The sequence below is a fragment of the Simochromis diagramma genome, unplaced genomic scaffold (genome assembly GCF_900408965.1).
Source record: "Simochromis diagramma unplaced genomic scaffold, fSimDia1.1 OVJJ01000816.1, whole genome shotgun sequence".
NCBI lineage: Eukaryota > Metazoa > Chordata > Actinopteri > Cichliformes > Cichlidae > Simochromis > Simochromis diagramma.
Window position 1 is genome coordinate 5,811,686 of NW_024386908.1, and position 72,089 is coordinate 5,883,774.

The 72,089-nt window shown below is 40.1% G+C and overlaps 2 protein-coding genes and 1 long non-coding RNA gene across 6 annotated transcripts in view; 1 reads left to right on the plus strand and 2 right to left on the minus strand.

Annotated features, from left to right (window-relative positions):
- Positions 1-2,542, minus strand: part of dock4b (dedicator of cytokinesis 4b) — a 138,418-nt gene extending 135,876 nt beyond the window's left edge. For 2 of the 4 annotated variants that reach the window (XM_040035136.1, XM_040035135.1), the window contains exon 1: positions 2,308-2,542. In XM_040035136.1, coding sequence (XP_039891070.1) covers positions 2,308-2,344 — 37 coding nt within the window. In that variant the 5' untranslated portion in view covers positions 2,345-2,542. The remainder of the gene's footprint in view (positions 1-2,307) is intronic. The other 2 variants (XM_040035137.1, XM_040035138.1) reach the window with 1 other exon arrangement.
- Positions 2,543-25,746: 23,204 nt separating this feature from the next.
- Positions 25,747-46,984, plus strand: ifrd1 (interferon-related developmental regulator 1). The gene is made up of 13 exons (XM_040035987.1): positions 25,747-25,757; positions 40,378-40,571; positions 42,252-42,356; positions 42,462-42,543; positions 43,585-43,709; positions 44,059-44,216; positions 44,339-44,389; positions 44,612-44,790; positions 44,903-45,011; positions 45,583-45,717; positions 45,890-46,018; positions 46,126-46,221; positions 46,343-46,984. Exons 2-13 carry the CDS (start codon positions 40,541-40,543, stop codon positions 46,427-46,429), a joined length of 1,287 nt encoding a protein of 428 aa, XP_039891921.1. The 5' UTR covers positions 25,747-25,757; positions 40,378-40,540; the 3' UTR covers positions 46,430-46,984.
- LOC120736053 lies at positions 26,263-37,117 on the minus strand. The gene is made up of 3 exons (XR_005696407.1): positions 36,491-37,117; positions 33,504-33,511; positions 26,263-26,273 (listed from the first exon to the last, which is right to left on the minus strand). It is a non-coding gene; the product is annotated as an uncharacterized LOC120736053 (long non-coding RNA).
- Positions 46,985-72,089: the final 25,105 nt, after the last annotated feature.

The following is a 72,089-nucleotide window of genomic DNA, read 5'->3' on the forward strand; positions in this document are numbered from 1 at the left end:
TAAAGGAAAACAGCCGCCCTTCTTCTTTCACTCCTCTAAGGGTCACTTTAAGTTACAGAAAGTGAAATTCTCATAGTGTGGCAACCCTATCTAACACCCCCAACATTCACACCCAGTATGTGCCTGTAAGCAAGGTTCTTTCTTCTATATCTTTCTCTTTTGTTACGCAGCTATTCCTGTCACCATCCCTATAAAAGGTCAGCCTTCCATCCCACCTTTGACTGTGACAGTTGTGAACCAATATAAACACATATTTCCTTCCAACAATGCAAGGAAAAACCTCTTTTAAACCCCCTCTTTGTTGCTCAATAGTTTCTCTAAAGTCTGTCAGTGTCTGCAGGGGATATCACTCATTCTGTTGGTTCGAGCGAATCAATAGAGAGACTAAAAACAAATCAACCTGCCCGAATCTCTGACTGCGACCGCTTAACCTGCTGAAGCTGCAATTATCATAACTAAAAGCAATCTGTGTCAACCTTTCTTGTGTGCGTGTGTGTCTGGCTCTTCAAACCTGAATTTCACAACAGGAAATAAGCACAGTTCCTTCCTTGAAAAGGATCAGGCCACACAGAAGAGTGCCTCTGCCAAAACAAGTCTTAGAAAATAAATCTCAGCCAATTAATGGGGTCTTATTGGGAGTTATCGAGGAAGAGGGTGTGTGTGTGTGGGGGGGGGATCAAAAACCTTAATCCAATTAACGGGATGCCCTCTAGCAGCGGAGGGACAATACAATAGTGAGTATTTAGCTTTCAAAATAAATGCCCTCCATTTATCCAGCCAAGTGAACTTTGACAGCATGGAATGGGTTTAAGTAGCTAAATGGAATAAATCTATTATGTGGTATAAAAAAATTTAAAAAAACTAAAATGATGCAGGCTAATGGTTCTGGACACTCTACCCTGCACGTGATTAAACACATTACAATATAACTGCAGAGTGAGGAAGGTCGGATATTTAGCACTTATGAGGGCAGGGAAGGGAAACTAGTAGAGCACTCAGGTGACCAGATCACAAACGTGTGACATGGAGAGGTCAAAGGCCAGTTTCTGGTTCGCTGTGCTTCACTGATTTCAAGTCAAGGTGGAAAAAAGCACCCATAGCACCCACAGTGGGATTTCTGGACACCTCAGACAACATTGAGAACCAAGGAAAGAAGGCATGATTTGAACACACTGAGTACCTGTGCTTAACAGATCACAGTTTTATTACTTTGAATGGGTTGGCTGGCTTTAGTTGCAAAAAAAAAAAAAAAAAAAGCTCAAATGATCGTTGGCTCCTTTTTACACAGACTCAACCAGAGCAACACACACACACACACACACACACACACACACACACACACACACACACACACACACACACACACAGAGGACAGTACAATATCTCTAGGGAATATTATTATGAGACATTTAAGCCGCCTCTCAGCGGCCGCATCTCAATAAGATGCCCCACCACCACCCTCACCCTCTGGATTTTTTCTTTTTCTTTTTGCGTTTGAATCCAGGCACAAGACGAAAATTCCTGCCACACCAACAGGGAAAAGTCTGTGTGGGGTTTTCTTTCCTTTGCCACATTTGGCTTCGTTTGCGTTGCTGTCGCTTGTTTGTCTCACTTCACTGTTTGATCCAAGAGCCCCCCCTCCGACAGTCTGAACAATGCGCACTGTACGACAGGCTGCACACATTTCCAGGACTTCTCAAGGTCTGGGACAATCTCCGTTGTAGAAAAAGCAACAACAATAATAATAACAATAATTTTAACCCCCCCGTTCGGCTTTCTTTCGAAGAATTTCTAGATGCTGGGCAAAGCGCACACAGACAGACATATAGCGACTGGCTGTGAAGCAGCTGATTCCCCCCACCACCACCACTGAAACAGACAGAGCCTGAGCGAACACACAGCAGTAGTGAAGTCAAAATAGCTCGCCAGTTCACATCCTCATAATGAAAATGGGAAAATAGGGCAAAGCGCGAGCAAGACTTAAAAATATCAAAAATGTGGCATTTGGCAAATCAGGAGGAGAAGGAGGAGGGGGGGGAGAAGAGGAGGGGGTGAAGCGGGCAACCTTATGCTTTGCAATGTGGCAGTGAGATGAAATCCAAGCTCCCATCACTGGGTTGTTTGAAAGAGAGCGCTCGCCTCGTGATAAAAACACAGTCACTCGGTCTCTAACTGCGCTGGGAATCAGCATCCAAGTACAGCCACTTCACCACCTCCCGTGCGCACATTAACACATGCCCTTACAGCTGAACGCGAGTGAAAGCAGTTTATTTTTTTTAGAGGAATATGAAGGCAAATTAAACTTACCGACGCCGTATTTCTCGTGTTCTGTAGGTATCCACATGTTTACTGTCGGTAAGTTTAAGTGAGTGGTCGGAATAGCAGCGAAAAGCAAGGTTTGGGTTCCGTGTAACGCATTCTACTGGCGTGCTTTCCTCCGCTCTGTAGTAGGAGTCATTGTTTAGGTTACAGCAAGAGAAAGCGCCTCAGCCGCCGCTGCTGCTGCTGCCGCTGCTGCTCGTAGTGGTACGGAGACGCGTTGCCTTTAGGTTCTGTGGGAAATGTGACACCCGGAGAGGTCAGAGCACGTTGGAGCCCCCTGCGAAATTATTGTTTGTTATGGTCGGAAGATTTGGAGAAAATGAACGCTGTTCGTATTTAAATACCAGCATTTTCATACTTTTTAGAATGATTAAGCTTTAGCAGGCTGTATTTGTAGCCCAATGCCCTGTTCAAAACTGTCACGGCAATGGGTTCAATCGGGGTTGGAGCTAGTTATTTGTCAATCCTACTAACAGAGCAATAACACATTCATTGCTAAGTATGTGGCACTGTTAACTTGTTTTAACATTAGTTTGTTTTATAGTTAAAAAATGACGACTCAACGAGCTAGGTTACCAACTAGCATAAAAAGCAGTAGGAGTAATGTTAGCTTATTTTTCATAGACAATACAAACTGTTAGTTTTTTAAAATATTACTTCAGGGCTGTTAGCCTACACATAATATCATTTAAATATGTTTGCCTGAGCCCCCACCACACACACACACACACACACACACTAAGTTGAGGATTCATTCCATCTACTAGTTATTATGTGGGGGCTGAGATTTAAATGTCTAACGAGAAAACCCCCGAGTAGTACCTGAACGCAACAACATCGCCAGCAAAGCGAAAAAGCCGAGTGACGCATTGTGGGACTTGTAGTAGGTACCCAGCGACGTCAGTGAAGGTCCTTTTATCTACAGCATCTTCGACACATGACGGTATTATTCTGTTTTTGGGACTTTCTGGTGAGTATTAGCTGGAAAGATGTAGGTTTAGTTTTATTTCAGGGTAGCCATGACGGTCGCCAGAGCGTCAAGACATGTAAGCACTGATTTACAGTCATCCATGGAGACATTACAGACCAATAATATCAGGATATTGGTGTAGAACATGACCTTGCAACAGTGGAGAGCCCTCCCGGACACACAAGGCTTCTACTGCATGAAAAATACATGAGACTCTTTGAGGAGGAAGCGCAAAACTGGAGGGAGTTCCACTGCCAAAAAGAAAGAGTTCAACATGCATGAGAGAAAAAGGGAGTGTGTGTGTATGTGTATGTGTCAGTCAGTGTGAGTGTCTGTTTTTATGAGACCCATGCTCATCTCACACACTGCTTTCCCTTTTCTTTTATTCTGGACTAATCACCTGCCTGTGTTGTGTCAGCTTGCGTTGTGTTCGAGTACAAAGGACTTTTTTTTAAAAGCCATTCTAATGCACGTTCATTTCTCATGCTGCAAACGGTGCATTAAAATGCTTTGAAGTGTCAAATGTGCTTCTCTCCCCTCCTTGTCTCACCACTACTTTGCACGTCCACGTACCCATCCACCTTTGTAGGTTATATGGTAAATTATGAATGGATGTGCTGTGGAAAAGCAAGCAACTTGAGGCTCGGTGCTGGCTTTGGAGGTGAAATTCGGCTACTGTTTTTACCATGATCCGGTGCACTCCCTTTTTTTGCTTGGCCTTTTGCTCTCACATACAGCATCTAACATAAATGCCAATAAACCTGGATTCATTTTCCATATTGCAGTGCTTTATGCCTATACTCTAGTATATTTCTGAATGGAGAGTTGGGGGGCTGTGGGTATAAGAAAGGTTTTGTAGGGAGACTGTTGGAATGTTACTCCATATATGAATAAATCATAAGCCGTGGAGGACCCCATGGATTCACCCCCCTGAGAGGACAGGACACCGGAGCTAGTGTGTGCTTTTTTATGTAGTGGAAAATGGACTATATTCTACATCACTGAAGCAATACTCAAAGTCGTGCACCTTTGCCAGTGTTGTGATAACAGTTTAAAATATGACAAGACAAGAAGGAAAACATAACGTGGACAACAAGCAACCAAATAGGAACTGATTGAAATTTTTAAAAAAAAGAAAAATAGACTTTTATTAGTCAGTGTTTCTGTAAAACATATACCTTTCTCTTTTTGCCAACCATTTGCAACTTGATGTTAATAGGATTGAGGCCCCCCTTCATTCCTCAATATTTTACTTCCAAGCAGCCAGACTTTTAATTTTTAAAGCGGTTTTGACCAATTGGTAACCAGGATTTGTGGATGTGTTCCAAGGTTTTTCTTTGGACATTGGCTGCTTTTTCACTCATTTTCAGTCCTTCCTTGACAATTTTCAGAGTAATGAGGGTTTTTGGTATCTTGAAAGGGGGTGTGTTCAAGGTTCAAGGTTCAAGGTTCTTTATTTGTTACATGCATAGTTATACAAGTATAACACACAGTGAAATGTAGCCTGACACGCTCCTCGACATGTGCAAAAATGGGGGGGGGGGGGGGGGGGGGGGGTAGAGGAAGAACATATATATATATATATATATATATATATATATATATATATATATAGTATATACATTGGGTGAATGTGCAGTAGTAGCAGCAAGCAGGTGAATTCTGTACATTAATATGAATAGACATCTGACTATTTTACAGAATAGACAATATAAACATATTTAAAATTAAAGGAATTTGGAATGTACATTGTGCCTGGGTTTAGAGTGTCTGGAAGAGTCCTGTCTCAGTCAATTATAGATGATGTAAGAGGGCGGGTGTGTGTGTTTAGGGCCCGGATGGCTTGGGGATAGAAGCTCCTCTTGAGTCTCTCTGTCCTTGCCCGGATGATGCGGAACCTTCTACCAGATTGCAGAAGTTGGAACAGTTTGTTGCCGGGATGGGACGGGTCCTTCAGTATCTGCGCTGCTCTAGTCCGGCATCTCCTGGTGTAGGTGTCCCGAAGCGGGGGGAGAGCAATCCTGCAGCAGCGTTCTGCTGTACGGATCACTCTCTGGAGAGCTTTTTGGTCCTTCACACAGCTGTTCCCAAACCACGATGTCATGTTCTGTGCGAGGATGCTCTCCACAGCGCCTGTATAGAAAATCCTGAGGATCTTTGGAGAGATCCTGAACTTCCTCACTTGTCGTAGGTGATACAGGCGCTGCCTAGCCTTTTTGGTCTGGACCTGAATGTGGGCAGCCCATGTCAGGTCTGAGGAGATGTGGACACCAAGATACTTAAAGGACTGCACCCTCTCCACTGGAGCTCCATTGATGATAATGGGCTTGTAGTCTCTGTGCTGACTCCTTCTGAAGTCCACCACCAGCTCCTTGGTCTTGCTGACGTTCAGCTGGAGGTGGTTGTCCTGGCACCATGATGCCAGATTCTTCACTTCATCCATGTAGGCCGCCTCATTGTTGTTGGAGATGGCACCCAACACCACTGTGTCGTTAGCAAACTTCACAATGGTGTTGGAGCCATGGGTGGCCACACAGTCTGAAGTGTAGAGGGAGTAGAGCAGTGGCGAGAGGACACATCCCTGAGGTGCTCCTGTGTTGATGGTGATGCTGTTAGAGACGCATCTACCCACCTTCACCACCTGAGTTCTGCCAGTGAGGAAGTCCAACACCCATGCACACAGACGGCTGTTAAGTCCCAGATCCCTGAGCTTTGTGAACAGTCTGCAGGGCACTATTGTGTTATGGAATTATTATGGGTGTATGGAAAGGCATTAACCAGTGTTGTTTTACACATAACGGACTACATAACAAACATAACAAAGAGGCAATTTTAAATTGTAACTTTAAAATCACAAAAAAACATATTTTTTTCTAATTTCTATAGCTGAAGTTATAAAAATGCCAAAGACAACACAGTTATATGCTGTTATACAGGCACGATATAGCATTTTTGTACCAACAAGGAAATTCCCAAAGAGCTATAAGCTGGAAATGTATGTCTTGACATGGTGTGCAGCACCGAGGAAAAAATGGAGGAAAACTGGACAAAAAGAGAACAAAAGAAGAAGTGGCAGGTCTAAAAAAAAACTATCTATCTGAAAGTCACGTCTTTAAGAAATAGAGAGAAAAAAAATCAAGCAAAGGCCTGAAAGAGGAACTGAAAGATGGCTCTGGCCCTTCAGCTTACACATCAACTGTTCAGTGAAACCTCATCAGAATGTCCTCTGTAGTAGGGTGGCTGCCAAGAAGTCATTCTTAAGGAAGGTAAACAAGAAGTGATAGAATGATGAATCCAAATTTGAAATCTTTGGCTCAGATTGTAAGGGAACACGGTGTGTGGTGGAGGCGCTGTCATTGTTTAGGGCTCATCTCAGCCAATAATGTTGGAGATCTTGTCAAAATGGATGGAACAGAATAGATTTCGATCCACCATGCAATACCATCTGAAAAGCATTTGATTTCCAGCAGCTTCAGCTTTCAGCAGGACAATGATGTTTGGTTTTTTAGCTTGTTGTTGGTGATTATGATGATATCATAATATATCATGCATGAATATGTAATTCACGTTTTATAAATGATAAAATATTACTGTCATGAAGTGAAAATGATATGATGTTGTACTAAGGTGTTATAGGTGTGAAAACCAAACAAATTGGTCATTTTATTAGATTTGTATTGGGTAGTTAGGCAACATGATCACTTCATAGCATATGATATGGATAAGAACCTTCAGGGGCCTTTGATGCACCTGCGTGATTTTGTGTATTATTATAATGAAAATGAATTTGCTGTGCATTTAATGTGTGCAGTGTCAACCCATATGACACTGTGAGCCCACAGACAAAGGTAACAGCTGGAGGAAGATGGCAAAACATGGAGAGAAGGATTACAAGTAGAATATCTGTTCAATGACCGAACTCTAAAAGGATTATTTCAGTGGACTGAGGACAGGTCGAGTCACCCGAGCAGTCTGCTCAGGTGCTCGTTTTGCCTCCTCTCCTCTTCCCAATCCACTTCCCCCATGTTTCTTCCCAAGATAATGACATTTCTTCCTGTTTTCTCTGACTTTCATCTCATTGGGACCCACATGTTCTGGGCAGAGCACGGGAGTACATATGGCTGGAGATGACAGATGGAAGACCAAGTCAGCCATTGTCACAGACAGTTTTACAAGCCCAGATGGGTTCTGAAAATTGCTCAGCATTTCCGCCACTCAACCACCATCACTTTTCATCTCTGGCCCATGACCCCAAATAAACTTAGCATCTGTGACACATAAATCAAAGTAAATGCTTGAAGAGAAGAGAAGAGAAGAGAAGAGAAGAGAAGAGAAGAGAAGAGAAGAGAAGAGAAGAGAGATCAGCCAAGACTTCTTTGCTTTTGGAACACAAACAAGTTGTAGTAAACAAAGGGGATAAAAGATCACGTGCTCAGCAATGCATTTTAAAACTATAGTATAGAGCTTTCATGTTTCATTTGGGGACAGCCCTGGATTATTTAAGTTTCCACTTATTTTTTCCCTTCTAACCTCCTTTGTGCTTCAGACCACCGGGTAACTACAACTGCTTTATGTCAAAAAGTGACACTACACAAGGCCAGTTTTCTTTGCAGGACAGCTGAAGCAAAAATGACACTAGCTTATCTCAAGAGACCACTGCCTATCAAGTTTTCTCAGCACTCCTTAGCTTTGATTTAATTCACACCAGGAAGTGTAGGTCAGGTGGTGGTGTTCATTTTGGGGAGGGGTGGGGGGGGGGGTGACATATGCCTCCTTCAGCTTGTGAACAGCGGGCAATATCCTCATCTCCAATAGAAACAGGCCTCTAAATATAGCAACGAAAATAGGCTAGAAAAATCCCCCTCTTTGTACATTGTACCATATGAAGACTGGATTTCACAACCCAATACTTCTGACGAAGGATCTATATATAGAAATATTGGCCTTAATTCATTTGCTTACACAGCACATTTGCTGTATGGGAACATTTAGTGTAGCTCTCATTTGCTCTTCTCATGCTGTCTGTGCAATAATGTCTTAGGTTATAATTTGTCCATAACAGCTCAGTAATATTCACTTAAATACATAAACATCTGATGCATATGTACATGAATGTACACACAGATATGCACTGTCTTAAACACTGTATGCACCCCACATATGAAACCCATTTCACCCTTGAGATATAACATAAACCTTTGGCGTTAAATGTTAATAACCAGAAGTGTCAGTGGTGAGGATAAATGCTGTAGAAGCAGAAGAAGAAGATTAGCCCTTTATTGTCATTGCACACGTACAACAAAATTGTGGGTGCTCCACAGCAACTGTGGCAGAATAAAACATAAATAGTAGACAGCAGGAATAAATAGCATTCATTATAACACAAACCATGATTTTTTTTTCCTGATTATTGTCAAGTTGTTTAGGTACCTAAACCAACCAATCATTGAAAATAAAGTAAAAGAGCCCATTGCTAGTGAACACTTTGTGATTTAGGACTTATCTATATGGCGTCAACTCACAACAGTAGTCGTCTCAAAGTACATTATGCTATAAGGTAAAGGCACTACTGTAATACAAAGAAGACCCCCAACAATCAAACTGCCCCCTTTGAGCAAGCACTTGGCGACAGTGGAATAAAAAAAACTTTCCTGTTTCCTGTTAACTTTCCTAAAAGTTTCCTGTTAAGCCTCTAGCAGAACCAGGCTTAGGAAGGGGCAGCTATCTGCAATGACCAGATGTGGGCGATAGGAGGAAGACAGGACTCAAGCCACAGTAGCAATTTTGTGATGAACATTAGCATGCTAACGTGATACTGGTGATATAACAAACGCAAACAATGCTAACATGCTAACATTTAGCTGATATATTTGGTCTTAAGCTTAAATAAATTAAAACCTGATGATTGGATTTGGTGGAAAGGTTTGGGCACATGTCTGCAAAATAATTAAATAGCTAAATTAATCCAATTGCTAATTTCAATCAATAGTTGGGCCATTTAATTAAATTTCATAAACATTAGCCGTATAGTGATAGTAGATGAAGCATCAGTAAAACCGAGTATTACTAAAGATAGTGGTATTCCTGCTCTCAGGACCATGGCAGTCTATAAAAAAATGCCATGACAAACTATCCAGTAGTTGCTGACAAGTGGTGGAACAGCCTAATTTGAGCCAAGACCCTCACTGAAAGAAGAGTTTTCCATATAACTGACACCATTCTTGAGTCTCAATCTGAACAACATGAGTGATAAAACAGCATCTCCAGCCCCACATGTCTTTGGATGACAGCAGCACATCAGTGCAGCTTTTTTACCCCTCCTCTCCGCTGGGCCTTCACTTCAAACCGTGTTTTGGCTGGATGTAAAAATAGACCTCCTCCATCTTTCTCCTTAGCATCAACAGGGAAAGCACCATAGACGATTTGTCATGGGTTTGATATGCAAAACCGCACTCAAAGGCAATGAAACATAATCTGTAATACAGGATAACATCCTGTCACCTGCAAGTGTTCACCGTGGGAATCAAAAGACTCAGAAGTGCAGTGCTTCCCTCCACGTTCTCGCTTATCAACTTTAACTGCTTCTCTGATACACCCAACACATTTACTATCAAAAAGCTCATGAAGCACTACAGAAGAGCACGATCCAATTATTTTTTTATATTCCACTAATGCCTGATTTCACCCTTGAAAGGAAATCTTTGCTTTCTTACTCACCAAAGTGCTTCTGTTTTCAACGTATTCTCAAAGTAGAGAGATCTTTCATGCCTTTGGGATCTGATCTTGTTTCAAGAAAGCAACAAGTGGAGTTAAAAAGGAGCAACTCAGACCTCCTTAACCAAACGTCATCTGTTATCTTCTTTAGCCTTCAGTATATGATCTTTTTAGTCACTGCCTGCGAAACCCACTGAAAAGACAAATCATTTCAGCCACCCACAAAATTTATCATGTGATAGCTGCCAACAAACAAAGCAGGCTTATATAAAAGCTTGTAAATATTTTAAATATCTGTAGTGATAGCTAAATTTTCTAAAGTTCAATCAGATATGTATTTGTTTTAATTATGATATAGTTTACAAGGTTATATTTAAAACAGTTTATAGGTTATAACGCTAAAAGATTGTATATCACATTTCCTTAGGTTACAGTTAGCAGCAGGGCATCAGTGCCTGTGTTTTTATGACTAATGCTGTGCTGGGCTCCCACATCCCCCATGCTGTTGCACACTGTGGGCACAATATTACAGTATACAGCCACCTGGACCCCAAACACCCACCAGCGAAAACATAATTGTGCCTGGAAGTGCACACACACACACACACACACACACACACACACACACACACACACACACACACACACACACACACAGTTTCATGTTGGACAGATGGCTGTCATAAATGGCTGTATCTTTTAGCTAGTTGAAAGCAATCCTTGGCAATGTGTCCCCTTCCCACACCCACCGACCCACATACATCAGGCATTTCATCTCACTGGCTGATGGCATATTTGCACACGTGTATGCACTTCACTGAGTGAGAGAAAAATGTATTTCATTACAGATCCAGAAATGACTAGATAAAGAACACAAGAGAAAAGAGAAAGAGAAAAGAATCAGCTAAAGTGCTATCACTACACAAAACTGTAGTGATCTCAGAAGACTTGTGGTCTCTAAGTCATTTATCACGAAGAAATGGTTCAGTGCTAAGATGGGATAACAGCATTTCAGAGTGGACAGCATCCACATTATGTATTATTGGCACAACAGTCACTAAACACAGCCTACAGATTTCTTTCTTTGCATCCACGAGAGTCTGGAGAGCAGTATAGCTTTGTTAGCCGTTCATTTCAACTGTATCTGTCTGCTTCAAAGAAGGTGCAAATGTTGGCATTAAATAGCCGCATAGCTTACTAAATACAATGATAAGGGGTATACCCATGTTGTAGGGGTATATTTTATAGAAACTAGATGTTAGGCTAATGCTAGCACCTCTGTCCTGCTCTTTATTGATTTTGAGAAAGTAGAAATTCAAAGCAAAATTTGCTGGCTAAAACAGCAAAATTTCACCAAATGCATTTTAGAACTGACACTTTACTCTTGTATCATTAAAATTAAAAGACATTTTAATAGATGAATAACAGGATTATAGGGCAGTGCAGTGGTTAGCACTGTTGCCTCACAGCACAAAGGTCCAGAGCTCGACTCCACCATCTGGCTGAGGACTTTCTGCGCAGAGTCTGCATGTTCTCCCAGTATTTGTGTATCTCTCTGGCTTGCTCCTGCAGTCCAGAGACATGTAGTTAGTGGGGTTAGGTTAACTTATGATTCTAAATTTTCAATAGATGTGAGTGCAGATGATTGTCTCTCTCTGTTAGCTGTGAGATAGACTGGCTATCACACTGCCTCTTGTCTTATGACAGCTGGAATAGGCTTCTACGATCCTGATAAGGATAAGCAGAAGAGAATCCATGGATGGACAATAAAACAGATGTATACCGGTGTCAAGGCAAACATTGCAGATGAGGGCAAAACGAAAAATAAATAAAATGTATGCAAAGGATATCACAGAGTGCATAAAAAAGCATGACTTCATAGAGTTCAAATGCAATCTGACAACTGGGCAGTGCTTTACAGGAGGTATATGTAGAGGAGTAGCTGATTGAGAGAGATTTTGGAGAAAATTGGAAGGAAGAGAATAAAGGCAGAAGTAAAACTAGGCTACATGACAACTAAGGATTACAAAATAAAACTTCAAAAGTAAAATTCTGCATTACCATCCACAACTTTTTTCTTTTTTGTGTGTGTTTGTTATTCAGGAAAGAGCAGCGGACTTTCCAATGAAAAGTGAACTGCTACACAGATGACATTATAGCTACTAAAATTGGATTATTAGGAATATAGAAAGCAGAAGTGAATAGTTAACACCCAATTAAAGCAATGACAGCATAAAAAAACCCTAAAATAGACAGCTAAACTACTGACAGAAAATCACGCTGTGAGAAACCGAAACTGTTTTCATTCGCTTGTTTTCACAGTTGTTCAAATTAAAGATTTGTCACGATATTTAAAAAAAAAAAAAACATGTTAAAAGTACTTATTTCGTAAGGCAAATACTTTTTAATCTTTTGTTTCTTTGCTTAGTCATCAATCTTAGTCATATCTAAAACAACAGGCTGGCGACAGACTGAGCATCTTCTGGGCTAAGTGCTGTTTGCTCTTTTGTGGTTGGTGTTAAGCTGTTCTAACAGCCGGTTGGTCCGTGGGTGTTGGTGTGAGGAGCAGTCCGTGCTGTACTGAGCGTAACCGCAAAACACCTACGTCCTATGATCTGCATAAAGAGACGGTGTATAAGATTCACTCACGTGTGAGCTGATAATTCCTGCTTTTCTCGTGCACTTGGCCCTCAGGGCATAAAAATGTCACGAGAGGTGTGATTACCAAGAGCTGCTTATTTACAAGGATTAATAACATAAAAGTCTGCTGACACGTTTAAATGTAGCCCCTGACACCTACATTTAGTGCTTTCAGCCCTATGGCTGGGAATTATACAGTGGAACTGCCAGTGCTTAAATGGAGTTAAAAATAAGCAGTCATGTCACCACTGGTTAAAAAAACAAAACAAAACAAAACAAACCCCAAATCATTGCTACACGAAGAACGAGCTGGGGTCCATAAATAAATAAAGTGGAAGTTGAAAATTGATTTGCATATCACTCTGCGTACATTTTGGAGATTATCAAACCACATGTGATCACAGTGAATATGTAGAGCGCAAAGGGTGTCAAAGCAATGTGAGAACATGGCTGAATATGTCCATGTGGGAGAAAAAGGAGCGAAGATTATGCGTGATAAATATCGAGCTGATCTATCCATCTATATCTATATATATCTATATATATAGATAAAGCGCATGATTTTTCATGGTGGCAAGAGAATCTGAGGTCAAGGGATCAGTTAATTATATTATGGTGGCAAGAAAGATCTGTGATTTCCGTTGCTATATGATTATCTTATTAGAATCGTGAGCTCATGTGGCAGACTGTGGAGACTGGCTGCTTCATAGGGCACTACAGATAACAGGGTAGAGCCTCACACACTGACAATTTGTAAAGAACAACACTTGTAGTGTTTTGTTTTGAATCCATGGTTTAAATTGCCTCAGCGACTTGACATTTAGGTCATCCTGATGCTGCGGTGTGTGAGCATGAGTCAGTATTACAGAGCGGCTTTGGGCTCATCACCAAAACCAGAAGCAGGAAGACTGATCTGGAAAGATAAGTCAACAGAATTACAAATGACAGCAGGGCATGATACAGCAAAGATTTAATGCCTTTGGGAAGCATTATCAGGCACATGCTGTATGCATAAGTCATCATTTGCAGGTCCATGGAGATAATGAAATTAACACAGCATAAAGCATGCTCTTATCTTGCTTTTAATTCATGCAGAATTTTGCACATGTTACACACATGTGGATTTTTTTGCTTTGTTCTCATTTTGCTGTACCATTTTATGTTAAATAAGGGGGAAACCACTAAAACTATAAAACAAAATCAACAATGTATGATCACCATTATTTCTGCATCATAAAAGAGTTTTCTTTGTATAATCCACACTGTGAAATGAAGAATCTCCTCTTCATTCCCCTCATTTCTTTATGTTTTGCTTTCAGAGACTCAGACTTCCATGCATTATTATAAAGTATTCTCTAGCAATAGTTCTCCAGGCTTTCTGAAGGTCTTTTAAAAGTTTTGCCTTGGATGTTTGCTAATTTTTCACTCATATTCAGTCCAGCAATTGGTTTGAAAGGACTGGAAAGTCTTTTTAAAAAAACTATTATTTTTGTGTGTTAAGTGACTTGAAACGAATCCATGAATCATTCAAGCGTACAAGAGGCACCTAACTCACCCAGTGCTGTACATATAGCAGAAAACAGCTAACACTGCTTTAACACCCATAATAGCCAAATGCTTTGAGAAACTTATCATGTTACACATCAAAGCTGTCCTTCCTGCAGACCTTGATCCATACCTGTTTGCATACAAGGCAAACAGGCCAGCAGAGGATGTCATAATAACAGCTCTTCACACAACCCTCACACATCTGGACAATAGTAACACTTATGTGAGAATGCTGTTTGTGGACTTCAGCTCTATCTTTAACACAGTTCAACTCCACAAACTGGTTAAAAAACACAAGCGACTTAGCACTCAGCAGCTCATTGTGCACCTGGATATTAGACTTCCTGAGTGATAGACCCCAGAAAGTCAGGATGGGAGAGAACACCTCCTCCACCCTCAATCTGAACACAGGCGTTCCACAGGGGTGTGTCCTCAGTCCACTCTTATACTCACGTTTTACCCATGATTGTTCTCCAATTCACACCAGTAACACCATTATAAAATTTGCTGACAACATTACCATCATAGGACTGATCGACAACAACAGTAATCTGAAGTGATGGTGTGACAACAACAACCTACATCTGAACACAGCCAAGACCAAGGAGATGGTAATCGAATTCAGGAGAACAAAGCAATCTGAGCACTCCACCCTCTACATTGATGGAGAGGAAGTAGAAATTAACTTCTACCGATCCACCATCGAGAGCCTTCTAACCTACTGCTGTACACTCTGGTCCAACTGCTGTACTGTGGAGGACAAGAGAAAACAGCAATGGGTGGTGAGGGCGGCAGAGCGGGCAACGGGCACTTCACTAACTGTGCAGGTACCTCTTAAACTTAAGTCTATTTTATCTTCTCCTCTTATCCTAAAAGAATCTGAATATAAAAATCTACATGCTGCCAACGGAGAGATGCCAAACTGTGTTTCACTTTTTTTGTAACAGTGACAATAAAGATCTATTCTATTCTATTCTATTCTAAAAAACCCTTAAAAATGTCTTCTTCAGACACTTACTGACAGCATGGAGTGGAGTGCTGCCCTTAAAAAAAGTTGAGGAAACTGGACAAGTGGAGGACAAAAGGAGAAACGTCAGAACCTAAAATAACATATTCAGCAGATGAACAGCATCTGAAAGTCATGGTTTTAACAAAAAAAAATCCACCAAAGACCTGACACTGGACCTGAAACATGCATCTGGCCCTTCAGTTGATCCATCTACTGTTTGCCTCAGCAGAAATGGTCTCACTGGAAGGGTGACTGTCAAGAGTAATTTCTAAGGAAAGGAAAAAAAAAAGACTGAGGTAGGGCAAAAAAATAGGTCAGCAGAGACGTACAACGGTGAGTAAATTATGAACACAGAAAAGCCGTCAGATTTTGACCCACCATGCGATACCATCTGTAAAACATCTGAAAGGCAACAGCTTCCTTTTTCAGCATGACAATGATCCTAAACACTATGCCAATGTAGCAAAAGCATACCTAGAAAAAACACACATAGTGGAACACTATCAGTCTTGTTTTCTTAATAAAATATAAAGAAACGAGGCGTGCCACAACACTTTTGCACCATACTGTATATATTTTCCAGCATTCTGAGCAAATATCATCTGACTCAGGACTCGTTAATACCATAGAAGATTACTTAAATGTCAATATTCATTCAGATTTGCTGTTCATTCGTTTTCTTGACAACATTTTGAGCATCAAACAGGAAACCAAGGTTATAAGTAGGAGAGAGTAGGGATGCGCAATTAGGGTGACACAGTCAAAGAACCCTGGCAAATGACATGTGTGTGCATGTGTGCGTCTCAGTGTGTGGATATCTGCTTTCAGTGCTGTTGCATTAAGGCACAGATGAAAGCTGGTGGTGGAAAGGTCTGCGCCTTCTGGCACAGTGGGAGACACACCAGGCTTTACTCTGATAACAGTCTGACAGTGAGGTGATGGTGGTGGTTTGGGAGGGGGGCTTGTGAACTGCTGCTCCATTCACTGCAAAGAGCCCTGCATTTCAGAGATATGCACATGCATGCAACTGCAACACAGAGCATTTCAAGCATTGAGAGGCATATGAAAAGCAAGGATAAGAAGGGTAAGTAAAACAAGAAAAAGGCAGAGAGAGAAAATGATGACAAAGTGAAGAGAGACGAGCAGTGAGAGGCAGTAAGAGAAAGAGCCCAATGGACAGATTTGCAGCAATGCAGAGGCAGAAAAACAACAAACATGGCTCAGCTCCGCATCCCACATCAAAAAGCCTTCCAAATGTCAGGGCAGCTGGATATCAGGTTTGCCCGGGCTTCTGACTCTGCGCCTGTGTGCCCTCGTGGTTTGATTTGCGGCCCTTTAACCTTGACTGTCAGATGTCTTCTGCAGCCAGAGCATGCACTGCAGTGTTTTACGCTTCACGTGCTCACTGCTGCGCCTACTAGACAAGGTAAAACCAGGAATGATAGCAGTTTCTCGGTGGATCATTGATGTATTAGAGATTAGGTGAGTGACAGAAAGACAAGCTGGCAGTTTGAGAAGTGTACAGTGGGAAAGAAACAGCGGCTGTGTTCCCATGGATATAATTTATCGCTTCCTGTAGTGTACATTTAATCCAAACAGAGCAATCATGTTCTGTTCTCGCCATTGCCCATCCCTCGGAGGGAGAGGGAAAGAGATTGTGTCCAACAAGCTCCACTACAGTGTTGCTTGGAGAGCAAGCTTTCGATTTATATCTCGGGTGTTATTTTTTTTATTATTTATATAAAGCATAACATTTTTCCCCTCTGGACTTAAACTCACTTGTTCAGACACTGTTGACAGTCCAACCTTTATTCCAAGAGATAAAAAACAAAACAATAAACAAGTCCTTTTATGCTCGCAATCAATGCCTTTATTAGACCTTATTTCACTCCAACACAGTCACCTCGCTTTCTTTGTGTCTCTCTATCTCCCTTCATCATCTCTGGCCTGTCAGACAGAGCTGAGTCCCTGTGGATATTCTTTTTCTTCTCCGGCTGTCACAAATGATGGCATAACCTTTAAAAGCCCTTTGGCTTGGTCTCTTGAATCAGTCTGCTGCATGTCTCAACAGCACGCCTTAAATGATTGCCACAATTTCTCAGTGACTGGTCAGCTCACTTTATTATTAACCAAACAAGGCACGTAGAGCTGTAACGTGAGCACCAAATCAATAAAAAGAGTGCGGTGCAACTCTGTTTCAGGTAATGGTACAGTGAGTCATAATGGGACCTTGGTATTAAACCATCAGCAGTAATAAGAGTTTGATTTAGGCAATCAAAGTAAAGCCATACATGCATTCGTATAACAATGTGCATACACTGACAATTACAGCTACAAGGGGCTCAGAGTAGAGCTGCTACTCCTTCACGCTGAAAGCAGCCAAATGAGGTGGTTCGAGCATCTGACTAGGATACCACTTGAATCCCTCCTAGGGGACGTTTTGGGCATGCCCAGCTTGAAGCAAACCCTTCTCTCTTCTCAGACCTTTCAAGTTTTTCAAGCCACTAACTGTGTGCTAGGATTCAATTTAGCTAATTTAAATAACCAAAACTGATCCTTTCAACCATAGTTGAGGTGCTGCTGCCTTGCAGAGCATGCTATGGTTTGCTGTGCAGTTAAACTGTGCTAACAGCCCTTCCAACCCATCCAGGAAGACTGTGCAGTGAAATGAGCTCATTTTACTTGTGAAATTAATTGGATTGCAAATAAATAGTCACTGTTAACCAAGCTTGCTAGTGTTAGCTTATAATTTGGCACAAACCCTCTCACCTAATTAGTTTTGGCTCCAAAAAAAGATATCATTTGCCATAAAGTTAAAATGCAAGTGCTTCAAAATGCAAACCCACACTCCAATTGATTGTCATCCATCTTTTATGGATTGCCTACAATATTCATTAAATACAGGGTACTAGTAGATTGAAGCTAGTTTTCATATAATCTAACATACAGTAACATTTTCATTGTGCAGACACGCCCTCCCCCCATGACAAAGATTTGACCCTGACAAACCAACAACCCCCCCTCACAGTTTGCTAACAGTACTATGCAGAATTGTATTTATTTAAGGTAAGAACTCACAAACTGACACCTTTGAGGCATCACATTCAGCGATTCACCTTCATGCTATGCACCCATTATGTGAAGGCGGCACACACTGTGGAGGTATCTGACATCAGGACCTGTATTCCATGCCCTCAAGCCTCAGGTGCTTTTGAAGTTACATGCCTGTTAGCAGCTAACGCGCACTCGTATATATGAAACACACCAAAATATGATCTATGCAACTTTGATCTCTTCGCTGGCTGCATATATTACTGGTGTGGAATTGTGGTAAAAGCTCCTTGGAGGAAGAGAAAGCTGGAAAATTATGAATTCCCTGGCAAATTCCCAGGAGAGTGTTAAGGCTTTATTATACATGAGGCAGGGCGAAGGGTGGATTGGACCGATCGCTTTCTGCAAAAGATGCATTTTTACAGTGAGCGCAAAATGTTACAATGTTAACATTTAGATTCAGTGTAATTTAAATGACAAATGTTTTTACTAAAATGATTTATCAACAGTTTATAGAGGGAATTCAACTGTATCTTTTTAGAATTCAGACTAGTTTACAATGTGCCACTTCACTATAATGTCAACAAGCTACAAGCATTGATATTTTGTCTTTTTCTATTGCATAAGTAGGGCCGCAGGGGGGCTTGCTGACAGATAAACAAACACCTAGCTGCCACACCAGGAAGCAACACTCAGCACACCGTGTGTGCTGAAATCAGAATCAATACTATAAGAACAGGAAGGAAAACACAACACAGACAGACAGATCGTGTGAGACCAAGACAGAAAAGCAGCACCTTGGATTTGAGCATGCAGATAAAGGCAGAAATAGATTGCACAGTTCCAGGGGAGTCATGCTGACTCTGTGCCAGTGCTGTTTTATGGAGTTTCCTTTATCTGATAGCAGCCTGGCATCCAACAAAGTATCCAGGTGAGAAAAGACAGAGCCGCCTGTTTACTCCTAACAGAAACAAGTCTAAAGCCTAAAAGCACCCTGAGTATTAGCCTGTGGGCCACACAGAACGAGTCCATGAGCTGGTGTCTCTTTGAATCATGTTCCTGACTCAGAAGCAAGAGAAGAGCAATAATAAGTTTAACTGAATGATAATTTTATCAACGGAATTGTACAACAATTGTTAGACAACCAACACAATCTGCAACCAACACATTTAAGGAGGTGCAGCTTTTATGCTAAAGGTGAATGGTCTCTGTTGCACTTTTCACAGTTTTACCACCACTTGGTTAGTAGTGTAAGAGTGTCTGCAGACAAGTCGGTGTCTTCTAAAAGGCAACCTACTAATTACAAAAGCAATTGCAATCGCGATTAATTTTACACTAGCAACTGTCAGCAACCTCTAGCAATTGCTTGCCAACTGCTTGCATAATCCACAGACTTCCTTAGTGACCAGAGGTTGCCAAGGGGTCACTGATCGCTCTCTAGGTCAGAGTGAACGGTGCTTTAGTGATTGATTTCACAGTGACACCCACCAACCTCCAGCAACTACAGACTGTATAACTGAGGTCTTAGCTCTGTGACCTGTCCACAGTGGTGCTGCCTCTCAACCTATGACATAGGGCTCAAAAGGCTCCAGCCACTTCTGTCACCCTGAATTTGAATAAGCGGAAGGAAACTGATGGATTAAAAAAAAAAAAGTGTATATTTATTAAACAATGTCACATTTTTAGATACACCAGGCTTTACACTGATAACAGTAAACAAGTAGGCACACTATTGGATGCTGTCTGAATTCTGAAAGTGTGTTTGTAGCTGAGGGCAGCAACGCTGGTGATGGTGTTACGACACAGGAGGCCCTGTGCCCTGCTTCTGCCCACAGCCTTACTCATCTGCTCTGCTAGAGATCTAAACCACACGTACACATGCACAGGAAAAACACAACATCTCTCTGAAAGAGAGAGGCAGTTCTGTAAGAAATGCTACAAAGTAAAAGCGATGGATAATGACACGCTTAGATATTTTCATTAGCTTTATTCCGATACTGTTAAAATAATCTCTTTTATTTTGCAGCCTTTGTACAAGTCTCGCCCATTGAGACACTACATGATTCTCTGCTATTAAATGTGACTACACACTGTCCATCAAAGGAGTAGTAAGTTACAATTCATTAACTTTAAAAAATGATAATATATAATTTAAAGCCATACTTCTGCACCTTTCAGTGTTTTCTCCCTTCTTTCTTTGTTTCTGTCGCTCTCAATTACAGAGTGCCCATTGGCCTATCAGCCTCAGTGAGCACAGAGTGGTAATAATTCAGAGTCAATCCGTGCATTGGACCGCCGCACAGACTCATTTAAATTCTGCACACAACCATTACTATATTTCTATATTTCTATCATTATCCAAATCCCCACCCACAGCTTGACTCACTTGACCCCCAAATCCTTCCCCCATGACTGTTTTTTTTTGGCTCTGTCTCTCATTTGTGTATTCAGTGCACTAGTCCTTCACCTTCGGATAAATACACTTTAACCCTCTTTATCTGTGCACCCAGTCCTCAGAGCGCAGGATGCCAGAAAGCTCTGATTTACTTATCTTTGGAGGGGTGGAGGGGTGTTTACAATCTATCTGAACTTTAGAATTCAGATAGAGAGCCCAGCTATGTCAGCACACATCTGTGCTATGCCATCAAGATTTTTGGATCGACACACTCACCGAATACTGCATAAACAAACAGAGAGTGACATGTATAATAAATGTGCAGCTTTTTCTATGCTTTGCAGCCCGGCAATGCGCTCTGCTGTTTTCACACCGTCCGTCAGTATATGCCGTACAACAGGGGTCCCCAATCCCAGTCCACGAGGGCCGGTGTCCTGCAGGTTTTAGATGTGTCCTTGATCCAGCACAGCTGATTTAAATGGATAAAAGACCCCCTCAAAATGTCTTGAAGTTCTCCAGAGGCCTGATAATGAACTAATCATGTGATTCAGGTGTGTTGACCCAGGGTGAGATCTAAAACCTGCAGGGACACCGGCCCTCGTGGACTGGGATGGTGGACCCCTGCCGTACAATATCATATTGAAATATTCTACACATATAGCATTAGAATCTATTCGTTTTGGTGTGTTTTTCACACTGGCTAAAATTCACAAGTTATTTTCAGCATGCTCGCTGGGCATGATGTGGATATTGCAACTTTAAAGGTTTTGCCTGAAAAAAAACCAAACAAACACTTTTTAAAAAAGATCCACTGCTGCTCATATTTTATTTCACCCTCGGCTGATGAAAGTCGTGGATATTTATGCCTTTTTTAGCCATCACCACCTAAAGAAGTTACGGCTAAGTTGTTAGGAAATAATGTCCATCACACAGAATCACTAGCAGACACTGAGGAGTATCAGTGCTGCCTTGTGCCTAACTATCATTCCTTTTTTAGGTCATTTTTCAGTTGACATGCAATCCTGAAGAACCATCTGACTCTTTCACAGCTCTAGGCTCGACTACTTTACACAGAATTTGGGGGTTTCAGTATTGCTCAAGGATATTCAGGAGATGCAGTCTAGCGAGGCCAGGGATTAAACAACCTTCTGATTATTGAACAACTTGCTCTAAACCTTCAGCTTAGTTCAGCATTAATTCTCCTAATGTTTTGGCAAGAAAAAATCTGCTTCTGCGTGTATAAACAATTGAAGATGACCACCCGCACCCAGCTAGAGCATATTTTATTGCTATACAACATACAATATTGAGGTGAAACCTGTGAATCAACAGATTTACAAACTACTTTAATTATTGGATTCAAGGCAGTTTAGTGCTTGTGTAGAAACTGTGGTGACCAACTTGACTGAGGAGGACGCTGAGTGGATGAGCATATACAGGTCATACTTTGGGAAGTACCCCTCATGAAACCTCTCTGAAACCAAATATAGGTCATTCATCAGGTTGCGCAGCTATTTTAAAGCAGGCCCTTCTCGAAAATTGTAAAACAAATAGAAATGTGTTGAGTCTATTGTGCGCTCTCAGTCAGCTGCACTAGTGTGTGTGGTACTTCACTGATCCACTTCTGCACCTGGAGAAAATGAATGTCCTTCCTCTTTGTCCTTTTTGTCTTCTGCTTTCATTAGAATTTACTACTAAACAATGTCTGAATAGTTTAATTATTGTAGAAAAAGAAATTAAGAAGATCATGACGATTGTTTTAATCTTTGTGACATGATGAAATATGATGATAGGGTTTTAATTTAATAGACCTACATGATTTTTGAAATACCAATTCTGGTTTTAGTGTCATTGCAGTTACCAGAGAAATCATATGACTTCCTATGTGGGAACAGCCTGCCCAAGAAGTCTGTGCATCAGTTTTAATGAAGGTAATATTCCAAAAGTAATTGATAGTTAGTTAGTTAGGTTCATTTGGATATGCCTTGCAAACCAAGTTCACCAGTTTTTGTCACGGCTGTGGCAGCAGTCGTGTGGTCTAAAGAAGGACCCAAGACTCAGACCAAGGCAGTGATGCGAGCGAGTTTTATTTACAGTGAATGATGAGAAACAGAAGCGGGGATGGCGAGAACGTAACTTAGAAATACACAAAATTGAGAAAACTAGAAACCAAACCTGAAACCACAGTATACGGGGAAAAAGACGGACTGAGGATGTTGGGCAGAGAGACACGGAGATACACAGACGAACCGACGACGAGCAGAGGAAGACACACACTATAAATACACAAGGTAATCAGGAATAGACACACAGGAGGGACGCACAGCTGAACCTAATTAGACACGAGAGACACAGACCTTCAAAGTAAAACAGGAAATCCACAAACACAAACTCAGGGACATGAACAGAGCACTGGGTGAGGACACAGGTAGGTATAGAAAACATTAAATACAAAACCCTAAAAACAAGAATTAACCTGAAACATAAAACGCTGGGTCTAACGACGCAGAACCATGACAGTATTAGCTGATAACTTAGCACTCTATCCTCTAGTCCAAACACTGTCTTGTCTTGTTCTAAAAAAACAAAACAAAACATGACAGCAACAGCTAAAATGCTAAAACCGATGCTACAAAAAGGCATAGTCCACAACTGTATAATATAGTCCAGAACATGACATCTTTTATGTAAGTTTTTGACTGGTATGCTACATTTAAGCTCATGGAAAATAGTAAAAACTAAGAAAAGGGGTAATTTTTATTATTATTATTATTATTATTATTCCTCCATTACTTTTTACAACTTACTTTCATCAGATAGCTTTTCTTAACTGACTTGAATAATTTTTTGTAATTATTCCATTTGCGCTCGTGACATTGCAATCATGACACAGAGCTTGTGTGTTCAAGGCCATTGGAAGTTGAGCATGTTGTGAAAAAATCTTATTCAGATCCAAAGTTGTGGTGTAAAAAACAAACAAACAAAAAAAAAAATGCAGACATCAAATGAAGATGAGCTGGTCCTGATGTTTCTAAACAAGATGAGGAAGAAAGGGAGATTCTGGGTTCATGCAATTCTCAGGAGAAGGCAGCAGCACGGAGAATTTCATGGTTTGCCCCAGACTCTACATATTTCAGTTAGCAGGCTAGTTTGAGCTCTTGTTCTGGACCACATCTGAGGAGACAGAGAAATAATTTAATAGAGACAATTAACCCTGGAGGATCATCTAGCTGTCCATCGGAGTTTATGTGGTATTATTTTGCTATTTGTATATTCAGGACAGATGCACGTTTTGAGCTACTGGGCAGTTGTTACCAAATGCAGTGATCTGATTGGTGAGCTCTGTTTATTCGAATCAGAAAAACCTGAAAAATCGAGATTGGTTTTAAAAAATAAATGGCTGCAAAATTAAGCCGTCTGTGTGGACAGCCGCATTAAGGATAGGCGAGTCAGAAAAACATTTTTAACAGATTAAATATTTATACACAGGTTGTCTTAGGTCACAGGTGTTGAACTCCAGGCCTCGAGGGCCGGTGTCCTGCAGGTTTTAGATGCGTCCTTGATCCAACACAGCTGATTTAAACGGCTAAATGACCTCCTCAACATGTCTTGCAGTTCTCCAGAGGCCTGGTACCTAGACCCGGTTTGTAGAGTATGCTTGGGGAGTGTGATTGTGTGTACAGCGTCTCTTTATGTCTGTCTCCACGTTGGTTGAGTGTGGAGTAAGTGCATATGAGAGCATGAGGGTGGGAATGGATGTTTGTATATGTGTGTGCCTGTATTTCTGTGTCTATATGTCAGGTTGGGTGTCAGGCGCCACCTCTCTGGGGACATCTTAGGCCCTCCAAGGTTTGGAGGCCTATCTCCCCCTACCACCACTTCCCCTGCCAGTGGCGGACTCCCTCAGACATCGGTGCGTTGGTGGTTCTTTGTGTCCGGGGGTGGGCGTCCAGGTGCACACCGGCTCACTCCTTGGCGGCCGCTTATCGGGGCCTGGAGCCTGGGGCTCGCTCGGGCCACTTCGGAGGTGGGGTCGGTCACTCAGGCACGGCTGGCTGCCGGCGGAGCTCACGGGCGCGTCACTACAACTCCCCCTGGCTTCTGCTCCGCGGCTGCTGAGTGAACCCTCATCTGGGACTCTCCTCAGCTCTTTCTGGGACAGTGGCGCGGCTGCCCCTCTGTTGGTCTTCCTTGGTCTCTTGTGTTCTGGGGGCCTCTGGATGTCTGGAGTTTTGATCTCCTCCATACCTGCTTCATGCCCTGGAGGACGGGGCTGCGGCCCCCCCACACCCTCTAGCAGATCATTACATGAAGGAACCTTTTGAAAAAACAAGCGCGTCCATGCTCACAGGTGTACACACGGGTGATCACACCCACAAACTACACCCTTTTTGGCTTCTACCTCAAAGCACACTGTGTTATGTTGATCTTATGTGCTGCACAATAATGTTTAATATTTAGTATTTACTGTCATATTCCCATATATCATTGTGATGTTGTTTATTCTATTACTCTTGTTCTCTTCTGCTTGTTTTCTTTTTTCTTTCTCAGCAGGTGATCCAGGTGATCGATATATGCATTTTTTTTCTTTTTTTTTTTCTGCTCATTCTGTTGGTTTTTGTTTTTTGCCCTTCTCCCCCGTCCCTCTTCTCAGCTGTTTCTCTTTCCCTCTTTCTTTCTCCCCTTCTTTCCCCCAGTCAAGTCTGTCCTGTATTCAGCAAGTGAAAATAAAATAAACAATAAAAGGTGAATCAAATGGACCATTATGGCAAGGCTGGGATGGTCAATTTGGTAAAGTAAATCTGTTGGGCATCTTTCTTTGCCTTTAGACAACAATTCTGATGGCAAAAGAGCCAAACGGGACAGGCAAAAAAAAAAAAAAAAAAAAAAAAAAAAAAAAAATGAAAGTGTTGATGTGAAAAAGAGCGCAGTAGGTATCAGCTGTAATTTTCACACAGACAATCTACAAATGCCGTAAACTTTATTATTCCATTTAAGATGAACATCAGTAGAAGCCCGTCCACCAACTAGATACAACTTCAACATTCATATCTGTTTGTGACTCTTTCAACCACTTTTTTACCTCTTTAGCAGTTTTCTTCCTATCTGTCTTAGTTTCCTTTCCCTTGAGTGCACACACAAACGTTGGTTATTTTCAGTTTGCATAATTCAAAGCCATAACATGTGACTTCATAAAGCGTGGTTTCCAGTAAAAAAAAAAAAAAAAAAGAAAAAAAAAAAAGAATAGGCGAGTCAGAAAAACATTTTTAACAGATTCAATATTTATACACAGGTTGTCTTAGGTCACAGGTGTTGAACTCCAGGCCTCGAGGGCCGGTGTCCTGCAGGTTTTAGATGCGTCCTTGATCCAACACAGCTGATTTAAACGGCTAAATGACCTCCTCAACATGTCTTGCAGTTCTCCAGAGGCCTGGTAATGAACTCATTTGATTCAGGTGTGATGACCCAGGGTGAGATCTAAAACCTGCAGGGACACCGGCCCTCGAGGCCTGGAGTTCGACACCCCTGTCTTAGGTTGTATTTTTTCAACAACAAAAAAAAGTACTACCATACAGAACATAAATATCTCATAGTGCAACACGCATAATATCTTTTCATTTCTGCTCAATCACTCACTATTTAGATATAAGGAGCTATGCTAATTTCAGTACATCACAGGTGTCCATCTGCAGAGGTAAAAGTGAGTGAAGGAATTGGAGCATGGCTGAGGGATGTGACCTGGGAGCAGTAATCACCTCCAGCTGCTGCCCACCATCTCTTCCCATTCTCTCACTTTTCGCTCATCCTGCTAATATTCCCACACTTTTGTCTTTCTCTTCTACCCCATAGTTGTAATCTTTCACACAGCTGCCTGGAAATGTAGCTCAGATTATCCAGAGGCTGTGCTTACCCTAAATTTCAGGCTCTTGATGCAGGTAGGTGGGGGAGAGAAGAATCTCCCGACCACAGGTTCACCGGAGGTTCTTGTGGCTTCGCTGCGTGTCGTCCTGCAGTGCACAGTTGGTCCTGACCTACAGAATAGAAAACATCAATAATAGTAAAGGATAGTTTACCCATATAGAGGATGTGAAGTTATATCATTTGTGGAAACAGTGAGTGTATAAAGCAAGATCTATTATAGTTTTTGGTTAGCACTGCTTCAGTAAATGGCAAATGCAGGCACAAAGCATACAATTCAGCATTTTTTAACAGACTAAGTTTCTTAGCAGTATTTTCCGAGGTACTATAAGAAGAAGTTGTGGGAATGAATTCTTTCATTCTTTATCCTCAAACACTCATCCCTGTGGTTACATAAAGCGTCATAACCAGCACCACACTTCCCTCTTCTTTGTGGCTACGGGGTTGCCAGGCAACTCCGAGAACATCTGCCTGACTGCATCCTTGCAACCTTTTGTGGCTCACATACACACACAGTCACACAGCACAGGTTTTTGGGTTTTTTTTTCTTATCTGTAAGGGCCTCTGCCTCAGAAGTAGATGAGGATGCTCGGGACTATTATCTGTGTGTATCCAAGTTGATAACGCTGCCAAAAGGAGAAGTCTGAAATGAGAACAGAAACTTCACTACTGGACACCAGATGACAGAGCAAAGTTTCCCAACCAACTTCCTGGACACAGCACAGCCAAAGGAACTTGGCCCCATACTGAGGCTGGGTCTCCGTCTGGTCCCTTTTTGAAGTGTTGTCTCTTTGTGTCCTTAACTCTGCCAACATTTTTGTATGCAGTTACTGATTAAAGTTAACTTCTGGCCTGACATACAATGTTTCTGTTTCAGGTTCCATAGAAGAAGTATATATAGATTGTGATTTTTAATCCCTAACTTGTGCCAATCTTCAACAACCCTAAATTCTTCAAGGCAAAGCCTATCTGGCTTGCAGATGACTACATCTTCGAAGCTCCATGCTTACAATTAAATACTAAGAGCACCGAGAATCTAGGTTATTTACATTATATTTAAGTACATCAAAGTGGATATACTGTATAAAGTGACCTGTGAAATCTGTTATTAACAAGAACATATAGTGTAGCTGAGGCAGGACTGGTACCGATATATGACTTCCCAAACCTTCATTTTGTGCAGCCATTTAGTCCTTGTTTTGTTGTGTTTGTGATATTCTAGGGAAGTTGCAGAGTGTCATTTAGTAGACAAATTATGTAACATCTACACTCATAACATGTTTGGAGGGTGTTTCTCCTTGTTCTTTACTTTTTAAATTTTCATTTATCTGCTATCGTTTATAAATACTGCAATCACTATATTAGGAAATTGCTAATATCGGCCAATATATTGGTCGAGCTTTCGACAGGACACTCAGATAAGTATTTAAGAGCTACAATATATCTTCATTATGTTATTTTATTGTTTTTTCATGACAAAAATCTTATATTGATATATCTCAGTGATACAAACATATGAACACACAAACATAAACTGTAGTTATATGTTTATATATGTTACATATATATGATGAAATGGATGTGCTGGGTCTTTGTGCTGATTTAACAGAAAGGATTTCTTTCTGCCTACTTACAGTTTACCCTTTTTTAAAATTTTTGCACAAAATATAGATCCAAGAGGGCTTTGAGAGCTTTGATATTTTCCAGCTCTAAAGGTGCAGAAAGTTCAATATGGGTCAATATCAGTCTAGATATTGCAGGGCCTTCGCAATCCCACAGGTGCATAGTTGGGAATACCAAAACGAAGACAGTGTAAATACAGAGAGAGAGGAAGTGAAGAGAGACGAGAGATGCGCATGGTTTTTGTGTATGTATGAATGCGAGAGTGAAAAGAATGGATGCACAAGATAGAGAGATACAGGAGGGAAATGTAACAATGCAGCGGACTCACCCACTGTGGCAAGACAGAGAGAGAAATCCCCAAACAGATTTGCCAGCTTTGACAGCCCCTGGGTATAACGTCCTCTTGTTCCACTGTCTGGAAAGCTGCTCTCTGCCCAGACATACAGAATCTAGCTGCCTGTAGTATATGTCTTATGAATAAATAATATATCTATTTAATTAATAGGTTTTTTTTTTTTTTATCCCTTTGGCATTTAATTGCTGGCAATCACAATTCAAGTGAGAATTAACACGAGACATATAGAATAGGTAGCTGGGGAAGATTTTTTATTTAAGCTTGTTATAGCAGCTTCCAGCTCATCACCGAACATTCTCCTGACACAATGCTGAACGGAATCTCTAGAAAAGCCCAATCCTCCCAGCTTTTTCCATAATCGCTCTCACAGCTAAGGAAGAGAGAGAAGAGTGGAAATTCCCAAAACAAGACGGGGGCTTTTCAGAGGAAATGGAATTGAACAAGTTGTCTATGGCTTTTCTGTTTCATTCTAGCAATCCTATAATATAGCATAAATATAGGATTTATTCAAAGAACAGGGTTTACAACGGGTAAAAATATATCTGAATGTCCACGATCGAGGACGCAACTGCAAGTGTTAAAACGGTATCTACTGCCACAGAAGGTTGCGTGTAGTGAGGACAAACCAAAGAGCGAGGGGGAGTCACAACCAGCCTAAATGTGTTTTTAATCTACTTAGTCAGATGGCCAGATGACAATGACATTACCTTATCAGCTTTGTGTACGTGTGCATGCTCAAACAAGTGCTTGTGCTGGGGGACCTTAATGGATTTCTTCCAGGACTCAGATAAGCCATATGTGAACTGCAAAATGCTTTCACTGCAGATTTTTATTCAGATTAAAAAGCAAATTGAATATATCGTAGTTTCAGCAAGAAGTAACCTAAAGCTCAACACTTAGTTTGCAGTACACTGGGAACTTGAATGGATATCCTGGCTTTTGCATGGGCTAAGGACCTCTAAGCATTGGTAGTGGAACTCTGTGGGCTACAGAATGAGGCCTTGTGAGGTGTGAGGCTGAATCTGGGTGGGTTGGAGGCCTTTCTGTCTTGTTCTGACAGATACAATGTCTGGGACTGAAAAGGAAAGCTAATGTGGAAGTACTTGCAGAGGACATGCCTATGAAAAAAAACACATTTTCTTTGCTTTGACTTCAGTAAACATTGAAGTTTCAGTTGTGAGTTTCAAGTCTTACTGAATAAAATAAAATGAAATCATGATCACCTACAAAAAGGAGAATAAAACAGGTTTTGCCTTTTGATTGACAAGTTACCTGTTAACAATTGTCATCACTTTCTCAGTCAGATCTGCCCCTTGCACGTCATATTTGGTTAGAAAACACAGAGATGGAGGCTTCGCAACAGAACTTGCCCATCATTTACATACACTGATCAGGCATGACATCACGAGCACCTGTCTAATATGGTATGATAATGACCCATCGATGCATGGATGCCACTAGACCCCTGAAGGTGTGCTGTAGTACTGAGATGTTTGTAACATATTCCTAAGTCCTTTAAGTTGTGAAGTGGGGTCTCCATGGATCCCACAGAAGCATGGAGTGGAATTTGGAGGCCAAGTCAACACCTTAAACCATTCCTAAACCATTCTTGCTCTGTGGCAAAGCACATCATACTGCTCAAAGATACCGCAACCATCAGGGAATATCGTTTCCATGAAAAGGTGTACATGTACAAACATCGCCTTCTTACTGGAACTAGAAAATTTGACCCTATTACTCCGGCTCTTGTTGATCTACACTGGTTACCAATCAAATATCGCATTGAGTTTAAAATCTTGCTACTCACTTTTAAAATCCTGAATAACATTGCGCCCAGCTACCTCACTGACCTCCTCAATCTGTACACTCCTCGTCGTGCATTAAGATCATCAGGTCAATTACTCCTGGCCCAACCTAAGTTTAAACTGAAGACCAGAGTCGATTGTGCCTTTGATTTTGTATTTATCTAACTCTTCTGGTCTGTTAGTGCCTCTATCCTGTCTGTGCTAGTGCCCGATTTGTACTCTGTTATTGACTTATGCTGACTCTCCATATTACTGTGAAGCACTTTGGTGTGCCTTTGGGTTTTTAAATGTGCTATATAAATAAAACTGTATTGTATTGTATGTTCTGCAACAATGCTAAGGTTGGTCGTACATGTCAAAGTAACATCCACATGGATGGCAAGATGCAATGTTTCCGAGCACAATATTGACCAAAGTATCACACTGCCTCCATAGTGCATCCTGGCGCCAGGCCTTCCCCAGGTAAGTGACACGACTCATCAGACCAGGTCATCTCCTTACATTGCCTCATATTCCAGTTCTGTTGCTGACGTCTCCATCGTTGGAGCTTTTTGGCAGTGGACATGGGTCAGCATGGGTGTCTTGACCGGTCTGCAGTTGTATAGCCCCACACACAACAAACTTTGATGCACTGTGTATTCTGACATCTTCCTATCAGAACCAAAATGAACTTTGGCAATTTGAGCGACAGCAGCTCGTCTGTTGAATCGGACCACACGGACCAGGCTTCACTCCCCACATGTATGAACAATCCTTGATCGCTCATGACTCTGAGTATTAATTAGACTGTGGTATGTATCAATATACTTCTGCACAGGGTTTCCCATTAGAACTCTGTGTGACAATAAGATGATCAGTGTTATTTATGTCACCTGTCAGCGACAGTGATGTTACATTGTGGATTTGTTTATCTATAAGGATTTCATTACTAGGCTAATGATTGAGCCATGTTACACATTTCTATTAAAAGACAGGCAGAGCAAAGTTTAGCATACAGGTGTTTCTGGCCGACCCTTGCCCCAACTGCTTCTGTTTTGCTCTCTTTGATCAATTAAAAATCCATGTTAGGGATTCTGCTGTGGGTGCGGCACACCTCAGCTTCAGAACAAAGACCCTGCCCACACCCCCTCTTTCTCTCTGCGTGTCTGTCTCTCTCTATCTCGCCTTCCATATCTCTGGAGACCTCTTAAAAAGGTAATGGATTTAGATTGAAGTCGCCTAATACGAGCCAGTAACACACATGTGCATGGTTGGTGGGGTTAATCGCAATGACAGAAGCGTGGCCTTGCTGTCATAGTAAGCTGTCTGATAAAGTGGAAAATCCTCTTAAAATAAGAAAATGAGGGGAAATAATATGGGCTTGAGCCAATGACTAACATTCTGTAATTAGGAGTTGGATGCTCTACTTAGAGGATTCTCCGGCTCTCTGTCAACAAAGCAGCTGTTTTCACTCCCGAACGGGGGCTGGATATTTGATAACTCATACGAATTTGAATCATGGCAAGTGGCGTCCAGTGCCATTTTTCACACAGGATACACCAAGTTACATTGCTTTATCATTTCAACCACTCAAACATGCAGTAAGTCGGATATGGTAAATTAAATGTAGCACGATCCCTGCACAGAATAATGAAAAAAATGCAAAGGAACACATGCAGAATTAACAAATTTATCTAAAATTCAATTAGCAACTTCAATTCAGGAAAATATATATATTATAGTGTACACAATAAGAAATTCAAAATAAAGTAGTGTTTGACATTTTTCTGGCTTGGTAATAACTCACGTGTTGTCAGAGCTTGAGGAAGTATAACCACCAAGAGCCAATTTAACACAATGCCACTTGTTTCTGGTTATAGCACATTTTTTACAATAAATGACCAGTACAGGAAGCGAAAGCACGCTGCTAAATTTCAAAGGAAATTGCTCACAGTCTTTGAAACATCACCTCTGCTCAGCTTTTGACGGTGTGCTTTCATCAACTTAGAAAGCTGAGATCATTTCCTAACTTGCTTCTCTCCCCATCAGACTTTAACCCATGCGGCCTCAGCTCGACGCTCCAGGCTATAACTTTCATGAATTATTTAAAAAAAACAGTAGGATCGCCATTGAAATTAATATTCAGACATTTTTTTTCACTTCTATTATCTACATGAATTAGCTGTCTCCCTCTGCTGCTCCCTGCTATCTGTTATTTTGGTCATGATTTGTATTCCTGTGGCATTAGCTTGGTCAGGGCTTGTGCCCATTGATGCTACATGCCAGGCATGCTGAGTGGGGTTGGACTGGGCTGCTCTGTTATTTTTTTTTCTCTCTCTCCCTTCCTGCTACACTTAGCTTCTGGCAGGTGATTTTTATCTCTTTCCTATAACCACTTCTTTGGCTTTCCTAAGCCATTTCCAACTTTCAAAACAACATCTGTTTTTTTCATTTCTCCCAACGGAGGACTAATGTGAGAGGCAAGTTTCCCCCCCACTATGACTGGATATTTAACATTATCGTTGCACACTCCAGCCTGTTAAGCATTTAAAGCAATACACAGCACAGCAGCAAATGCTTTTTCAATGTCTATAAATTATGTATTTGAAAAAACAACAACAACAACAACTCTGGGAATATCAGTTGCTAAGTTGGAGTGAGTAGCTTTTGAATTTCAAACAGTGTGGCTCCCCCTAGTGCCAAAGTCTGTTATCATTACAGGGAACCTTTACTTTCAATGCATCTGTTTTAACTGAGCGATGCAACTGTAATGATTCAAAACACTCATTTTTTATTTATTTATTTTATTTTTTGCTTAATCAGAAAGAATATGCTAATTATATGTTATTACCAGTTTTCTCTGTCTGTGGCTTGAGAGGTTTAATGTATTTTTTAAGAGGCATGGAGCTTTTTTTAAGCCCTTTCTGCTAGCTCTAACTGAAATAACACAAATAGAAATGAATAAATAAACAGATAAAAGATTCACCTGAACAATAAGATGAGCTTATAGAGATTCTATAAAGCTGTTCCTGCAAAAGCAGAATGTTTTTGGCACCGCACTGAATTTAGATCACAATTCTGATTGCAAAAGCTTCCAGAGAGGACAGAATTAAAAAAAAAAAAAAAAAGGCAGATGGCCTGTGTTTCCTATTTAACTTTGCATTCTGTGTTACTGTGTCCACTTAGCACACCCCAGCAACACTCATCAATTATTCAAGCTTGATGCTGCAAACAGAAAAGCAGTGGTGTTTGTACACCAGGGCCTAAGGGCTACATGGAAGGGAGTGCATTTTATTCTGGGCCATCTTAAGGATAAAAAGTGTCTGCCGCCTTAAATATTCAAGACCTCACTCACATTACTCCATGCATAAACTGACGTATAAAGTAAGACAGCTTTTTGTTGAACACACAGTGTCTTCAAAAGGCCCCTGCTTGGTCCCTCCGCAATACACTGTAAATGACCTGTCCTACTCAAACACATTATTAAAATCGAAAGACTAAATGTTTCATACAGATTATAATGTATGAACGCAGCCATTACCTTGTCTGAACTGTGCACTCTGGGTCACATCAGAGCACTATCATTACAAAGTACTTGTATAGAAAGTGTGAAAAAATGCTTTAAAGTTGAAAGGAAAAAGGGAAGTGATATATGTCTCGAATTTTTTCCCGATGTTAAGAAACAACTTAGAAAATTCTTGTGGACAAACATAACTTAAAAATGACTGGGAGCTTTGTTCTTTTCTCTCTAATTGCATTTGATGCAGCTGCAAGCTACAACCAATGACAAATGCTGTGCCAGACAAATTTTCTCCCACATATGGCATCATCAGAAGACTAAAAAACTGCTTTTAGGAAGATGTGGAAGATGAAATATATTAGGTGCTCTCCTGCTAGGCAGTAAAACATCCATGACATTAGTTTAGTTGGCTCAGCAATCTGTGAGTGTTTAGTGTTCTCCATCTAAAATGCAGGTTCTCACACACACACATAAACATGTCAGATTCAGCCATACAATGTCCAGCTAATTAATAACCCACTTTACGACTGCGAATATGAAGCTTAAATGAATAAAAAGTATAAGAAAGTATACAAAGTATAGTATTATGGCAGTGGATGCTAATCTCTCTTATTACTCTTAGTGGATTTGATCCATATGCTTACAAAGAAGAGCTGATCACAGAGCAGTGGCTCTCAAACTGTGGGGTAAGCCCCACTGGAGGCATTGCATATGTAGGGGAAAAACATAAAATGAAGCTAAGTTGAATTAGTAATGATTTTTTTTAAAGAGTGTGAACTTTTTTTGACTTCTGAAGTGGAGCATTAGGACACAGACATCGCTTGCTTGCCTCTTTGATTGTGCTCATTTTGATATAAATTTTACATAATGTTTTCCTCCGTGTCTGCATTATGCTTAGACTCAAAATATAAAGTTAGAATAGAAAACATGTTTACGTGGGTCGCATTGCAATGTAAACAGCAAAACCTGTAAAAATGCTAGAGTACAACCTGACTGTTTTCATAGTAAGTAAGAATGGGAAGCAGCAACCAAGTGCTGCTAATCAAATGCACATAAACAATAACTCGACAGCATTCGGTTAGCACGTCAAATGTAAAACTTCACGACAGTCCTATTTGAAATGTGGAATGGCTACCAGGAGATTTACAAAGCTGCATCTGGGCAAACCACAAAACTTCTGGAACAACGTCTTTTGGACAGATCAAAGTGAAGATGTTTGGCCATAATGTGCAGTGCTACATTTGGAGAAAACCAAACACAGCATATCAGCACAAACACTTCATAACAACTGGTGAAGGGGTAATGGTTTGGGCTTGTTTGCTATCCACAGGACCTGGGAATCTTGCAGTCACTGAGTCATCCACAAGCTCCTCTGTATACAAAGGTACTCTAGAGTCAAATGTGAAGCTATGTGTCTGACAGATAAAGCATGGCTGAAATTGGGTCATGGAGCAGGACAATGATCATAAGCACAGCAGCAAACCTATAACAGAATGCCTGAAAAAGAAAAGACAGAACTCTGACTGTTGCAATAGACTCAACTGGATTGAAATGCTGTGGCAGGACCTTAAGAGAGCTGTGCCTGCAAACCTGAATGCTCAAACCTCAATGAACTGAAGCAAAGAAGGGAAAGCCAAAATTCCTTCACAATGATGTTAGAGACTTGTAAGGTTATACAGAAAATGATTACTTGAAGTTGTTGCTGCTAAAGGTGTTTCCGCGAGATATGGACACAGCTGTATTCTATACATGTTTGTGTCATGGTCCTGGGTCATTTGACCCAGCGCTTTGAATTTGAATATATTTTGATGGTTTATGATTTATGTTTAAGATCATTTAGTTAGCTTAAGCTCATTCTGGTTTGCCTAGATCACCCTGTTATAGTTCATTGTTTATTAGGTCCCCCTTGTGTCTTTACCCCTTCTATGGCTGTATCCCAATTCAGGGTCTGCAGCCTTAAAGGCCGCATTTTAAGGCCGATTACGTCACAGCGACGCGACGAAGGCTGTCCCAATTCGAAGGCTGCTCGAAATGCGGCCCTCAAATGCGTCCTTCATTTCCCTGAATTTTAAGGATGTGACAGTGTAGACTTCGTGGCCCAACATATCCCAGAATGCATAGCGCAGCGGTGGGTGTGGATAATTTTGCCGAAAAAAAAACGGCGGATGAGGGGCGGCCGAAGAGTAAATTTTAAGTACTGAATATTATGTCACTTATTTATGTGCAAATGTTTAATAACGAAGAACATTAAAACATTACTGTTGGCCACATGTCGGCAAAGTTATGTGACATTAGTGACGTTTGTACTAACTTGGTTTTAAAGCCTTTACTTTAAAATATACGCCGTTCAATAGCTGAGCTTAATCTTACAGAGAATGATCAAAGCTCATGTAGAAACAAACAAACAAATGAACAAAAGATTTTCTCCTTCATTTCTGTCAAACAATGCTGTATGAAACGTTTCCAGCTGTTAGTATCATGGTTGCTAGGCAACCTGGGCAGCGCGACGGAGGCTAGACCGTCCCATTTCACAAGCCTCGCACTTCCGGCCTTAGCGGTCTTTGAGTACGCGGCCCTTGTGGACCGTTAAGGCTGCATACTTTAAGGCTGCAGATCCTGAATTGGAATACAGCCTATCACATCAGGCTTGCGTTGCCATGTCTGAGTCCCGTTATGTTTCCTGTTTTATTTTGAAGAGGTCTGGTGTCCCATGTTCATTGTGTTCAGTTTCACTTCCCCTGTGGCGTCATTATGTTCATTCGTATCAGTGTTTCCACTTCCCCTGATCACCTCCTGTGTGTATTTAGTCTCTGTGTTTTCATTCATTCCTTGTCCGGTCGTCTGTTTAGCCTGCTTGTTGCTATGTTCATGTCATGTTTCCAGGGATTTCATATATTCATGTCAAGGCTTCCAATGCCAGGTTTCCATGTTCATGTTCCAGGTTTTTTATGTTGGCGTTAGATCACCCAGTTTAGGTTATAGCTTAATTTCACCCTTGCCCTTTTGTTTTGTACTGTTTCACTGGCCCTGATTAACAGCTTGTTTTTTGTTAAGCTTAAGTTTTGTTCTTTTTTGTGTCAGCACGTGGGTCCTCCTCACTCCACACAGTCTGGTTCCACACACTGTGACAGTTTGTATGTTGTTTTTCTCATGTGTCTTTTTGGAAGATGTTCAGAAAAGCAATTCAAATAGTTGTTTATTCATTAAAAGGTGTAAATGCCATAAAAACCCTTGGCACGAAGCTCCTGGGGCACAGTTTTTGTGCTGACGGGGAAGCTCCAAGTAAACCTCCAGGGAGGGGGTCGTTTCCTTTGCAGGTATTCTCAAAAGTTGTTAACCCACTATTGATCATGTGAGTCATTGCATGAACTGAGGTGTGAAAACCTTTTTGGATTGTGATGACTGTTTGGGAGGGGAGTAAAGGAGGCTTCCCATGTCCACTGTGAACGACCATCGTTAAACAGAGGTGCTGATTTACATCATCGCTTATCAGCCACCTACAGTGCAGTGTTGTGTTCCCTTCTTTGGAGTTTCAAGTCAAGCACACATGATAGTGAGGCATTGTCTCACAGAGGTTTCACCCGTTGGTCCCTGTGATGTTAATGACCAACACCTTTTTTCGATGAGTTCTTTAGAATTCATTTAGAACAACCCATTCACATGCAACTGTTTGTAAAGGCAGACTGCATGGCTAGGAATTTGTTACACACCTATGGGACTGAAAACAGGAGAATTCAAAGATTAAAAGACACCACAAGAGGTGTTCTTTCTTTTTTAAAAGTCTTTCTATACATAATGTACCTACCTTGCATGTACATATTTAAAGTTGTTCCATTTTAAGCACACTAAAAATATGTTAAATAGACTTTAACTTCGACTTTTACACAAATGCTTATCACAACTACAAAATTCGAAAATGACAACATTCAACAGTAAACACGACAACACTCTACACACCCCAAACCTATCCCCATTCATCATCAGGCAGCAACATTATGAACAGTCAGCTTATTAATGAACTGAAAAAGGAAATAAATGAGGATTATGACCGGTGTGTAAGAGTGCATGTTAGGGAAGCAGCTCTGGAAGCCTTCCAATAGTCAAACACCAGGCGCATGAAAACTCAAAGTCTGCAGGTTTGTATTCAAACATAACAAACATAAAAATGAAACGCTGCTAACAACAGCACGGTGGGAACAGCAAGAAGGGTGCAGCTGTGAGATTTTCCACTTGTGTAAGAAAGACCTATTTCTGTCCTTTCAAGGTAAAGCTAGAGAATTCAATAATGAAAAGAAGGAAAGCTGCCAACCTAAGCTCACGGTTATGTAATTTGAAAGATATTTATTAAGATATTAGGCATTACAACACAACATGCCTAATAGCCTAACAGCCTAATATTATTAGGCTTTTAGGCATGTTGCAATTGCCTGTGGTTCTCAGTGTATTGGATACACTAAAAACCGCAGGCTATTACATTGTATCCAATACCCTGTGTACGGTTTTTGAAATTTGACTAGCTAAAAATACAACACAGTGCAAGTCTTGAGTCACCCTTCATTTCTTTATAATTTGCTGGGGAAATAGAAAAAAAGGTTTAGCGATTTATTGAACTGTGCAAACATACATGTAAATACATGCGTACTGCAGTGTATAACGCCAAAACATGAACTCTAACAAGCTTAAAGGTCAATATTTGGTATTATCACCTTTATTCTAACTTAACACAGTCTGAACTCTCTTAGGTAAGATTTCTTTTAATTTCTTTAAGTAGTTCTCCAGTCTTCTCCAGTCTTCTTGAAAGACATTCAAAGCTGCTTTTTTGATGTTGGCTGCCTTTGGTTCTGTTCTGGATTTGGGGAGGCCAATCCATGACTGACAGTGTTACAGCCATACTTTTACTTCACTGTCAGTGTGTTTGGGACCATGTCCTCCTGAAAACTGAAGTTTTAATTTATTTCTTAAGAACACGACTTTCAAATACTCTTCATCGACTGAATGTGTTTTTTAGATCCTCACACTTCTATTTTTTCCCTCCACTTGTTCAGTTTTCTCAGATTTTTGAAGGTCAGACTGCACACTGTGCCAAGATATGCAAAGTTTTCAGCTAATAGCACTTTGGGTATCACCTTGTTGGTTCAAAGATACTATTTGCTATTTGGTTCAATAAACAAACTAAAAACTGGAAGCACGATATAAAGAAATAACGGGTGGTCAAGACTTTTGCACAGTGCTATAAAAGTACAAGCGGCACCTGTCTGAATAATTTGACAGCTTAAAAAAAAATAGGCATTTTATGTTGAACCAATCCTGCGCAACAAATATTAACAAATCTGCATACATGGAGCTCCAGAAGGAGTCAATAGCAGGAACAACTAATAGCCCTACACTGTGATTTGACTAGGAGTAAAATGCTGATTGCTGGATTTGGAATGTAGTTACTGCATTATTATTGTGTTTGTGCTTTTAGAGGCAAAGATGTAAAATAAATAAAGTTAATGTTTGGCATGTGAGTGTGACATGAAACAAAATCCCAAGTTATATTTGTCAAAGAGTCAAGTGAGTGCAAGATTTAGGAATGGTTCATATTTGGCTGAATAAGCATTTTAACTTTTAACTGCATAAAGTTGACAATGTGCAGTCTTTCTTTAGACATCTATTGCAACTGCCACTAAATGCAGTTGCAATAGATGTAAAACTAGCTAGAATTAATTGGCTCTAGCAGTGTTACTTCGTGCACTTTTAAATCGAATGCAACAATATTGAAGCAGTGCTCGGTTTCTAGAAGTATCTCCCATGTCTCTGTCTACTAAAAGGGGAAAAGCCAAGATAGTCTCTTTCACATCCCTGTCAAGTAGACGATAACTGTTCAACTTTCTAGACAGGCACAGTTTCAAATCCACTTTATATAAAAAACATGAATGCATCCGAGTGAAACATTTTGCATCACAATTCTCTAATGACAATATTTGTCTCATCACAAATACATAACATGATCTCATCAACAGCTCTATAATAATGTGATCAACTGCAAGACACGCACACTTGCAGTCTCACAGTGGAACATTATCACTGTCTTGTATGATAACATGTTTTATGTCAGACAATAGTGTTTTTTCTTGCAGTGGAATTCATTCACTATTATTTAGCTTGTACGATGGGCTATTGTGGGTCCCAATCAACCAGAGCTGAAAGCCATCTCCACCTCCTCCTCCTCCCTTGCGACTTTAAAACTTACGTAACCAGTCTAATGTGGTGTTATCACACTTTGTGTAAACGTAAACGCCGTTTGATTTCGTGGTTTGTCTTGGAGAATCTATCAAATTTGTATACACAGACATTGTTTTTTCCCAAAATAACAGAACAGGACTCACAGTTCCCCTCTTTCTGTCACTGCATCACGCGCGAACACACGCGACACTCTTTCCTGTTCCAGGATTGGCCAGCGAAGCCGGGAAAACTCCTCGTGACATGTCCGCCGGTATAAATACTGAGAACCGCGCTGTACTCGCGCAGCCCTGGTTTATGAGGGAAAATGTATCGTCTCGGCCCACAGTCTATCTCCAAGATCGCTTTCGATTTCTTTTTATCCACTGTGCCAAGGGAATATTTTCATTTTACCAGACAATACAATAAAGGCTGGTCGTGTATTGGCTGATTTTTGGTTAAATTTTTCTAGTTATCTGCACGAAAATGCCGAGGAACAAGAAAAAGAATAGCAGGGGTAAGTAAACTAGCGGCTGCTATGCTACGGCCTTGTGTATTTGTTGATGGTAATTGTAGTTCTTTCCGTGTTCTTTGTTCATCGAATGGAGCTGAACGTGTTTACAGTACGGACTACAAAAGGTAGAGGCTGGCCTAGGTCAAAACACAAAACGTAGCTAGCTGTACTCACACAAAGCAACACTGCTAATGAAAAAGTGTACTATCATAGTATTGATACTGTCATATGAAAGCTACTGTAAAGGGCCTTTAAAGCATAACATTATAGTATAACATGAGCTACTCAACAAAAGCCCTGAATAATTGTTGTACTTCACAAGCTAACGAGGGCTAGCTTCATGCCCACTCCCTTTCAACGCGAGACACATGTGGTTGCTTAGTAAAAATAAACGTTTGAAGGAGTAAAACACCCAAGCTTTTTCTTCCTTGAATTCGATTATTCCCATCATAAATGTTATAAAGCAATACGTTGGATTTTTGTGAAAGTGTGTATATAACGCAAACCACACGAAACTAGAATTCTTTGACCTCGATTAATCTTTAGCCTTATGTGGGAAAAATGATATTGATACACGATTAGCAGTTTTGAAGCCTGAGTATCATATTGTGTCACTGAGGAAGGGTCATTTTCTTTTTTTAAAACATACTGCATATATTTGTTTTTGAGGCACAAGTCCGACATTTTGGACTCGGAGGGAGGAAGGAGGCGGCACCCGGTTTTCAGAAATCAGCTGTCGTGTGGGGAAAACAGTCCACGTCAACACACAGATCTTAAATAGCTATTTTTAATCAGTTTAAAGACGGCTATTTTATTTTCAGCTAATATTTTTTTTTAGGTCTGGTTGTTATGAATAACGGAAGTATTTTTCACATTGTGTTCTAAAAGCGGCGGGTTCCTGCCGTCGTACGCTCACCTAAACCTCTCTACCAGAGGTAAATTCAGGTCAAGGCAGAGAAGCCTGTTGAGTCTGGGTGGGGTTGGAAGTTTGTCCAGTTTTTGCAGTAGCAGAGTTCACCTTAAGTGGGATTAAATTAAACCCTTGTTTGTTTATAAGGTTTCGTAAAGATCTCACCCAAGATTTTAGCAGCCTCTTTTAGCTGTGAATTTTTTGCCCATCCCACCCTCCAGAGCTATTATAGTAACCAGAACATTTTCCAATACATCATTGTGTTTCGCTCTGTTCCGTTTCAGCCACGTTGTCCCTACTACGTGGATAATAAATTGTCTGATAGTAACTTGTCTGATGTGGACTTTGCTTAGTAAAACTATCTACTTCCTCCTATGCCTCAGTGACATAATACTAGACGTGATACTCCTGTATTTTTCGGCTGTACCCAAACTGTGTTTGCCTCTTGCTGGACAGTTGCTGCAGTCGCCGGGCCATACCGGTTACCCATACAATGTTGTTTCAGGTCATTTTTGATGTGCCTGTGCCCCTCCAACCTGAACATTTTGTTGACACAGGCAACACACTTTGACAACGTGGTGCATATTTATTTTTGGATGAGATAATGAAAAGGCCAATAGCAACGGACAGGCAGCTGATTAGATAAGTACAGTGTATGCTGCCTTACCTGCCTGACGCTTGGATTACACAATTGACTCACAATGACCTACGGTTCTGTGTTAATGAATTACATTTGCTTGCCCGTGCTTATGTGTCTTTGTTTTGTTTTTCAGGGGGCCAGCATGGGGCTGTGCAGCCTTTTAGTGATGAGGATGCCTCCATTGAGACCCTCAGTCATTGCAGCAGCTTCAGTGACACCACCAGTGTAGCAGATGAAGGTAGGTTTGTGTGTACCCCTGACTGTACTCTGTTTGAACGTGTGTTCTTTAAACACATCAAACAAGTCTGTTTGCGACCTCCTTAAATGCTTTTTTGTTTTTAAGGTGGCGAGACCAATGAGGATTCAGCCCAGGAGGATTTCCAGTATAAACTGAAGGGGTTCATAGATAGCACAGTAGATAAGAGGTAAAATGACCAAAATGTTATCTGATCTATATTGCCTCTGTCTTGGATCCAGTTTTACAAGAGATCAACAATGTAGTTACTTAATCCTGTCAGAGCAAGAGTTTTAGGTAACACTTGCACCATTTAGAAATGCTTTCCCCTTTTATGCAGCGTTGCTATGTTGTCTTGCCAGTTTAACAAATGTACAGGGTTGGTGTTTCAAATACACCCCAAAAAGTACTTCACTCTGAAGTGACAAAACATTTCTCCCACTGGAAACGCTATGTGGGACACTTGGGATTTCCTTACCTGGATGATGAGCATGTATCAAGAAATTTCAAATGTAGTTTTAAAAACGCGGGGTAACTTGAGTTGTATGCAACAGTGAGTCCAGTGCAGGAAGTTTTTATTAGAGTTTGCAGGCTTGTCAATTTAAAAATAGACTTCATCCCAAAAAGGCCCTGTCACCATTGGCTTCCTCAGTGGGGTGATTATTATAGAAGGGATTCCCCAGAAGTGCCAGAAGCTACTAAATCTGTTATATCTATTCAGCTGATATTCCTTTCACTTGTCAAACAACATTTTTATATAAAAGTAAATGGGTGAAGTCACATTCTTAACTTTTTGTATATATTTTTTTACAAATATTTTTGTTATTACCTTAAGATTATATATTTAAACATAAATAAAAAAAATTAAATCAACAAGCTAATTGACCTCAACTTGTTTACCTGAAAGGGCAACGTCTTTGAGAAACTGCTGTGTGATGGCTGGTTGAATACATCTGCTGAAACTGGCCGCATGCATCCTGAAAAAACCTGCTATAGACTTATAACTTATAGTTATTACCCTCGACGTTGATGTCAGAGTTTTCTGATAATCTTGTAACTCTGATAACACAAGAACAGGGTTTTGTATTATTTGTAATTGATATCATAGTTGTGTCTATTAGGAGGCTGAGGGGTAGTACTGAGGGTTGCCAGTATTTTCTGATAAATGGCTTCATGGTATAGTGGTTATCACTTTTATGGTGATTGATTTATATATACATTTTTTCCTCAGTGCTAAGACGAGACAGGGGGCACTAGATGGGCTTAAGACGGCAATGGCTACACGCATCCTGTATGAGTTCATCTCAGAGAGAAGGATGACCATCACAGACAGTATTGAACGCTGCCTCAAGAAAGGTACTAAAAACGTGTTGCTGTCAATGAGATGGCAGGTGTTCCAGTGCTTTTAACTAAGCGCATGTTTGTATTTGCCTACTGGTGGTGGTCAGAGGGCCCGGTGGCGCCAGTGTCTGGCACCCTCGCCTCTGTCAGTGCGCCCCAGGGCAGCTGTGGCTACAATGTAGCTTGCCATCACCACTGTGAATGGTGTGAATGGGTGAATGACTGAATGTAGTGTGAAGCGCTTTGGGGTCCTTGGGGACTAATTAAAGCGCTATACAAATGCAGGCCATTTGTGCTCATAAATCATTTGGCTTTTTTTTTTTTTTTTTTTTTTTTTTTTTTTTTTTCTTCTTCCTCATGTTAGGCAAAGGTGAGGAGCAGCGAGCAGCAGCTTCTTTAGCCTGTTTGCTGTGCATCCAGCTGGGCTCAGGAATTGAGAGCGAGGAGGTGTTCAAGACGCTGAAACCGATCTTCAAAAACATCCTGGCAGATGGATCAGCCAACATACAAGCCAGACAGGCTGTGAGTGTCTTTTATTGTACTGATCTCCTTTAATAAATGCATCCCCCCCTAATAAAAAAAGATTACCACATTTTTGGATTTTTCCATGAAATATCAACTGATATGGTTTTGTTTCTTAATAGGTAGCAACAAGTCTGGGCCTCTGCACATTAGTTGCTGAGGATGACATTTTGGTAAGTTTCTGATCATGTCTTGGCTTGAGTGCAAACCAGTGGCATGTCTGACATCCAGTTGTCATATATTACTCATCAGTTCTAACATAATGCTATATCAATGAGTGGCACTCATGCAAACATGTGGTGCTGAAATCAAACATGCCTCAAGTAATTTTTTAGTAAGTCGGAAACATGTTGTTTTTGGTAATAAGTAGAGCTTACTGGTGCTTGCATCTTTAGGATGTGCAAGCGACCATGGAGTGTTTTGAGAACCTGTTCACCCGGTCCTATGCAAAGGCGGATGGCACTTGTCCTTCGATCAGTCCTCAAATGAGCCAGCTACACACAAACTCTTTGCGGTCTTGGGCACTGCTGCTCACAATCTGCAGTTCCAGCCAGCTCAAAGACATCCTGCAGAAGTAAGCTCCTTTATGCTGACCCTTAAGTTTTTTAATCACAAGTTCTGCTGCTTTTAGTTTATTGCTCTCCAACCAAGTTAAGTGGAGTAAGAATTGCTTATGTGTTGTGCAGACACCTGCCTAAACTGCAGAGGTTGCTCGAGAGTGATGACGTGAACATGAGGATTGCAGCTGGGGAGACTATTGCTCTGCTTTTTGAGCTGGCCAGGGACATCGATTCTGTAAGTTTGCAATTGCTGTTTAATTTCCCAACACCAGATTATCCTAAAGTTCATTTCTTTTGTTAATTCAAATGTTAACATGTGGCACATGTCCTGTCTGTACTTTTTTTTTTTTTTTTTTTCTTTAAATATTTTTGTTAGGAATTTTTTTATTTTATTTATTTATTTATTTTTCCTATAGTAGCAGACAATGACTAAAAAAAGTACACAAGAACCAGAACTGAACTTAGCTCAGGCAGTACAACATTATGAGGCACATACAAGGCAGTTGAGGTAAACCACAACCCCACCAGGAATCAAAACAAATCACGGTAAGATCAATAGTCAGGCAAATTAATTCAGTTTGGGAAAGCCCCAAACTGAAAGAGTCCAAGATGGAGTTGAGCATACAAGTTATATATTCATTGGGAATACAGTCCATAACAATGCTATGCCAGGATTTCTTAGTTGAGATTGCTGGCCTGCCCCAGAGGAGCAGGATATTCTGTCTGTGCTTTTTTTTTTTTTTTTTTAAAAAACACATAAGCTGCATATTTTATTTATTTGTTTTTCCCCCACTGCATTTATTTAGGATTTTGAATTTGATGGCTGGGATGAACTTTGTGATAAACTGAACGCGTTGGCCACAGACTGCAACAAGCATAGAGCCAAGACTGACAAGAGGAAGCAGCGCTCGGTGTTTAGGGACGTTCTCAAAGCTGTTGAGGTAAGCGCTACATGTCAGGTGAACCATGTTCCTTTTGCCAGTTGGATGTTAATTTCCTGCTTTTAACCAACATAATTGAACAGAGGTAAAACTTAACAGCAGCTCCTTGGAGGTAGAGGCAGTGAATGATGGTGTCTGACCTTGGACTTATTTATATTCCTTTCTCTTCCAGGAGGGGGCCTTCCAATCTGAGACCATTCGCTTTGGCACAGAGCGAATGAACATTGACAGCTGGGTCAGAAAGAGGACATATGATGCCTTCAGAGAATTCGTGGGCTCTGGAATGAACTACCACCTACAGGTATCTTATTAGAAACACTTTAACGCAAAATCCTATTGTACATAAACTAGTGTCTTTCTTTTGCGCTAGTGACTGGACTTTAAGTTTTGTTAACTTTTTCCAACTAGGCAAATGAATTCATCAGAGACGTGTTTGAACTGGGACCACCTATGCTGGTTGATTCAGCCACCATGAAGGCCATGAAAATCTCTCGCTTTGAAAGGGTAGGTGTGCAAGGAAGGCTCATTTAAACCCTTGTGGTGGTCTTGTAAGCTTAAAAGTATCAATGCTTTCAAAGTTTTGTGGCATTTTATTAATGAGCGCTTGAAATTCTTTCTGTTCCAGCATCTTCACAACTCTGCTGCATTCAAGGCTCGGACCAAGGCCAGAAGCAAGTTCAGAGACAAGAGGGTGGATGTGGGAGAGTTTTAATAATTTCTTTTGACTCTAATAAGCTATTTATCAAGCTTTCCTGCTTTTAGATGAATTGTCACAAGCCTAAGTTAATGCAGTTGTCTCAAGATCTCTTTGTGTATCAAATGCTCACTTTCTGTAGGCTTAAATATCTTTTTAATAACAGCTGTTGCTTTTTATTGGGGGAAAACATCTTTCTGTCATCTACAGCAAGTGAGTATTTGATAATTAAACAGATTTTAGGTGGACTACAACTTGAATACAGTTTGTTCACAGAAAGGTGGTGTACATTTGTTAGGTATCATGCACTTTTTTTTTTTTTTTTTTTTTTTTTTTTTTTTTTTTTTTGTTAAATGAAATACACAGGTATTAACATTTTTGATGGATCTGTCTCTTGTACCATTAAGTAGTAACATCAAGACATGTGACCGTCCCTAACTCTCGGATTTGTAATAAGTTTATCTAATTACTTCACACTTAGCGTTATTTATGTGTAAGCTAAAATAGTGTATTTAGTGTTGTGTATGTAATGTAAAGGTTGAGGATGGTGCAATAAATGCTGAAAAGCTGCAACAACTGTTTTTTTTTTTTTTTTTTTTTTTTTTATTTTATTTTTTTTATTTCAGCCCCTGTATTCAATATACAATGCTATGAATTGGCTATAATTGGATTCATTGATCTGATACAGTATCTTGGGACAGTGCCAGCAGAGCTTGCAAAAGAAACGGCTGGAAAAGTTCCTTGAGTAGTAGGTTTGAGAACTGGAACTGTTGGCAGATATATGAAGGTCATTCTGATTGAAAGGGCAATAGAAATTTTACTCAGCACTACTTCCACATATCAAAGTGAAGGATCTTGCAGCCAAGGTAACAGTGGTGTTGCAGGGAAAGCGAGTAAGGCGGTGCACCCGTTTGTCACAGGTGAAACTGTTGGAACACAAGACATGGATATAATGGAGGTCTAGCAGCCGCAAAGCTCACAACATATTAACTCTCCCCAAAGGTGAACCTCAGCGGGCTGCTTCTTTTGGAGCCATAAAAATAGACTGTCACATGGTCAAGGCAGGCCTATCACCAGTCAGCATCCTCATATTTCAGGTGGAACAATATTACTGACAGTAGAAAGCCGAAACAGAGCTGCTTCTTTTTGCGTCTACTCGGGGAAAACCGGTCCTTCAATTTGGGTGGAGTGGATGATATAGCTGTAGGCTAAAACTAAGATAAGAACCTTTAGTCCCATACGTGGGGAAATTTGTTTCGTTACAGTGGAAAGTTACATAGCAAAAAATAAAACGCTAGAATCGGATAAGAATGGGATACTGTACATAAATGTACACAATCGAATAAAATACTATATACAATAGAATAAAAAGAATACAAATACTATATAACTGAGTAAGATACAATGTTGTCAGATCTAGTTTAAGAGGAAGGGAGCCTTTTTTCTCACTGACTTGGGACTTCATGCTTCTTTTGAAACATGCTATCATATGGGCCCACTCTAAAGACTAATTTGCTTTATTCTTGACTCTAATCAGAACCTTTTTAGTTTTTTTAAATCTTTAAAAAAATAAATAAAATCACATTGTAATAAGGCTTGAAACTGTAATTTCACACCATGAACTCACCAGGAAGGTGTTTACAGTAGATAAACCAGAGAAACTGGCCCTGCTGGCCAGAAGAATGCAGTTTAACATGATTTCTAGACTCTTTGTCCATCTGTTTTATACAGTATGTGGATCTAAGTATTTCGTTTAGCAGAATTATTTTAGAATAGAATAGACTTTATTGTCACTATACAGTTTTACAATGAGATACAGAGCATCTCCAACTCAGTGCAAACATGAAGTGGGGGCTGCACAGTTCTGCAGTTCTATATACATATGAACAGTATTAACAGAAAAAAGTGTATAAAAATGTACAAATATACAATCCGATGTAAGAAGAAAAAAGTAAATATGTAAATGAAAAGTGTTCAAGTTATTGCACATAGTATTAGTTTTTGTTCATATCTTAAATTCACAGTATTGACTTGCATTTTCTATCACTTTAATCTATAGGCTGCCTGCTTTAGTTTTCTTCTTAAAAACCTGATTCATGCATCTAATTGGTTTATGCATATTCATTCTCTGTTTAAGAAAACTTTCTGACATATAGCAATCTGCATCATTCATATCCTGGCCCTTTAAAATCAACAGAGAAGCAGAGGCAGAGAAAATTTGTCTGTGTTAAGGGTGACTGAGCCAGTAATAAATCAAGAAGTCGTGGGCTACTTCATACTAGCATTAAGCTGCCCATCTTCATGTGGCATGACAGGATGATTGAGGTCTCCTCAGTAAACATTTACGTCTCATTCTTGTACTGTTGTGACTTCAGGAAGGAAAGTTTCACTTATTTTCCAACAGCAGCTCAATTAGGGAGAAGTAATTGCTCATGTTACACAAATTTCCTCAAAATGTGCATCCCTATGGGCTTGTTCTGTTCAAGAGGAAAATGAAAGAAAATTGAAGTTGCAGGTAATTAACTCACGAGCCCTTTGCCTCTACAACATGTTAGTCAAATGCTTTGGGACTGAAAAAATAAGTATTTGAGTAGAAGCTGTGATTCTCCTTCAAACCTCCAATTATAATATAATCATTTAAATAACCTCTATTTTCATGGCATGTTTTACTCCTTGATAAAGCTTGATTCATCGCTCCATGCTATAAATTGCTACTGGTAAACATGATTATGCCATTAAAATAAAGATATTTAATTATTGTTTTTAATTTAGAAAACAGTGCTACTGAGGTTTCGGTTTTAAAATGCTGGAGAGTGATGTCTACAGTCACGGTAAAAGGAACGTGCACCCTCCTTCAATTTTAAGGTTTCAAATAAAGACATCAAAATGATCTAGTTCTTACCATTTATTAAAAAGGTCAATAAGCCTTAACTGAACAACAACATATGTTCATATAACAAAGGGCACTACTTGTGCAGTTTGGCTTAGTTTTTGTTAAATATTAACAATAACTAATTAATTTTAACCGTGTATCTACAACAGACTGTACAGAAGTGATGGACATAACAAAATCATGTTGTCACTCACCGGGTTTTAAATGAGTGCTTTAAACTTCAGAGTTTATCATTTGAGTTGTGATCTGTTTTTTTTTTTTAACTCATAGTAACCATATTTCGACAAGAGAGTTGATAGAGAAGGCCCCAGCCAGTGAAAAAAATACTTATTTTCAGGTAAGCTGTTGCCCTGGTGACCGCTGAAATCAAAGTTAATTTGGATAATGCTAAAAAGAAAAAGCCCTGACTTCTAGCTAACTATCTTGGTTAGCAAGATGCATCTGTTGTTCATTAGGATATTAATTAGACTATTTTATTTTTAAAATACATCCCATATCAGCAAAATGAGAAAATCTAAATAAAAAAAGTTGAAAAAAGGGTTAATAAAGAGAAACTGACACTGAACACTGAACAAACAAGGGCTCCACTGAGTACTAACTTGTCAACCATGATATAGCCAGGCCCTAAAGTATAGTAATTTATTGCCTGTTTTACTCTAAATGAAACCTTAACTTGTAAAATTAACATCATGCTGCAGTGTCAGAAGCCAGAATCATTTTTGCAGCCATCTGCTGGTTACTGGAAAGTGTGTTAAAGTCTCTTCTGTCTTAGCCTTACTTTTAAGATTTGTGTCCATTTTTCTCTGTTACTCCATTCTGTTAGATCCTTCTGGAGCCACAAAACAAAGCATATAACAACCTTTTAACACATTTAACAACATTCTGTGTTGTTTTTATAATGTGAAATATTCTATTAATAGATGCTTTGCCTTGTGGGCGAAGAAGAAAGATTTTCTGTCGCTCTGTCTCTGGCCACCTGATAAAGTTTCTCTTCATATTCACAGTGACAATCAATCAAATTGAATACATCTTTTACCTTTGACTATAGCATTTTTAAAATCTGATTAACAAACACATATTGTTTAAAACCATATTAGTTTCAGAGTTGATTATTTAAGATCAAAGCTTCTTTGCAGATAAACACAATCATTTGATTAGATCGTTTTCATCATGATAGCTACAGGCATTCAGGTGGAAAGGGAGTGTTAATGAACCATTGTTATTATACAGATTTCATCACAGTTGAGTTGCATAGAAAGGAATAAAAACATCAATATGTAATTAGGAGGGATAAATGAGGATCAGACGCGTAAGAGACTTGATAAGGTATCTTCAGTTCAATCAATAATTGGTTTCATTTATGCGTCATATATCACTCACCCCAATTTAAAAGACTGTTCCTCATACTCGATTAAGCACTTCTGCCTGTGTTGTTTTGCTGTGTGCGAGTTGAGAAAAAAAATCTGTGGAAAGCGCAGTGAGACTGAGGAGGTGTGGAACAAAACAGAATATGTTACTGTGAGTGGGATTTGACCGTTGCGTGTTTGGAAGAGCAAAACAACGAGCTCAAAGGTACATGTAAGAGGAAGATGTATTTTTTTTTTTTTATTCCTCTTTTGCATCCTGCTGTTGCCGCAGCAGTGTGATACGGAAATGTGTATCCCACTCAAGCCAGCTGACCTTTCAGTGCAATTGGCTTAACTGCCTTGATATAGCAGAAGTTAATGCGCACTAATGTGGCATTGTGCTCGATCAATTGCAACACACAGCCACAGCATGCCAGTCGTTGCCATGGCTGGTTAAGCGCTTCTTCTTCAGCTTAGTTTTCCATTCATCGTGCCACACGTTGGCAGTACAAAAGGGCTCAAAGCCAAACTGTTGATCTCGTGTAGCAGTCTCGCTCACGCAGGCAGATACGGGCCTGCTTACACATACAAACACCCCTCCCTCCAGATGGATGCTTTTCAATAGTTAACCAGGTTAATGTATTTATTCCGCTTGTGAATCCCTGTCATATAAGCAGCTGTTACTGCGTCACCTCCTATAAATCAACCTGCTTCTTAGCAAATATTTATTGTTGACAATAGTGCACCACCCACATGTACCTACTGTACTTACCTCTCTCCCTCCTCCCCCTCTTTCTTTCCAGCATCTCATTCTCCCTGGCCACGCTCCCTGAAGCGACGTGTGCGCAGTATCTTTCACAATGAAAAATGAATAGAGAGATTAGCAGCACTTTGTTACTGAATGGAAGTTGTGTGTTCTTCATCCCGAGATGCTAAAGGCCTTGTTGGGACTGATAAAGCGGCTGCTGCCTCTGGTAACTACAGTTATCCTGCAATACATATCATCAGGAGGATGATTTATCCCATGCTCTGTCACCTTCTGGGGCGTCGGTGTACCACACGGGCAAATGGAAATTCCTCAAAATGATTTGTGCCCTAAAATTTAGACAGTGAAAACTCATTGGTTGGGTGACCTAACTCTTCAAGAAAACTCATCGAGCATCTCTCGCTCTCCTGCCCGCCAGCGCGGTCTCGAGGGTAAACATCATCCTGCGTTAGATCAGCCGTGGAGGTTTAGATGGCACACTTAAATGCATACTCTGAGGGCAACCACTGCCTTAGCAGGAACCATGGAGACAGACGATGTATGTTTTTATTTAAACTTTCCCAGTGCGCTTTATTTCAGCTGGAGTTTGTTAGTGCTGCATATTATTTATGACAGCACATGCATTGCAAAATCATCACGAGAAGCAATCACTGTATCAGTCACTCGTTTACATGTCTGCGCAAACATAAAGTGAATGATAGTGTATGTGCAAACTTCCAGGAAAAAAGATGTTTTTCAAAGTGCACCATATTAATCATCAATCCTTGGGCACACAGTGAGTGTATGTATATACCGTTTCTTATTTTCACTGCTTATATCACCATCTCTGTTAAATGCAAACTGACTTGGGTTGCTCCAAGAGTCACACTCGTGGCCTATAGGGCCTGGCTTCTTTCATTTAGATCATCCTACATCTTGTGCATTCAGGCTGAGAAAAGGCAACAGAGGAAAGCACGCAAAGATTTTACTTTTTGCCTGTTTCCTGCAAGAGAATATTAAATCCTCTCCTGATAAGGAGTATATGTATATTACTGTGCAAAAGTCTTCAGACACCCTTCATTTCTTTATATTCTGCTAGGGAAATGGGTGCCGTGAACTACTAAAACATGCAAAGATACATAGAAATACAGTATATAAGGCAAAAAGTGAGTCTGTACACTCCTAACAAGCCTTAAAATCAATATTTGGTGTGACCACCTTTATTCTTCAACACAGCCTGAATTTGACACCTTGAATTTGTTTTATTGTCATTTTTTTTAGGTAGTGTTCAGGAATAATTCTCATGGCTTCCTGAAGGACACTCAATGATCTCTTTAGATATTGTTTTTCATTCTCTGTCCCGATGATCCCACGCTTATTTAATAATGTTGACATCCGGGTTCTTGGGAAGCCTATTCGTGACCGTGAGTGAGTTTTTTAGTCCAGTTATGCTTTTACTGCATTGGCAGTGTGTTTGGAATCACTGTCATTGAATCACTGAATATTTCAGAAATAGACTGTTGGTGTCAAAGGCTATTCCTGTTTTATTTCGTTCTCATTTGGATTAGTGTGGTCTTTATAAAGAAATTGTTTTAACAAATCAGCTTTGGATTTTAAAGCACTTTGTATTTTTTTTTTTTTACTGTGAAAAGTGCTTTATAAATAAATTTTACTTACTTGTGTGATGGATCAAAATTTAACAGTACTTCTTTGCATTTATAATTGCATCACTTTTGACAAGATCCCCAACACAACTGGCTGAAAAGCAGCCCCAAACCATTACAGAGCCTCCACCATGTTTTAAAGATGGCTGAAGAAACTCTTTCTTGACCTCCTCATTTGAACCAAACATTTCAAATATGGATTCATCACTCCATCAGTCCGGTTGCTAGTGATTTTCAGTCCACCTCTTGTGTAATTTTGTATTCCTCAGTTTTTTCTCCCTGTATACCTTCTTTAAGAAGGTATCCACCACTTGTCCAGTTTATTCAGATTTTTTAAGCCCACACTGCATACCATGCAAACATAGGCCAAATTCTTGCGTGAAAGTTCTGTAAGTCGCCTTGTTGGTCCAAAAAATATTATTTTTATGTGTGTCAAACTGTGATATCTTTGGCACTTTTCATAGATTCGGGTAAAGAAATTGAAATAAATTACATTTACATTTAAAATGGGTTCTTTGCTAACACTGATTCATCCCTTGTGTCAGGTGGCTTTTTTATGCTTGAATGATTCATAGGTCAGTGTTAAATGGTCAGTGTTAACCCCCCCCCCCCCCCCCAATACTAGACTGAAAATGAATGACAAAGCAGCCAATGTCCAAGATAAACCTTGAAAGTCCCCCAGGAAGCCTGGAAAAGTGTTGCTGAAGACCACTTTTAAAATATTACAAGAAAGTGAGTCTGTCTGCTTGGAGGCAAAATATGAAGAAATGTGGGGTGTCTTGATACTTTTTCACAGCAACATATTTCTGGTGTTTCAACTAAGCTCATCTGCAATATAACACTTTGTGGCATGAGGAAGTTTCAAAGCACACAGGTGCTAAAACAGCATTATTTCCACTTGACAAGAGGGAAACTAGCGAGAATTACAAATTGTGTTTACTCTACTGCAAGCGATTTGCCAAATATAATTACTATTTGATAGCACGATTTTAAAAATGTCTTATGTTATGTTTAATTTAGAATCTCCTTGAAAGCAGAGCCTGAACAACAATAGCTAACTAGAAATCTTACCATGCTGTTAATAATATTATTAATAATAATTTAATTATATAACTTTTGCCAAAGAAAAACACTTAAGGGTTAATTTTACCTTCACTGCTGCTGCACTGAAATTGTTTTCAGCTGAAGCCAGTGGAGTTTATTTACATTGCACCTCTTTGAAACATGAAAGAGAACAGACGAGCTATGAATAGGCTCAACGGCAACACTGATGCAATTATGCTATGTGTTAATTTTGCTTACATTGCACTCGGTTGGCCCTCGACATCATTAAAAAAAACAGTCCCCGCTGTCGGAGTAAAGATGCCAAGGCGTGCAATTTTAAACTTGGCCAGGTGGTGGCAGTTGTTCACCATCAACCTGTCCGCCATAGCAACACTTGAGTAGACAGTAATCACCTCTGCAACTTGCAACTGAGCATAACTGATGATACCGAGTATGAATTGTGAGGAATAAACGTGAAGGATTTCAACCCAGGAAGATAATCAAATTAGTTCTTTTACATTTTTCTATTTACACCCACCTGTTCTTAATATTGCATTCCTCCTGATTTACTGCAACCCCCCCCCCCCCTCAAAAAAAAACCCCCCCACCTCCACACAATCCCACCTCCACCCCCTACCCCCTTCTTTTGTAAGCTGAGTCATTCAGACCGCATTTTTTTGTTGTTGTTGTTTTGTTTCCACTCTGGAATCATCTGAATGGTTTTCCGGATTCACCGGTCACACTAAGAGTAAAATATCCAGTGACTGGATTTCTAACGTCTCATTCATCATTCAGCAAAACAGTGCAAGCTCTATATCATACTGTGCCGCGCTGACACCATATGGAATGTGGTTGTAGACTTGAAAAAGAGTCAAGCGGTACACATTTGTCGTGCTGGGCGCAGATGCATTGTAGCCCCCACACTGTGTGACTCATAGCTACTGTACACACACACACGCGCATGCATGAGTGCACGTGCGCTGACAAACGCTTTTACACTTTCCTCCTCCCTCATGGACACTCCTCTCCCTCCCTTTCTCTCTCTCTCTCTCTCTCTCTCTCTCTCTCTCACTAACTCCCTCTGCCTTTCTCTTGGTGAGGCCAATGGCGAGCGCAGACCCCCGTCAGGGCTGACAACTGTTCGCTGGATGATGCCACAGAGAGGAGGCAAGAGGCCATATTTAAGAGGACGACACCTTCCTCTGTGTGCTGCAGCATCAGTCCCACGAACACAGGCACAGAAATGCAGAAGCCACTATATGAAAACAAATGGGAGGAAAACAACATGTTAGTGGATTTGTGCACAGATTTTTGATTAGGTGGTAAGCTACCAGCTTCATCTACTCATTCACACAAGTCCTTTTTTCTGATAGATGCATCTGGGGGAACTCATAGCTCAGTATCTTCTTGAGGGTACTTAAACAAACAGACATTAGGCTAGGTGAGTCCAGTTTGCTTAACTGTCTATGAAACACAAACATGTGCACTGAAGGATACAGATCTCATTTTTTCTTCAGCTATAAAGTATCCTAAATCCATAACACTACTCTCTGCTATTGGACTTCTAGGCTAAGAAATAGTGAGCTGTAGCAATAATACTGTAGCTATGGCACTGTCCATGGTGCTGAAGTAGCACTGCTGCTGCCTAAAGTCCATCATTCATTCCTATATCTTTCATATCCTTCAATCAAAAGGATATTCTATCTATCTATCTATCTATCTATCTATCTATCTATCTATCTATCTATCTATCTATCTATCTATCTATCCATCCATCCATCCATCCATCCATCCATCCATCCATCCCCCCAAAAAACAACAGGAAAACAGGTTAATACAGAAATGAACCTGAAGCAGGCAGCATGTTGTTCAGCAGAGGGGAAAGAGATTCTTGGTAAATATGAGGATGTGGTTAGCTTAGCATTAAGAAGTTTTGAATTTCACCCTTTTTTTATTAAAACAAAACAAAACTTTTTTTTTGGCATTAATCAAGCAAAATAGCATGGCAATCAGTGAGCTTAAGGAATTCTGATTTTTGTTATTTTGGACAAAGCAAGGTTAGAGAATGTGACATTACTACAAATCCATCCATCCATCAGCCTAATTTAGCAGACCCAAATCCTATAAGATCATTGCCTACATTTAAAATGTAAATTAGTAGATTAGCTTACCTAGTAGTAGTTAGTTTTCTTTTGTAATTTATGGTAATTTTTTAGTTGGTGTAACTTCTATTTCTTGTAATTCTGTGATCCAAAGGTACATTTATGTTTATATTTCATATGCACGTTCCAGCATGTGAGCATGATTTACAACTCACGATTAAAGTGCATTTAATTTCAATAAAGAGTCAACCAACTGACTCATGAAGTACTGAAAAGGATTTGAAACATGCATGATGCCTTAACTGCTGTGAGAACTGCAGCAGCTGCTGGCTCATCTTTGAAGCTGATTTGAGTATCCATCCTGATTTTGTGGTATTGCTTGCAGCATCTGTATCACAGCTTCTCTATCTGCTTTGTTCATGGCCACCATGTCTACAGTATATCTTCCAACTTACTCACACAGCAAAGCAGCTTTTTACTGCTGTCATCTCACAGACAGAGGAATGTCTGTCCTGGCTAGATAAAAACAAACAAATAAACAAAAAAAAAACTACCTCACGTTGATCTTTCTCCACTCAGAAAAAGCCAAAGTTCCCTTTAGCCCTTTGCTGGATTTTATATTGGTTTCACTGTTGCCAGAGGGGGATCTCTATCTGCACATCAGCTGTTCTACAATCAATTTCTGCCTGATCCAACTTGGACAAATTTTCTGCTGGATTGTATTTATGCAGACACACCTGCGACTGTACTGTGCTGCGCGAGCAGCGTGTTTATAGAAGACTGTAATAATGCATTCATGAGGTCATCAATTAATCTGTCACTCATGGAATGAAAACAGCCAGCCGTAATGATCAGTGTACACAGCAGATCGGAACAGACACACCAGCTCCCACACGAGATCTGAATATAGAAGAGGCGAGGCAGGCTTTGTAGGTGACGTTATGAGCCACACACTCACACTTTTCACTCACACAGATGTTAAGACAATCTTACACACACACACACACGCACGCGCACGCTCTCACACTTCACACTACTGTTTCGTTTTTCCTGGGAGGTTGTTGCCAAGGCTCAGAATGAGCGTGTTGATTGGCCGCTCCTGCTCCTCACCGTAGGAATTCACCAGTTGGATTGGCTGGTTCCATAAAGGAAGCTTTTCTTGATGTTAAGTTGTCTCTTTCTTCACCATCTGCTGGATCTTTCATTACGCTCATTATCTCCATACACTGCCCCTCAGTTTGATTTGCTCAGCTTCACACTAGTGTGTCTCTCCCCCCCCCAATCTGAATAGTTTTATTTGTAGCAGGTATTCCAAGGCGAATAAAGGAAGCTGGCTAGCAGTTGTTTTTCTTTATCCACATTATCATATGAATCATGAGTCTAGTAAGAAATGATCAGAGCAATTTCTTGATTCCCTCTAGTCTTTGACTGGCTGAGATGAAGAGCACACACAGTGCGCTGTGGTAATATACTGTATACACAGCACAAGGACATAATCACGAACCAGATAGCAAAAAAAAAATCCTCTGTAGACGTGCAGCTCACACAGACACTTTACCCGTCTGTGGTTTATATCTGTTGATAGGCACCAATGACAAAATATGTCCTCAGCCTCAGGGTTAGCGTGATTGGGTGTGTGTGTGTGTTTGCCTGTCCATGATGTGTGTCTGTTGCATGACTGCAAGCATGTGTGTGTGTGACTGTGTGTTTGCATGCCTCGTGCCTCTGGCTGTGTGTGGCTGTGTGAGCGCGCTGCGTTGGATGCACTGAATTAAACAAGGTCGCTCAGTGCAAGGCTGACTGCTCCCTCGAACACACATGCAGCTAGGAACCATCCCTATGTACAGAGACGGTATAGCTCTTTAAATCCCTGCCACTCCAACATGACCAAAGGGATGAAATGACATATATTCTCAAAATGGCCAGTGTCTCTGTACACAGATGATCATTTAACATTTTTTCCAACTTTTCTTTCGTCTGTCGCTCTTACTTACCCAGAGCTAGATGAGTGAATTCACCTCTCATGTCTGTGTGGTAAATATGAGGACAACAAAGACACGATCAGCTTAGTTTAGGATAAATATTAAACTGATAACAGTTACACTTACCAACACCTCTGCAGTAAAGATATTAAACTTTTTTGGCAGCACTGTCACACTAGAGAGAGAGTTACTGAATATATCTTGCCATTTATAGATAGAGAGCTATCTTTTTTAGAATATCTTATTTTCGAATATAAAAAGATAGTTGAAGCCATTTTTGTGGGATTTTGATTTAAAGGCCTGAATGCATCCAGTCTTAAGCCCCTGGATGCTGCTTATCATTTTGCCCTTATAGGCTTATTATTGGTGACATTTATAGTACTCATGACTGGATCCTAAATGAAAGATTTGGGTGATTTTCTGTGTCTAAAAGATGTGACAGGCATAATATCATTGTTTATCTGAGGCTCTCAGTGGGAAGCTGCCATTCTTACATCACTTCTATACTAGACTAGCACTCCAGGCCAGTTCAAGTGTCAGTCCAATGTCAAATGACTGGCTATCACAGCAAGTCTGTACTGAGACTGAAAAAAAAGAAAAGCTTTTAGTTTGTATGCTCCAGTCATCAGAAACCCTTTTAAATAAACCCTTCAAAAATAAATGCTCTGGTAACTTTGCTGAATTTCAATTTTGTATCTGGAGCATGTATTAATAACTGGCAGTATTTTATCTGTACCAGGCCCATTTCTTTAGTTGAATGCTATGTCAAAGATAACACAGTTGGTCAGGTATAAAATAGTAATTTCACACTAACAAGGTGATTCTCAAAGAGCTGTTAGTGGAAAACTTGGCACATCTTAGGATGGCATGTAGTTTGTCCTTAATAAAATTGAGGAAATTGGACAACTGGACATACATACAGCGAAACTCAACCTGGGAATGTCAACAAGAACACAGGAGTGGATTAATGAATGTGTGAATGGCAGTAAGATATATATTTTATGAAGAACTATGAAAGTTAAAATATAGACCAAATTATACTTAAAAAGTATGATGAAACATGTCTAAATAAGAAATACATAAATAAAAATAAAGTTTACTTTATTTTTTAAAATTGGAACAATTTGCATCAATAACTGACCATGGTGATTACTGCTCCATGTACACAGCTATACAGGATTCAGCATTCTATACTAACCATGCCTCCAAGTAACAATTATAACTCCCACCTTGAGCTGAAGTTGAACGCTGACCCACAGAGTTCAAAAGTAAACGGTCAACAAGGTGAGCTAATCAGCAAGTAAAGTTATAATACTTATATCACAGCTAAAAACAATCCGATTGGTTCTCTGCCACTGAAAGCATGGGAGGTCTAAAGAACTATCTACAGGAGATCAACAGTGTCTGAAAATTAAATCCTTAAGAAATGGGAAAGAAATCCAGCAAAGACCTGACATAGAAGACCTGGCATCAGATTTGCATTCACCTGGAAAACAAGCGATTAGCAACAGGTTCTCCTTTAGCATGATAATGTTTCCAAATGCACCGTCAATACAGTAAAAGCATAAATAGATAGAAATACACACTATCAGTCATGGATTGGCCTCCCCAGAGCTCGGACCTCAACATTGCTGAAGCAGCGTGGGCTCATCTTGACAGAGAACAGAACAAAAGGCAGCCAAAATCCAAAGAAGAGCTTTGAATGTTCTTCAGGAAGCCCGGAGAACTATTCCTGAAGACTACTTAAAGAAATTACAAGTAAACCTGTTTAAGAGAACTCAGGCTGTGTTGACGAATAATGGTGGTCATACCAAATACCGACTTTCAGCTATCTTAGAATTATATGAACTGTTTTGGTTTTTTGGGCTTTTTTTTAGCCTTGTAAGCTCTACATCCATGTATGTTTGCACTTGTTTCAATAAATAACTGCACCTTTTTCCCAACTTCTGCACATGTTCAACATCAATGTAAATGAAACACAGGCCTCTATGAATGTTTTAGTTTAAATAAATAAAATACATTTTGCGACCCCTCTAGAGGCCCCAGCAGGTGAAAAGCTGCTGGGTCATGTGTGCGTTATTTTACATTTCCTGAGAATGAGCGTGCAGGAAATGTAATTAAACTTTGAAGCAGGATGTCTTTTCACCAAAACTACACAGACTGGCATACCGCCTGTGCAGAGTGCAGCTGTGAGATGCACGTGGCCGCCAACAACCATCATTCTCCGCCCCTCTCAAACAGGCAACCTTATCTTTATCACTCTTTCCCGTAAAAGACGAACTGTAGAGCACAACGTGAGAAGAAGCCAATTATTATCGGTTAGCGGTACGCCATATATCTGCCACTCCTTTTACTTGGCATTCAGGGTTCAAATGCATTCTATCATCATTTTTTACAAGGGCCGGTGAATCCGCTGATGTTATTTATAGGCAGCTGTTTTCCTTTCCATCAGTGCTGTCACCCTTCGCGTATTTGCTGCTCCTCCTTCTTCACCTCTCCGGTGACAGGAAGCTGGGTTTAATAATAGGAATCATTCCACTTATTTATTTATTTATTAACTTTAAGTGCTTGTATTGTGGAGTATGTGTCTGTACCAGAATATGCAATGAAATGCTTTATGTTGCACCTATACATCTTAAAATGCTGTACAGGAAATAAAACTTTTAAAATGCTTGGTTTATGAATATAATGTCCTCATAAATCCTACACATATGGAAATAAATAGCCTAACATAAAAAAAAAACCCCAGAAGCAACCTGTCATCTGTCAGATATAGCACAGGATCAATGAACGTACATCTGACAGCTAAGATATTCAGTTAAACATGTTAATAAAGGACTGCGTTTCTTCTCATTTTTCATGCCTCCTTTCCTCCGTGTAAGTGGAAATCTAAGCAGCATGTCACCTGAATTTTTTGCCTTGTTAGGAAAAGATACTTCTAATGTGAATTTGGCTCATGCTGCATCCTCGCTATGTGCATTAATATCAAAGGATCTGATAACGTACATTATCTACTCATTATGGTTTTTTTCTACGGGGGGTAGAGTCCTCCGTTAACACACTAATAATCTGCCAGAGTCAGAGCTTTCCCAGTAATATCACTGGAGAATGCTTTTTTCTTTTTTTTGATGCATTTTTATCTGTTAATAGGTTTAAAGAGGCAGTAGCTTGCTGGGCACTTATATGGGTCACATATATATGTGACCCATATATGTGCAGTGTTGGTCAAGTTACTTGAAAAAAGTAATCAGTAACTAATTACTGATTACTTCCCCAAAAAAGTAATCCCGTTACTTTACTGATTACTTATTTTCAAGAGTAATTAATTACTTAGTTACTTAGTTACTTAGTTACTTTTTAAAACACGATTTGCAACCTGAATAGGTAATAAAGCGATAGATCTTTCAGCCCAATTCTACTTTTTCTGCATAATCCATCATACAAAATGTAATCAAATGGAAAGGTCCCTTTTTAAAACTTGTTTTGTTAGTTTTAATCTTTTAACTTTATGCATCAAGCAAAAATTAAATTATATGCAACATTCTCTGACTTGAATAAATTAGTTTAACATTTAAACCTATTTTCTGCACATTCCAGCACATAAAATAAAATATTTTTTGTGTTTACACTCACTCTTTCAAATAGATGCAAGTAAAACACAGCAGAAAATAAATAAAGTCACAGACTAGCGGTCCTGTTGCTCTATTTTCACCTGTAAAGCAGGAGTAGGGTAGGCGGAGGTTTACCCTGGTGCAGGTGTGCCGCAGCGGTCAGTGGAAGAATCCGCGAGTTTCTCTGTGAATTTCCCATTACGTCGTAGCGCACTCGGTGCTTGCTCGGCAGTTTAGGGGTTTTTTTCGCTGTAAAAAAAAGTTTTCTTCCCACGCAGTGAACAGCGGACACTAATGTTTTCGTCATTTTTTTACGGAATCAAACTCAAAATAAGGTCAGTACTTCCACGCTTTAAACGCTGCACGCTCATACTCTCTCCCGCACTCGATATATTATACATTGTTGATCTGCACACAGCTGTTGTCACAAACGTAGCACTTGCTTACGTCACTGTCATGAGACATTCTCGCAAAAAAATCACGGTTTTAGTAACGCAGTAACGCAGCGTTCCTACGGGAAAGTAACGGTAATCTAATTACCGTTTTTGCAATAGTAATCCCTTTCTTTACTCGTTACTTGAAAAAAGTAATTGGATTACAGTAACGCGTAACGCGTTACTGCCCATCTCTGTACATATGTGGCATATATATTTGTACCGATCAGGGTTTAGCAACGTTTTATAAGATTATATAAGTTAGATAAGAGCCAGACAGATTGATCTGCACTCACACATTCCTTCATAACGACATTGTCTTGTTTAGGCTGAGATTAGTTTACAGTTTTAAGTAATAAATTCTGGCATGAGGTGAGTGATTCAAAAAAACAGATAAAATATTAAACGATCACAAAACCCTTTCATAGAAAGCTTGTCATACTACGGGGCTGTCATGAGTGGCTGTTAAAGCTACACTGGCCATGATGCCATAGCCCTGACACTACATACTGCCCTCTTGCACCTGGAGAAGAGAGACACGTATGTGAGAATGCTGTTTGTAGATTACAGCTCAGCATTCAATACCATCGTTCCCTCGAAGCTGGACAGGAAACTGCAGGATCTAGGACTGAGCAGCTCCCTCTGCAGCTGGATCCTTAACTTCCTGTCTGACAGATGCCAAGTGGTCAGACTGGGCAGCATCACCTCATCCCCCATCACACTGAACACTGGTGCTCCACAGGGGTGTGTACTGAGCCCTCTCCTGTACTCACTCTACACCTACGACTGCACGGCCACTAGCAACTCCAACATCATTGTGAAGTTTGTGGACGACACTACAGTGGGGGGTCTTATCACCAAAGGTGATGAGACGGCCTACAGGGAGGAGGTCAGCGCCCTGACCCTCTGGTGTCAAGACAACCATCTTACCCTCAACGTCGTAAAGACAAAGGAGTTGATAGTGGACTTCCGGAGGTGCAGAGAAGTACACACCCCCATCACCATCAACGGCGCTGCTGTGGAGAGAGTGAGCAGCTTCCGGTTCCTTGGTGTACATCTGGCTGAGGATCTTACGTGGTCAGGACACATAAACAAAACAGTAGCGCCTCTTCTTTCTCAGGAGACTGAAAAGATTCGGCATGAGCCCCCGCATCCTCAGGACCTTCTATCGCTGTGCCATTGAGAGCATCCTCACTGGCTGCATCACCACCTGGTATGACAACAGCACTGCTTACAACCGCAAAGCTCTCCAGAGAGTAGTGCGGTGTTCTGAACGGATAATTGGTGGTGAGCTTCCCTCCCTCCAGGACATCTACAGGAAGCGGTGCCTGAGGAAAGCGGGGAGGATCATCAAGGACTCCAGTCACCCCAGCCATTAACTGTTCAGACTACTTCAATTGTATTTTTACACACCTCTGTTGCTTGTGAAGCTCGCACACAAGAATTTCACTCGCATGTACTGTACCAGTGTACATGCACATTTGATATGACAATAAAAGTGATTTGATTTGGTGGTTGGTCAGTTAAGTAGGGTGTGATAGTGAAAATAACTTGCCTACCCAGGCTAAGGATTGGTGTTAATATATGCTCAACATGCCCTTGCTGTTACCAGGTTTGCTGGCCTTTAGCTTCAGAGCGACCTCAATTCTTCATGGCATAGATGCAGAAAGGTGCCTGCTTGCATGCTGTTTACACCAAAATTCTTACCCTAACATCTGAACGTGCCAGAAGAAACGGTGACTCATCAGACTTGGGAATGTTTGCAGTCTTCTCCTGTCCAATTCTGGTGATCCTGTGTGAATTACAGTCTAATTTTCCCTTCTTTTTTTTTTTTTTTAGCTTGCAGCAGCTGACAGGAGAGGCACCCAGTGTGGTCTTCTGCTGGTGGAGCCCATATGCTTCAAAGGTTTGACACCAACAACCATGCTACATTCAAAGTCACTTAAATCACATTTCTTCCCTTTAGATCACCTTTCTTGAACTTGAGCGGGTTGTCTACATGCCTAACCGCATTGGTTCCTGCCATGTGATTGGCTAATATAATATTTGTGTTAATGGGTAGTTGAACATGTGTACTTACTATAGTATAGTGAATGTATGTGAATAAGGGCTAAAGTTTTCTTGGATAAGGATAGTAGTAACTTTTTGTAAGGGATACTCACTTACACAGTGTCATATAGGTGAAAATGACAATCAATCCAATTAGCCTGGCTAATGTAAGTCAATCCTAATCAGATAAAAAAGTGAGTACATTCTCCATTTAATGCTGTGTATGAGAGGAAATACTAGCATAAATGTTTAATACTGTTCTGAGCAAAAAACCAAAACAAAAAATTGCATTTTTTTGTTGCTACAGATCACTTCTACCAATGCTTTGTGACATATCTGAGCTGTGAGCAAAAATGCTGCACTAAGGATGACTGTGACAGGCAAAATAGATTGTTTCATAAGCTGTTTAGAAGTTCTGTGCCTTGAAAAAAACAAGACATTTCTTACTTAGCTGATGAAACCACGGTCCTTCAGTGTTTGTCTTCAAAAAGAATAATCTGATTGGTATAACAGCTCAGGATAGAGGTGCTATTCTTGCCAAGAACAAACACAAATGTTGACACTTGTAGTTAAAGGGGGTTTTCATGGAGGCATAGAGGTCACTGATTGTTCTGGGTTAACTCAGTTTTGCTGTCCATCACTTTCAATTTCTGGTAAAGCCGGTGAGCATGTCTCTTGGCTGTCTTAGTGTGGCTGAGCATCAGAGGACACTGTTTTCATCCTTAAGTATATACTTAAATTCATAATTTCCTCATTAGAAGAACAAAAGCAATTAAAATACCCCGAAGTGTACTCAAATCTTTGTCATGATAAAAGTTGGTAGCAATTCAATAAAAATGACTCATCCAGTTTTTTTTTTTTTTTTTGTCCCTAGCCTTGTGTTTCATGTTTTTGTCCCCTTCGCATTCCCAAGAGAAGTTGTATTAAAAATAAATCTGGCTGTTTTTCCCTTTCAGCGGCACTACTTATTGCCAAAAGCAGAAACTGTCCAAATTACAAAACGTGGCACTTCATTTCCAGTCATGTTTGCTATGGTAAGATGTGATGAGTTCACGTCAGGGCAAGCGATCCTCCTCCAGCATGGCTGCACAAAAGCATGAAAACCAAAACGTGGTAACCAGGAATAATACTGTGCTGCAGACAAAAGTCACATGGCTATTAAAGCTATTTAGCCACTCAAAGAATAACAGACAAAAATGAAAAATATTTGTATTTCATGGCAACAAGTTTGCTTTGGCTGTCTACGGTGCCATTTCCCCCCCTAACAGACATGAATCTGTGTTTTTGATATAAACCAATGAATGTGCCCCTCATGCAGGATTCATGCCTGGCTTATTGGGGACGGTTGCATGAGTCTGTATAAAATACTGTCACACAACACTGTTCTATGACGTTTTTGAATTTTGCCCTTGCTTGTTTAAATAAAATGCCAGTGATGGACATGGACAGCACTTTAAGTGACCCGCTCAGAGTGAAACAGGAACTGTGGCGATAGAACAGCAGAATCGACAAAAGCTACTTGCTAACTGAAAGGTTTCGTCTCTTTGGGATCTTTCTTATCTTGCTTTACACGTACATGTAGATTTACAGCTTGAGGCACAGCACTCTGCCCGCAGATGGACCAGATAACCTATCATATCAGACTTTACAGCTCCACAGTCATCTGTTTAGAGTAAGAGGAAACAAAGCCTTGTTTGTACACTGTGGAAATATGCTCCACAGACACAGCAAAAGACTGAGAAAATACATGCATTTCTATCTATTTCTTGTCTGTTCTAACTATTTACTCCTCAGCTTTACTCACCAAAGTAAGTGATGGGTAATTGGCTCAGCTGAAATGCCTCTTTGTTTAAACACACCATGATAATGTTCCAAGACTGGCATGTTTATATGGGCAGAATCATGTTTATGATTTGAGTAAACAATCTGCCATTATTAATGTCTAGTTAAATTGGTAAAAAAAAGCTTTGCTAAAAGCCATAATGGCTCAGCTCAGATCTAATTACTTCACTATTATCTAAGTGAATTTATTCCCAATGTACATCTAGTTTTGATGTGTTTGTGTTGCTTCGCAGTCTCATCCATCATAGAATCTACATTGTTTTAATATGTGTTTCCTAGATAGATACTTTTGGTATCACTGAGTGCTGGGTTTCATATTTGTGATGGGATATTTTACTCAATCTGTTTTTCGATACTGATGCAGTGCATCAAGTAGTTTAAACAAAACTGCTCTCGTGCAGTAGTTCTCCAGGCTCACTCATTCACTCATATTCGGTAGTGTTTTTGTACCCGACCATTTTCAGAGGAATGTTTTTTTGGGGTTTATTGAACCACTTAACAGCCAGACACTTTGTTATTAGAAGCCTGTTGCAAAAACACAATTTCTTAAAAAGTCTGACATATATAAAATAATATTTTTGCACCAAAAAAGCATTCATCAGGGCTATAAGCCAAAAAGTCTGAAGCCATTGTAAAAGTTGAGGAAAAAGGAAGAAGTGGGAGGTCAGCAAAGACCTGAGAGATTTATCTGGTCTTTCAGTTGATCCATTACTAATCAGAAATAGTCTTAATGGAAAGATGGCTATCAAGATGCCATTCTTAAGGAAGGGAAACATGGAGACTCACTGTACTATAAATGTTCTCCTTATTCAATATCATTATATAGCTTGGCAGTTATATGATAAAGTACCATGTATGTAACAAGCAGTTACTTTTTTATTGGGATTAAATAAGTAGTCTCTAATGTGTTATATATTAAATCTTTAAGTAACAACCCCAACACAGGTTTCTTTGGGAGAGGTGTTGAGCTCATTTATACCTTTATTTCCTTTAAAGAGAACCAGAATTATAAGTTTCCGCTGAATCTGATGTGAAGAAAAGCAGCCTGTTAATATCAGCTGGAGGTTCGGGCAGCAGGTAAACTAGCACTAATGAAAGAAAAAAACTTGCATGTTCTCTTTTTGCCTTTTCTCTAAATGATGCAGCTGAAAGAAGTCAGACCTTCTCAGCTGTGTTCAGCCCCAACAATGTATAGCACAATGTTTATTTAAAGGAAATGGCGATGTGTTTCATATCCCGTTATTTTATTCAAGCCATACATCTTCGGCAGCTGATCCACTAGGCATAAAGATATTTACCAGAAGGGAATTGCTTTTCTGTTTTAATTTGAAACAGTTTGTTTGCAGGCACAATTCCTAGAGAAAATGGTGTCTGGTGAACAATAACTTGTGCTTAAAAAACAGCTGGATGGAGAAATAAAAGATGCTAATAGACAACAGCTCACATTTGCCGTAGAAAGGAGGAAAATAATCATTATCACAACCCATTAGACAATGAAGTACGCAAATTCATAGGACACTTTCAACTAATGCCACCGCTAATAAGCAGTGGAATAAGTATGACTTGAGCTTCAGTCTATTGGGTACTAACTACAACTATAAATCATATAATGATGGTCTAATGACTGGACCAAACATGCACTGGGGTTATTTTTTGCAATGCTAATGACAACATTTAAATACAGCCAGGCTGAAAGAAAAAGAAAAATAGCAGATGAAGCATCTAGAGTATTTTTTCGAAAAACATTATTTAGTCCAGTGCACTTTTATTGATGAGTTGGTGTAAAGTTCTCAAGGTGATGCATTAAAGGAAAAAGAAGACAAATATTAAAATATCAAAAAACAAAAGGCTGTTTCAGCTAAAAGACATAAAATCAGGCATGGTGATAAAATTAGTATCAGTCCTGCAAAGTTTAATGTGTATCAGGTTCAATTGTCAGGAAAGGTGAAGAACAGACAGACAGACGGAGGCATTTGTCCAATCTGCACACAGAAAGCAAGGGAAGCTTTTCCAGAAGAACCGTGCGATAGGAAGACATAGAATGAATAGAAAGTCTCTTGCCTGAAAGACTGGCAGTTTGAGGCTGGGCAGACAGTTTTTGCTTCATTACCACAGACAATGCAAATGTGGTCAGACCCATCAATCACTGACCACAGATGCAGGTTTTTGGTCTGTATCTGCGAAGACTTTCACAACAGCAGGGTCCTACACCTTGAAAACCTATAAATGGGAATAAACTGTTATTCATGCTATCAGTTACAGCTGGTATAGCATATTTATATTTATATTTATAAACAGAAACAACTACGATGAGTGTTTACCCATTTTAAACTTTGCTAACAAAAGAAAATATTTCAGAATCTACGTGGCATTACTTTTTCTTTGCCTGTCTCTGTCTGTACTGACGTATTAAAATGTTTGTGAAATGACTTCCAGATGGGGATGATCATGTGTATCGCTGGGTTTTTGAGCACTGCTTCGTCATTTTCAGTCAAGGAATAGCTCCAGCAGCACAATTCTCCATCTTAAACTGAAATTCCTCCTTGTTCGGACAATTTTTGACACTGATAGGGATCAAACACTGGTATGTTTCTAATGAGCAAAATCATGCTCAAGATTTGAGTAAACAATCTGTCAAATTAATGTCAAATTAAATTGGTAAAAAGCTCCGCTGAAAGCGATAAATCTCTTCTCAGATCAAATTACTTCACTATTATCTGAGCCGATTTCCAATTTATTCCTAATGGAGTTCTATTTTTGTTGTTTGCCTCGACTGAGCGGCTCATCTGTTCTGAGATCTACACACGTTTAATATCTTCCTGGACAGATATACCTTGGGTATCACCAAATCCCCCATTTGATGTAAACGATGTCATCTCTGCTCACTGGGTATTCTATCCCTCATGCAACACATCAAGAAAAATGATGAAGCTAACTTATTTTTCTTCACATTCAAATTCCTTCTCACTGTTCTGCGATTTTTCCACATCTTGAGAAGACAAGATGTGGAAGAAGAAAAGACTACAAATGCCACAAAAATACTTTTAAGACTTTAAAAAAGATGTCAAAATGATTTCACCAGTAGAGTACTGAGGCAAAACGCTAACCAGAATGTCAGGGCATGAATAATCTGCACCACAGAGACCAGGCATGTCAAAAGGTAAGGCTAGGTTTAAAAAAACAAAACAAAACTAAAATCTTGTCCTAACCATCACAAAGCCTGTTTGAAGAACCGCATTCAGAAAATATGCATTCAGAAATGCAAAAAAAAGGGAAAAAGCATGAAATGAATAAGTGATTGATCCACAGTGGGTTACAGCTAGCAGGAGAGGCTCTAGACTAGATGAGATCTAAGAGTAACCTGAATTTGTAGAGTTCACTTTTAGCCCATGTTTTAGAAATTATTAAATAGCGTAAAGATCCATGTGTTTTTCTTTTGAAGATCATATTACTTACCCCAGTCTGCTTAGTTGGAAGTTATAGGGCAGGGAAATAAACAACTTATAATAAGGATAAAACCATGCCAAATGTAATATAGATACGTCTCTGTCAGTGCGCCCCAGGGTGGCTGTGGCTACAATGTAGCTTGCCATCACCAGCGTGTGAATGTGTGGATGACTGAACGTGTAAAGCACTTTGGGGTCCTCAGGGACCAAGTAAAGCGCTATACAAATACAGGCCATTTACCATTTACCATTTACGTCTGTTTCCTTGAATCTACACTTATACACAAGACTTGTATGCTAGTTAATATATATAATCATTTATAGTATAATAACCTATGTCCTTTTCTGACAATTCAGTTTTTCAAGGGCAAACTGGAAGCGAAAAAACAAACAGTATGTCAAAACACTCAGCAAACAAAAGGTACCAGAGTCAGCACTGTGTCAGTCTTAAAGACGCAAAGCAAAGAGTTTCTGTAATGCACAGTTTGCAGGCGAGAAAATACCCAAGAAGGATTTCAGGTGTGCCCCCCCCCACCCAAAAAAACTAATTAAACAGATTAATGTAAGCTTAATGTTTCAAAAAACAATCCTATGTAAATATCTGAGTTTGCCTCCTTCACAGTCATTTGATAAAAGCCAGCTCTTCAAAAATGTCTCCTCTCCAGTGTTGAGTTTTTAAACATTTGAGATAATTACAGATAAAAAAATGTTGCCTCAATTCGTGAGACTAACAGGAAGTTAAAATGCTGCACAGATCCAGATAAAGTAGGACTCCTGACATCTCAGTTTACAGCTATTAAAGATTTAAAAAGTATAATCATGTAGTGATGCATTAAACTCCCTTACAAGAGTCAAAATCTAAGGATCAAGAAATCAGTAGCATACTTATAAAGAAAATGTTGTCTCAGACTTGACAAACTTAAACCAGTGGCAATGTAAAAAAGTTTACAATAACAATAGGTAAGACTGGACCTCCCTGAAGCCCTCATTATACTTTTCACATCTGTCTGCTGGGGTCAGCTCTGGTCCATGTGATGTAAATTTCATCATCAGACGGGGCGTACAAAAGTCTGTGTGAATGCCTGGAAGAGTACCAATTTTTTGTGTCTGCGTGAATTCATCCGTAGAGAATTTACTTTACAATACACTAACTATGGATGCGCCCCAGGCAGCAGACTTCAAAGGAGCATGAGTACTGAGCTGTCGTGTCTTCAGCCGTCTGTGTTCGTGTCCGCAAGAGTACAATCAAGGCTTAAGAAGCGCCAACCTGACTTCATTCCTGTGCATGATTCTTTTTAAACAAACCAAATAGCAGCAATGACAATAATTTAGCAAACATGAAGAGGAGTTAACCTCCTGTGAGTGAAAAAAGAAATTGCAGGAGAAAAAACTCAAGTTTACTAACTACATGCTGCCAGTCCAACCTTAACTGTCGGGGAAGTATTATAAATATTACGAGGTCGTCTAGCACAGCGGTCCCCAACCCCCGGGCCTCGGACCGGTACCGGTCCTTGAGTCGTTTGGTACCGGGCCACGAGAGTTGAGGCTCAGGCGTGAAATGTATGGTTTTCAGGGTTTTTATCGGTTTTCAGCGTTATTTTGTTATCGTTTTTATCGTTAACTCGGTTTTCCTGGGCCTTTTCACGTGTGTTATGAATAAATCTTCTTTTTTTCGGTACCGGTACTAGTTTTATTTTGTTGTATTTATCCGCGACACCTTAAAGGCCGGTCCGTGAAAATATTGTCTGGCATAAACCGGTCCGTGGCGCAAAAAAGGTTGGGGACCGCTGGTCTAGCATCGCATTATTTCTTTTGTTTAATCCATGTTTAACATTAGGTAAATAAGTAGAGTAATAGCATCAGTAGTAGAAGATAGCAGTGCAGTGTGTCCAGCTTGAGTTGTTGGGACAGCAGTCATAATCAAGACACTGGAACACAGACTTGTTAGCATAGCTAGCAGGCTGAAAGAACGTACAAGCAAGCAGTTACATTATTATCACTTCACAACCAGTTGACTTTTTCTCAGGCATTGCTACCAAAATAAGCATGATCTCTGCCATTTCTAGAGTAAAATATTCAATTATTCAGTCTTTAAAATTCTTCATATCTGCATTTTTCATCTGTCTATCTATCTGATATCTATATGTATACATAAAAATACTATAAATGTGAAACTGTTTTAAAATGTGGATTTTGCTATATTTTTGTTGATGTCACATATTTATAACATAATGGTGATTAATGTTGGTTGGAGGGGGCCCCTATGAATTTTTGCCTCGGGCACCAACAGGCTGTAGACTCACTACTGGTTTTACTGCACTACTGAAGCTTAATTATTTCTCCAGTATGCCATCCCTCCTTTGCCTGAAAATAGCTTTATGGTTCCTCCCTTTCTCCTATGTTGCCAACCATTCACAGATAGAAATGCACAGCATTGCACACCCAACTTTTTGACCATTACCAACACACCATCAGGGTACTTAAAGAGCACTTCATGCAGCCATACTCAAAAGTGTGGAG

Bases quoted from the DNA above. Each gene is read 5' to 3' on its own strand.
- ifrd1 (XM_040035987.1), top strand. From the start codon at position 40,541: ATGCCGAGGAACAAGAAAAAGAATAGCAGGG. The intron at 42,544-43,584 runs GTAAAATGACCA...TTTTTTCCTCAG, and splicing joins GATAGCACAGTAGATAAGAG to TGCTAAGACGAGACAGGGGG. The intron at 45,012-45,582 runs GTAAGTTTGCAA...GCATTTATTTAG, and splicing joins TGGCCAGGGACATCGATTCT to GATTTTGAATTTGATGGCTG.